This window comes from Oncorhynchus tshawytscha, linkage group LG12, assembly GCF_018296145.1.
Source record: "Oncorhynchus tshawytscha isolate Ot180627B linkage group LG12, Otsh_v2.0, whole genome shotgun sequence".
NCBI lineage: Eukaryota > Metazoa > Chordata > Actinopteri > Salmoniformes > Salmonidae > Oncorhynchus > Oncorhynchus tshawytscha.
Window position 1 is genome coordinate 67,901,709 of NC_056440.1, and position 72,089 is coordinate 67,973,797.

The 72,089-nt window shown below is 43.7% G+C and overlaps 2 protein-coding genes and 1 non-coding gene across 4 annotated transcripts; 2 read left to right on the forward strand and 1 right to left on the reverse strand.

Moving 5' to 3' along the window:
- Window positions 1-2,574: 2,574 nt before the first annotated feature.
- On the reverse strand, window positions 2,575-40,978 carry LOC112236636 (potassium voltage-gated channel subfamily C member 1). 2 transcript variants are annotated; one of them, XM_042330961.1, is made up of 4 exons: window positions 40,271-40,978; window positions 23,728-24,667; window positions 10,759-11,085; window positions 2,575-4,965 (listed from the first exon to the last, which is right to left on the reverse strand). In XM_042330961.1, the coding sequence occupies exons 1-4, from the start codon at window positions 40,805-40,807 to the stop codon at window positions 4,850-4,852; spliced, it is 1,920 nt and encodes a 639-aa protein (XP_042186895.1). In that variant the 5' UTR covers window positions 40,808-40,978; the 3' UTR covers window positions 2,575-4,849. The 2 variants fall into 2 exon arrangements, with proteins under 2 accessions (XP_042186895.1, XP_042186894.1); XM_042330960.1 differs by lacking the exon at window positions 2,575-4,965 and adding an exon at window positions 5,524-6,787 and having other exon boundaries at window positions 40,271-40,891.
- Window positions 32,110-32,179, forward strand: trnag-ccc. Its single transcript has one exon. It is a non-coding gene; the product is annotated as a tRNA-Gly (tRNA).
- Window positions 40,979-50,144: 9,166 nt separating the features above from the next.
- Window positions 50,145-68,748, forward strand: LOC112236637 (CD81 antigen). The gene is made up of 8 exons (XM_024405223.2): window positions 50,145-50,372; window positions 55,225-55,339; window positions 65,028-65,125; window positions 65,243-65,317; window positions 65,576-65,701; window positions 65,840-65,938; window positions 66,045-66,128; window positions 66,254-68,748. The coding sequence occupies exons 1-8, from the start codon at window positions 50,307-50,309 to the stop codon at window positions 66,314-66,316; spliced, it is 726 nt and encodes a 241-aa protein (XP_024260991.1). The 5' UTR covers window positions 50,145-50,306; the 3' UTR covers window positions 66,317-68,748.
- Window positions 68,749-72,089: the final 3,341 nt, after the last annotated feature.

Sequence of the window (72,089 nt, forward strand, 5' to 3'; positions counted from 1 at the left end):
GTGTGACAGGGGAAGAAGATGAAGTGACTGCTGACAGCATTAGGTTCTGGAACCACAAAGCTCAATGCATCAAAGCATCATGGTTTAATGCTAACTCTGCTAACTCTGCTTTTCATCGCTTTATAACAGGGATGGACAACTCTGGTCCTGGAGGTCTGCAGTGTGTGCCGGATTTCATTCCAGCCCAACAGTCACAAGTCTGGTTCAAACACTTAACTTACCATGGGCTTCAATCATGGTCTTCTTCGTGGTCTACAACACTTTCTTCCCATCTCATTTTCTACGTTCTGCTATGTCCCTCCCTGGCTATTGCACTCTCTGTACTCCTCTTCTCTAGCACCCTCTAACGGCAACCTGTGTCCTTACAGTACAGCATAGAGCTAGATAGAGGACTCATCTTTATATCTGTGCCATTATAACGTCTGTGACAGCATGGGCAGCGCCGTTGAGGCTACAGCCCATAGGAATTCCCACCCAGTCGACTACTTTGACTACTTCAAAATGGCAGAAGAATGGTGGAAGCCCTCAATGGCAATGTTCATGCCAAAACTGGTTATATCCATGATGAGTCTTCTATCACTATGGCTCACATCCCTATGTTCCTCTCAGAGGAACAGTCAGTGTAGTGATACAGCAGCCGATGGGGAACACAGATCTGAGAGTCTGCTATTTATTGTGCAGAAATTGGCAAAGGGGATGAGAGAGTCTCTTCTAGCTCCCTCTCCCTGCTTTCCTCCCAGCCCAGAGAATGCAATTACTCAGTAACTGTAATAGAGTATCTACAAAACATGGGACAAACTTGTTTAAGTTGCCATGCAAGTGGTAAAAGTGCTTTTAGAGTTATGGGAGCAGTTTAGAATAAGAAAACGTGTTTTTATTGTATGTACAGTATGTATGTTGTACAATATGTTTTTATATCAAATATGCAGCCATGTGGACAGAGTTACCAACTGTACAGCAGGTGTCCTGTTATAATGGGACATGCATAATAGTCTGTGTTATGTGTAAATCTACGTGTGACACTGTCAATCCTTTCTTGGTCTTACAAAAAATGAGAAAAACCTTTGTGTGTACAGCAGCACAATAATGACATTACACAGACAAGATATTGAGAACGCTAAGCCACAGATGAGCAAAGTAAAGAAAATGATATCAATAGCCAGTGTGAAAACACAGAAAGACAAAAGGCAGACATTGTGATCTCTAAGCAACATCTACAGAGAGAGAGAGAGAGAGAGAGAGAGAGAGAGAGAGAGAGAGAGAGAGAACGGAAATCATGTAGAATAAAGGGGTGGGAAAATGTGCTGCCCTTGATAGATGATCATGCTTGTGTTGCCTTGGTAACAAGCCCTGTTAGGTAACTAGGTTGCCATGGTGCCCATTTCTGCCAGTGATGGAGACCTGGCCTTCCTGTCCATGATCAAAGCTCACCAGCACAGAAAGGAACTCATAACACTGGACTGCACAGTGCTGCCCTCCAAGGCAAATGTATTCAGCCATTCACTGGACTCAATTGAAATTAGAGCCAAACACCTGGAACATGTACAATAACTGCACCTGCATGTCCATTGGTGATTTAATCTAGGGATACATTTGGCAACAATACAGAGTAGATACTGACACGAAGAAATAAACAACCAAACAACCAAATAAACAACCCAGCAAACACACAGCGAGACAACCTTGGATCCTCGGGTGGATTTCCTCAGTGTAATCAAAAAAAGAGAAACTGAACTTTTATACAATTCCAAATGAATTGTGTGAACACAGTACAGCACACTCAAAATAACATATATTATGGAACCAGCCACGCAAATGAGATTAACTAGCTAATTTACAAACAGTGTAATTGCCACACAGATAGATTCTAGTCCAATGTTTCACAGGCCTTGTTCTGCTGCAGTAGCTGTATAGCAGAGCCCTAGTATTCCTCTGGCCTTGGCCCATTGTCAGTGTGCCATATACACTGAACCACTAAATCATCTGGATAGGCTGATGGTAGTGACAGCTAAACAATAGAAACTATCTTGCCAAGTTCAATGGGTTAATACAGGGCATATGCTTTGCTTGTCTCACAGCCTCCACATGTATTTTTCAGGAACATTTACTACTACTGTGGGTTTCTTGTAACTTTAACAGTGACTCAACCGTTGTAGGTGTGCTTGTGTGACTATGTGTGGGAGAGTTTCTCTGTTTGTTTTCAGGTGCAGCACCTCTGAGGTCATATCGTACTTGTCTGGATAATGCTTAAGCTAAATGTGTATATGTTTACCAGATTACTCTGACTGACTCTCCTCTCTCAAGGTGATCTGACACAATCATCTGATTACATGTGCGCCCGTGTGAATGTAATTTTTCCAATGTTCTGATGTGTCCTCCTGTGCAGATGGTTTCCATGGTAACAGGGCCAGAGCAGCAAGCCGAATGCAGAGAGTATATGCATGCAATAAACATTAAAAACATGCGCTGTTCAGATAAACGTGTGTATGTGAGAAATAAAAAACAATCAATTATTCACTCAAACAAAACATACAAGTACAAAACACAAAGAGAGAACAAATTTAATGACTTTTTATTTGTTTATGTATGTGGTTCTTTTTGTAAGGATCATCCAGAAGAGCTCAGCTAGAATACATATCTTGAAAGGCAACATAAGAATATGTACCTGTGTTGGTCGACAGATGGGACTGGACAAATCAAAACAAACTGGCATTCTTCCAACATAGACTGAGTTGTGTGATCAATGCACATCGTATGTTCACACAGGCAGTTCTTTTATCATCTTAAAACCCCTTCGTATACAAGCACTAACTTCTAACAATAACCAACCTCAGCACTAAGGTTGGTTAGTTGCATTCACTACTGAACATCTTTATACCTAATTTGACATATATTTTGCCAGATGTTGGAGTATATGATATACTGTACTGTGGTTTGCTGCTAAGAAAAATAACAACTGTGGAAAAAACATGCAATTCCCATAGCAAACGTTTAGTAAACACACTGATCCCTTAAATATGGCACCATTGAAGAGGGAGGAGTCTCCCTGTTGCATAATTGTGGCCTGGACTGTTCCATGCTTCACTCCACCTCTTGGATAGGTTTGTGTTTGTAGATCAGAAGTGTGCATTGGTATGGCAGTGTCGTTGTGTGTAAATACAGCCTCATGTCCACGTTGACTACTTCACTATAGGAGGAAAGCCTTTACTTGGCTGGTTCCTTTTAACCATATTAACTTAGCTAAGTAGTCTGGTCTAAAAATGGACTTTAGAAATACAAACGCTTTACATTATGCAGATGTGCACCCCAACCCCTTACTGATTAAATAGCAACATTTAAATAGCAAATATTCTCAATTCAAGTTCTACATAGTGAAATACACTGGTCTGTTGTTCAGTGCAAGAGATCTTATCTACTAAACCCAATAGTTTAACCTGATATCTAGTTTGGAGCGCTGGTTGAATGGTTTATTATACAGGCAGTGTACATATTGTCTGTGGCAGCAATCTTATGCTAAGAGCATTTGTGAGCCAAATGAAGAGGTTATTAGTATTGCTAGACTAGTCATATATTCCATTATTAGGCCATCACCATTCAGTAACTATGTGGTTAATGTATCTTTTGTGTGTTTTGAAATCCCATGTAGGAAATAATGTGTTGAATAATCCCCCTGGGAGTTGTTAAAAGGAAAATGTGACGACTTTGCAGAAAACTGCATTTTTCTTTATAATATAGGCATTCAGACTGAGTTCATGGAAACAGTAGAAACCTGTTCCTCAGCCTCCCTCACTTACACATCTCAATGCCAATGATGGTATCTAGTACGACAGCTTGCTCATGCAACATATAGGTAATAACCTGGCTCTTTGACACATTAAGCCAGGTGGCAAAGGAGATATTAGTCCACATTCTATAGCTAACTAGAAAAGCAAGGCCCAAAGCTTGTGAAAACATACGCTTGTGAAAACAGTGTGGAAATAGTGTAACACATACAGTACTGTTGAAAGAGAGTTCAGAAACCAACCAACTACTAGGTAGTTACAACATGGGTAATCATTTTGTTCTTATCCCATCAAAACCAGTTTTGCAATGACTTATATGAGTGCTTGATCTCTGTTAGTTTCATGGTCACATACTGTACATTAAGTACATGCATATCAAAACCTTTGTACCATACAGCCAATACATATTTCATCAAGAAATGTGTCAATTCTTTGTATAACTGGGGATAACAAACTAATTTAAAGCACAACTACAGCTGAATTTAGGGCAAGTGACATTTTATGACATAAACAGACGTCACTGTTGTAGTCATGATCACTTTGCTGAATTTATTTTTTCTTACACTCAAACCTCAATGTGTAGAAAGTGATGGCATTCAACATTTCTCAATTAGTAAATATCTAAAAAAGGCAACTCAGATGTGGTGTGACAAAAACAGCCTGAAAACAAGTATTTGGCAAGTTTTAACTCAGGGATAAAATGACTGTGTTACTGGGGTCAACATGACACTTGATTATTTCTCCAACATAGTTACATGAAGTCAGACACAAGGAAGAGAAGCAGATATGCAACACTTATAGAAAACAAACAAACTTCAATAAACACGCACACAAGTACGCGCACACGCACACACAAAGACACACACACAACGTTCATTCTTACTCAAGTGTGTACAGCATGAAATCAACCAGTCATAGGTACAGCAGCCAATGAGAAAGGTGTGAGAACCACAACTCTTCTGGGTGACATTTAAGGCTGGGCAGGGGCTGGCAGCATGCCCAGCTGTCCACGTCAGCACCCCCTTGGCACTGGTCATCTATGTACAACAAACAGACTAAGAGCATTATCAGTCGGGGGATGGGACGTTGTGGCCAACACACAGTGTGGTTGGGACACCATGGTTCATAACACAGACTGACTGGTCTGTGTTCTGTGATCGCCTGGCCCGGCCTGGGCGGGATGCTAGAGAGAAGAGAGACAGAAGTGTTATTACCCAGGGCCTGCTCCTGCTGGGCGAGGGCCTGCTGGGCGAGGGCCTGCTGAGTGAGGGCTTGGGTGAGAGTTAATGGTGGATGATGCTCAAAGTGCAGAGGGAGGGGTAGAGATGAGATAACTTTAGAGGAGTAGAATGTGTGCCACCGGGCTGGCATCCCATGGTAAACCAGCTAGTTTGACCATGCTTCACCCATGCTTAGACAATGCATCACACCTCTTAGTGTAGACTGTCTGTATAAATAGGTTGTTTTAAAGGGAAGTCTTATGAGTATGTTCAAACCATGCTTTCATTTATAATCCCCTTTAGATGTTGTTGAGGGTTTAGTCGTCAACATGCTGTGCATTCTGCCATGCATCTTTCAGGCCACTCTGGGTTCAGACTTGATTTCACTCCTGTTTAAGACCTCCCATTCACTTCATTTTGGTTTCCAAAAAGCTTGGTACACCAGAGGAGAGAAAGGGAGAAATACATTCATATACATTCATATACATTCAATCCATTCAATGAAATACAGACCCTTCTGACAGGTTTCATACAAAATTTATTTCATGCTAGAGTTGTATTCTTGAACTCTTTTTTTCCTATTGATTTCATGTTGCATAACATTGTGCATGCAGTTGATTTCCCCCCCATGTTCCTAATTGCAAATAATGATTTTATGTTTTAAAATATACACATATTTTTGCTGCTTTCATAGTAGCTAAAGGTTGTTGTGGAAAGATGGTCAGACATATCCTGACTCAACCAGATTCTTTATGATTTCTTTTCTAGTTCTCTTTAAAAAAATAACACTGTTCAAATTATATATTTAGTATGTGAGAGTAACAATGGTTCACTATGATAAGTTCTCCATAAATAATTGATTGTATACATCAATACGTATAGCAGTAGACAGAAACATAGATTACTAATTTAGCCTAAATGATTCTTCTCATTAAGATCCAGGATCACAAGCATGCCAACATAAACAAGGTCAAATGTTATTTTAGCTTTTCACAACATAGAGAGCTTGCTGAAATATGTATATTCTCCATCTTTCTTCAAGTCTCTAGTTAGGAAATAGTGGTCAATATGACCAGAGCTGCCAGGTAACATGTACTCTGTACCACAAAGAAGAATAGGAAGAAATGTGAAAAGAAAACACTGTCATTGAACAACTTAATAGTCTGGCTACATAAATTGTATGCAAAAGTGAGGAATCGTTAAAAGAAAAATATATTCTTCATACGGATAGTCGTAATAGCTATAGTTTCTTTTTCTTTTTTACTAGTCCACCATGCAACTCATGCTAAATAAAAAGAGTCATGTTTAACTGATGGTATTGGGTGACATAAATGCCATTAGCAGTTATTCTTATTGTCCTCTACTTATTGATTTCATTCCACCCTTTCTGGCCATTCAGGCCAAGATGTCAGACCAATGTTCCTTTGTTATTTGTCTTTCTGTCCTCCTACAGTTCTTCATTGAGGAAAAGTCCATACAAAAACAACAACGAAGAAAAGCAAAAAGGACGTATTCGATCTTGATGATTGAGAGAAAACATGTCCTCCAAAGTGAGATGGGTGAGCTCACTGTAAGAAATCTCTGTATCTACTGTTTCTCTTCCTCACTGTGAATGTGGCCATGTCAAGCCCTCCATCCGTGGAATCAAGAAACGTTGGAGAGGGGGATTTCTCCCAAAGCGTTGGTTTCTCCCACTCAGTCAGACTGTGGTGCGCCCCCCTCAGGTCACTCTGAGAACTTCTGCCTGCATATACTTAACTAAGACAGTCTCCTCTTTACAGGGATCTGTGGTAGAGAATACACGGGAGGGTTGGGTTGCTCAGCATCAGCCAGTCATTGGTCATTCTCAAAAGGATGGATGCATTTGAGAAAAGTAAGACAGTTGGGGGTGGTGGGGGGTTACAGAGAAAGAGGACCTCTAACAGATGTTTTATAAATAAATAAAAAACTTGCTCCGTGGTGATCCAGGAGAGGGAGAGAAAACAAAGGACAGAGATACAGAGAAGTGAAAGAAAGAGACAAGCTGAGAGGACAGCAGAGGAACAGAGTGTGTGACTGGGCCAACTATCTGTTGGGTCGGAGCTGTGTTCATGCACACCACGTCCCTGAGGGGGAGCTACACCAACAGAGAAAGACAGGATTGTAGCAGGATAGGAAGATCGACAGAATAAAAGACAGAAGAGCAGAACGGGAGAAGAAGTCAACCAAAACTGGGAAAATTGGACTTCTCTTTGAAGTAGTTACTTTGTGGTTGTGCTTGTGGTGGGAAGATACATTCTTTACCTTGTAAAAAAGTATTGTGAAATAGAATATAGATAAGCAAAAATATATATATTTACTACTGAATCTATTGATGGTTTGCCTTCAATAAAAACAAGACTAGGTTCCAATAATTTAAGTGTTAGAGTACTTCACCGACAGTGAATATTTACAGCTGGGTCCTTTTCACCATTTGGATGGGCCACACAATAGTATTTAGAGATTATTATCTCCCATTCATAGGTGTAGGGTTTCAGATCATTTGGAATCTACCTGAGCTAACCTACTCTTTCCTATGGATGTCAAAATTCCATATTTCTGGTATTAAAGACTCTCTTCCCATTATCAGTTTTGAGAAGTTTACAGTTTACAGAGACAGAGAACAAGCAACACAGATAGATAACCACAGAAAAAAGAAGAGACGGAAGCGAAAAGCTGAAGACGGACAGCAAGGTCCAGAGGACAAAAATGGGACAGACCGATACAACACGGTGGAACAGGAGCTAGCTGCAGATGGGGTTCCTGTGAGTGGGTAACAAGGAGAAGGGCAGAGGTTTAGAGGGGACCCCGGGAGACCTGTGTCACTGATCCATGTCTACAGAATACTACGGGACACTACGTGGGCTGCAGGGCCCTGGAGACACTGACACCACTCTAGTACCAGCACCCCATGCCGGCAATGGTGCTAAGGTTATAAAGCATTTGGTAACTTTTGTTTGGGGAGAGACAGAGTTACCGAGGTGTAGTGTAACAGTATGGGACCTCTATCTTTCAAACAATTTCCTTTCACTCTTTTTTCAAAATGTATAATGTTATTGATCACGGCCAATTGTACACACGTATTACTATTCATGCGTTATCTGTTTGATTAAGGTCCTGGAAGCATGTAGAGAGCAGTTGGAGGAGGGGGGGGGGGTGAGGCACGGCTCGGAAAGAGAATGCACATCAATGTATTTTCTAGCAGGGTTGAGAGCCCAACAGCCAATCTGGCTCCAGGCACTAACACTTATCTGACGCTTATTCAGCTAGTTCAACATCAAGTTCATTTTGTGGTTAACAATATCAAATGGAGAAGAGAGACTGACAGTTTCCAGTCTGCTTTGTAATACTGTCTAGAAGAGTGCTGGCACAGAGCCATATTCAGCTAGACTTCAACATGTATCTACTGCAGTCCAATTATATAGTGATCTTGTTACATAATCTTATGACATGCTGTTATTTAACAACAATAGCCTGTCATCTATTTGTGAAGCAATGATATAAAAATAGTTATTTGCTGAAGTTATTCAGTGTTAGACAAGACGTAGGACGCTATTGAAAATGTACGACTTCCTTCTCACAATGCTGGTCATATACTGTAATACCATGTGGCCTCTCTTATTCCTCACCATACTTCACCCCTTACCACCAGCTACATTTCCTCTCCAATGCCAACCATCAGCTGGACAGGACATGCAGTGTTGAGTTAAAAGACAAGCACAACACATGCCAACATGGAGCAACAGAGAAACAGGTTCACTTTACATTGGCAACATGTACATAGACAATCACACACAGACACAGTCGCAGACATACCGTACACACACTCAGAAGCACATTCATAAACACATGACATAGAATATACAACAGTGAGGGCATGTGTACTCTTAGCTACTGTTAGTGATCATCCTACTTGATTCATGTAATGGATCCGTCTCATGACGTGGACACAGTGGATTACAGTTGTGTTTGTGTTATGGCGCTTGAGAGTCACTGAAGGGGTCCATCCTAAACAGATCATGCTCACAAAGAGCGGTTCACTATGGGAGACAGTGGGAATGTGTGACCTTTCGACCAAAAAAAGCTCCACTGTGCACTAGAAGAGGCAGGATAAAAAAGTATGTGAAACTGTATACTGTATGGAGGCTGTAGCAGGTTCTGTCTTAGCTAGTGTCTGGGAACTTGGCTGGGGATGATGGCAGGTGAGATTTAGCAATGCTATTAGCCCATGATAACAATATACAGTATTATGTGCTTGTGATTCATCTCCCTACGCTCAAAGCAGCTAATTTAAGAAGCTGCGGGTGACACAGGCATTATAGTTTGATACTGAAACAATTGTGGAAGCAGCTTTTTCTTCTTCTTTTTCAGAGTTGATTCATCATAGAAGCCTTTGGCTTGCACTTGTCCTGCCTTTGCCTGGTGTAACTGTAGACTAGAGGATATGATGAAGGCCTGCTGTTATTGTAGAGCATAAGGATAGTAAGGATCTCTCGGTGTGGTGAACAAGGCAATTCTTTGATTGTGCTATTCTTTAGTGTTTGAGGCTGGGGCGTCAGGTTGTGAATGTGGCATGGCCGTCCTCTTGGCCACATACCCACCCAGCTAGCTGCAGCAGAGGGTAGCCCTGGGGGCCCTGGGGGCCGAGCGGTGAGCATGGGGGCGCCGGCTCTGCCAGTGACCTCCCCTGGGAAGAGCCAGCTAACGGCCAATTAGACACAAGTCAAGGATGGGGGGGATGATGAAAGGTGGAGTGATGGAGGGAGGAACAAACAGATCAGACAATGAGTGGAGGGAAAACAAGGAAAACAAACATACAACAGAGAAAAACAGAAAAGGGGAAAGTTAAGGTTGGCCCAGGGGGCAGTGTGATAGTCTCGGTGATAGTGAACAAACCAAATGGAAAGAATAGAACACGCAGAGATGGAGAGGAGGGTTGGCAGGGTAACGTAAAGAAACATTTTCAAGAAAATCCCAAAACAGAAAAACAAGACCACTAATTAGTGATTTGTTTATATATTTGTTCAGTAACTTATTTAATGCAGAAGTAAATTAATGAAAGTAAGAGTAATAAAGATGATTCAGTTTTAATGAAAGAGAGAGAGAAGAGTTGGACAGAGAAAAAGGCTAGCATCCAAATGCCAAATAAGAATGTTGGGGATGATGTTTTTTGTTGTTGTTTTTTTTCCACCTTTATTTAATTAACCAGGTAGGCCAGTTGAGAACACCTTTATTTAACCAGGTAGGCCAGTTGAGAACACCTTTATTTAACCAGGTAGGCCAGTTGAGAACACCTTTATTTAACCAGGTAGGCCAGTTGAGAACACCTTTATTTAACCAGGTAGGCCAGTTGAGAACAAGTTCTCATTTACAACTGCGACCTGGCAGATGTTGTGTCGCTCAGCAGTAGTACCTGAGTGGGGGACCGAAAGTTGTTTGTGTTGGAAGCTGTATAGACAAAGATAGTAAAGACAAGACCTACTGTGAGAAAGCAACAACAAAAATGATGTGTGTGCTCTCTAAAGTGTCTTTTTGAGTCACGTTTCAGACTTACAGTACAGCTGTGCAGTTTCTCCTCCCTGAGTACACATGAACATGTGTTTGTGCTTGACTCTAAGTGTGTTCCCTGGGGTGTGTTCCCTGAAATGTGTTCCCTGAGGAAGTTGTGCCCTGAGATTTAAGCTCTGGGATGTGTGCCCCGATGTAGGGCCTGTGTCTAGGTGAGTCATATTACGTACCCTTCCTGACTCTGGCCGCCGTGTGGCCTGGCCGCCCGCCCATGGCCAGCAGGAAGCAGGGCTGCTGCTCGGACCGGTCAATAGGGCTTAAGATCTGGCCGTCGTCAGGTGACATGATCTGGTCTATGTGGGGACAGTCTTCATTGGCCAGCGCTGCTTTTTCTGCCTCCTTGGCTGCCTCCTTGGCTGCCTCCTTGGCTGCCTCCTTGGCTGCCTCCTTGGCTGACTCCTTGGTTAACTCCTTGGTTAACTCCTTGGCTGCTCTCTTGGCTGACTCCTTGGACGTTTCCCCGTTCACTTTGGGATCTTGAAAAACAGCTTGTGGAGCTGAAACAGAGGGAGAAGAACTTAGTGGTGATTCCTCAATGGTGTGGAAGAGGATGTGTCAGCACCCCCATTTGTGTGCAAGTTTGGCTGTTTTTTTTATCAACCAGGTAACACGGCTTTGAAGCACAACCATCAAACTTTTTCAAATGTCAAATAAACATTGACCTTTCCCAACTGCCCCAAATCCCATCCACTGGAGCTTCAACAAACAAAAACTCTTCAGACTTGCTGCTCAATTTCGCACAGAATATCTGCTTTCTTTGGTTTCCCAAATCCCTCACTCTCAAAACTAGCAAGCTCCTGTCCTGGAAATGTACCACCTGCCTTTCCAGACATAGCAGTGACTATTTACAGGTCAATAAAATAACCATAGTGCCACACGATTCTTCATCTTCAGTATGGTAAATAAAGGTAGTGGAGTTCTAAGCCATTACCTTCTGTACATGACCAACTCAAAACAATGGAACAGGAAACACTACCATTTGATCATCCAGGCCTCACATGTCATACCTCGTGGGCCTTATAAGCATTACATCTCCAGCCTGAACCACACATCCCAGACCACCACTGTCACCGCTGTAGTAAAACATTATTTGTGGGTAACACTTGCAGATATTAGCAATGGTGTCTCTGCTGCATTGATGCTTCACCCCATTACACATTACAGTAATCCATCTGCTCTTGTCAGCGCAGCAGGCAGCACACAGACCCTAGCCAGCCACACAAAGCCATTGTACGTGTGATGCAGACCCTCTGGGATAGAGGGAGAGGAAGACGGGGAGAGAGAGTGGGAGATGAGTCACTTTCAACAGAATAGTTCAATGAATAGACACCATTCTTTAACTCCCTCACTTTTTCCCTCTCTGTTCCTCCCCTTCTCCCTATCCCTGTTGACTTTTGTCTTTTTTTCATCCCCCTCTCATCCCCTCATTCATCTTTTGGATATCTGTATCCAATTCATGGGCTCTATTGATTGGCTGTTGGCCTGGTAATCGTGCATGTCTGATGTGATGAAGTGGCAGAGGATTTGTCCAGATGGTGCCTCTTTACGGGAAAGAGAGGGAGAGTAAAGATTACACAGCAGTAATGACCATATCTCTGAGATCTGTCCATCACTGGCATCGTAGAGGACAACACTTCCAAAAGAAGCATGATGCATTCTGGTCATTTTGGTCAGCCATCACTACAGCCTGAAGCCATCTTACTCTCTACTTTCTACTGCACTAACAACATTTCTCGCAGAACCAAACTCATCACTTCTCATTCAAATGTGTTGCCACACTGCACAACCACAGAAGAGATATAAAGCGAGATACTGTATGTCAGTTAGCGGACCTGGTCCAGAAGTGTCTGTGTTGCACATGTGGTTAAAAACAGCTCACTGAATAAATGATGACAGCCATTTTAGAGTTGTTTTTTTTTACTGCACTGGCTTGCTGACTGGAACTGCACTCTCATAGTCATCCCAATGGCATTTCACTGGGTCAACTCCCCACTGGTCCCTTAATGTTTGTCTGTGTGTTTTGACATTGATTAGTAAAAATGGATGTGTTCATCTGTTTAAACTTCGAAACAATAGGCACACACCATATTCAAGTATGCAACAAAGTAATGGATGTCATAAATAAGCAAGTAGCTACGTTGTGTGTGTGTGTGTGTGTGTGTGTGTGTGTGTGTGTGTGTGTGTGTGTGTGTGTGTGTGTGTGTGTGTGTGTGTGTGTGTGTGTGTGTGTGTGTGTGTGTGTGTGTGTGTGTGTGTGTGTGTGTGTGTGTGTGTGTGTGTGTGTGTCGATCACGTCAGCTGCTCAAGGGACCAGCTTTATGAGTACAGTACAGCATTTTAAAAGTTATGTAACCTTTCCCAGCTCTCTTATTCGGAGAAAGTGAGCTCCATAGATAGTGTAGACTGCTGTAAAAAGTAAATTGATGCATTGCATATTTGGCAATCCTAGTCTATTCCTCATCCTAATCAAACAGCCCATGCCTCATGTTCAAAGACTGGAGGACTCAGACAGAGTTCTCACTCCATGGGAGGCCATATATAGAGAATGCCAACTCATGTGCCAGAATCACGACATGCATTATTCATTTCCCCCTGAGCTGAACCCAACCCATCTTGAGGGCCCATGCTCAGCATGTTCCTGAATGTGTGTGTATTCATGTGTTATTACATACATGTATCCCTTATAGTAACTTTGGAATAATGTCCATGGAATGTAAAGTGTTGCTCTAATGTCTGTCTGTTAAATTACCACTGATGAGCCATTGATGCCATTGAGTCATTGATGAGCTGGTCAAACTGTTTTCTGATTGGGTGCTAAATGAGTTTCAGATTGGCTGCATATTCCATCATTTTGCTTTGCAGCCCAGTGTGAATAATAGGAGAAGCAAGTGAATAGCTGCAGTTCGTGGCAGAACCTGAGTCCTATTGTGCAATGTGCGTTGCTTGGACACTGTTGTCATGGCAACATGCAATGGCACAGAAAAAAGATTGGGGGAAATTAAATAAATGAGACATTAACAATGAGATAGGATGTTGGGAAGGTGAAAACAATCATTGTTTTTACCACCTCCAGAGAACGTACATTATGGCAGTGCCTGGTGAAACTCTAACTCCAATTCGTCAAGATCATAGAAGTAATGAGACTTATGCACATCCTGTATCATATGACTAGGCAAAGTCAGGAAGTGTGACCCTTGTTCATGTTTTTCCTCTCTCCTCCAGCAGACAGGTCATTATGTCACCTCTGGTTGTTCTCTCTGCAGGGAGTCAGGTCAGATGACAGGCCCTGATAGCTCAGAGTGTAGACGCCATCTGACAGGCTGCAAAGTAAAGGTGCAGATAGAGGTCAAGGTCATCTAAATGTGTTTGTTAAAAACAAATAACTATCACTGAATAGTATTGTTGGAATCTAATCAGAAGAGACACCTTGTTAGTGGGACATCTTGGATACATAACTCTCCAGGGAAAACATTCATTATAAAGTTAAAAGATTCTATTACAAACAGGAGTACAGCCAGTGAGCGAGGGGTGCAGTGTTTTTGTGTGTGTGTGTGTGTGAGTGCTGAGAGGGGTGTTAGTCATAGATGTAGCGTGGAATGATGCTGGGCCTTAACATGTGGCAGTAAATAAGGAGCCATCACCAGATGCACTCATGGCCACTTCAGGCCCTTGTGGCAGGGCATAAATACACACTACTCACACTATTTCATAGAAGAGGGAATTTCATGGAATCAGTTGGGCCCTATCCCTATTATGAGTCGGCGATGTACAGTACATCAGCCTGTGAGTAACCGAGAATCCCCCCAAAGCTCCTTGTGCTCACCACAGCTGGCCTGGTCATCCAAGCAGAAAAACATGAAAGAGCAACACAGACATCATCCATCCAAGGGACTTTCTGAAAATTGATAGGTTCTCTGAGGGAAACCCCTACTCTCTGCTGTCTTTGTCCAACTTCCCCTATGAGTCACACAGGTTAAACACACAGGTCTCCAGGCAAACAGGCTGTCCCTTTTATTGCAGTAATTTCTAGAGTGCAATATCACTGGTGCAATGTTAGTTAAACAAGTTAACTGTGAAATAATGGCATTCGCTGTTAAAAAAAAAATATATATATATATATATAAACACTACCGGTCAAAAGTTTTAGAACACCTACTCATTCATGGGTTTTTCATTATTTGTACTATTTTCTACACTGTAGAATAATAGTGAAGACATCAAAACTATGAAATAACACATATGGAATCATCTAGTAACCAAAAAAGTGTTAAACAAATCTAAATATATTTTATATTTGAGATTCTTTAAATAGCCACTCTTTGCCATGATGACAGCTTTACACACTCTTGGCATTCTCTCAACCAGCTTCACCTGGAATGCTTTTCCAACAGTCTTGAAGGAGTTCCCACATATGCTGAGCACTTGTTGGCTGCTTTTCTTTCATTCTGCGGTCCAACTCATCCCAAAATTGTCAATTTGGTTGAGTTTGGGGGATTGTGGAGGCCAGGTCAACTGATGCAGCACTCCATCACTCTCCTTCTTGGTAAAATAGCCCTTACACAGCCTGGGGGTGTGTTGGGTCATTGTCCTGTTGAAAAACAAATGACAGTCCCACTAAGCCCAAACCAGATGGGATGGCGTATCATTGCAGAATGCTGTGGTAGACATGTTGGTTAAGTGTGCCTTGAATTCTAAATAATTCACAGACAGAGTAACCAGCAAAGCACCCACACACCATAACACCTCCTCCTCTGTCCTTTACAGTCGGAAATACACATGCGGAGATCATCCGTTCACCCACACCGCGTCTCACAAAGACAGTGATTCCAGACCAAAGGACAAATTTCCACTGGTCGAATGTCCATTGCTTGTGTTTCTTGGCCCATGCAAGTCTATTCTTCTTATTGGTGTCCTTTAGTAGTGGTTTCTTCACAGCAATGCAACTATGAAGGCCTCATTCAAACAGTCTCCTCTGAACCCTGAAATTTCCATCCCTAACTATAACATTTTCCGACAAGATATAACTGTCAAAGGGGGTGGTGTTGCAATCTACTGCAGAGATAGCCTGCAGAGTTCTGTCTTACTATCCAGGTCTGTACCCAAACAATTTGAGCTTCTACTTTTAAAAATCCACCTTTCCAGAAACAAGTCTCTCACCGTTGCCGCTTGGAATAGACCACCCTCTGCCCCCAGCTGTGTCCTGGACACCATATTTGAATTGATTGTCCCTCATCTATTTTCAGAGCTCATGCTGCTAGGTGACCTAAACTGGGACATGCTTAACACCCCAGCGATCCCACAATCTAAGCTAGATGCCCTCAATCTCACACAAAATATCAATGAATCAATCCTCACCATCTTAAATAAGCATGCCCCATTCAAAAAAATCAGAACCAGGAACAGATATAGCGCTTGGTTCACTCCCGACCTGACAGCCCTTGACCAGCACAAAAACATTGTGTGGCATACTGCATTAGCATCGAATAGTCCCCGTGATATGCAACCTTTCAAGGAAGTTAGGAACCAATATATACAGGCAGCTAGGAAAGCTAAGGCTAGCTTTTTCAAGCAGAAATTTGCATCCTGTAGCACAGACTCAAAAAAGTTCTGGGACACTGTAAAGTCCATGGAGAAAAAGAGCACATCCTCCCAGCTGCCCTCTGCACTGAGGTTAGGAAACACTGTCACCACCGATAAATCCACAATAATTGAGGATTTCAAGAAGCATTTTTCTGCGGCTGGCCCTGCTTTCCCTTGGCTACCCCTACCCCGATCAACAGCCCTCCACCTCCCACAGCAACTCGCCCAAGCCTCCCCCATTTCTCCTTCGCCCAAATCCAGATAGCTGATGTTCTGAAAGAGCTGCACAATCTGGACCCCTACAAATCAGCCAGGCTAGACAATCTGGACCCTCTCTTTCTAAAATTATCTGATGAAATTGTTGCAACCCCTATTACTAGCCTGTTCAACCTCTCTTTCGTATCGTCTGAGATTCCCAAAGATTGGAAAGCTGTCGCGGTCATCCCCCTCTACAAAGGGCGAGACACTCTAGACCCAAACTGCTACAGACCTATATCTATCCTACCCTGCCTTTCTAAGGTCTTCGAAAGCCAAGTTAATAAACAGATTACCGACCATTTCGAATCCCACCATACCTTCTCTGCTATGCAATCTGGTTTCAGAGCTGATCATGGGTGCAACTCAGCCACGCTCAAGGTCCTAAACAATATCATAACCGCTATCGTTAAGAGACGTTACTGTACAGCTGTATTCATCAACCTGGCCAAGGCTTTCGGCTCTGTCAATCACCACATTCTTATCGGCAGACTCAACAGCCTTGGTTTCTCAAATTATTGCCTCGCCTGGTTCACCAAATACTTCTCTGATAGAGTTCAGTGTGTCAAATCGGAAGGCCTGTTGTCCGGACCTCTGGAAGTCTCTATGGGGGTGGAGACACTGGTCAACCCCAAAGCCAATTCTTCCTTTGGCCGCCTTTCCTTCCAGTTCTCTTCTGCCAATAACTGGAACAAACTGCAAAAATTACTGAAGCTGGAGACTCATATCTCCCTCACTAGCTTCAAGGCACACAGGCGGAGGGGCAGGTTTCGGGTCGAGAGCCAGACCCTGTCCCCCGGTGCAAACACGGGGGCCTCACTGCGGTGCTGGTCAGCGCTCCTCTTCTGCCGTTCTCCCGCTAACCTTAGCGAATCCTGAACGGCTTTCCAGGTGTCCTTGGAGTGTTGTACCCATTCCTCCACTGCAGGAGCCTCGGTCTGACTCTAATGACATGGGGCCAGGACCGGCTGGTAACCTAACACACACTCAAAAGGGGACAAGTTAGTTGAGGAGTGGCGTAGGGAGTTCTGAGCGAGTTCAGCCCAAGGAACATACCGTGCCCACTCACCAGGCCGGTCCCGGCAATAGGACCGCAGAAACCTGCCCACATCCTGGTTTACGCGCTCCACCTGCCCATTACTCTCAGGGTGAAAACCTGAGGTTAAGCTGACCGAGACCCCCAGTATCTCCATAAACGCCCTCCACACTCTGGACGTGAATTGGGAACCCCGATCAGAAACGATGTCCTCAGGCACCCCATAGTGCCCGGAAGACATGGGTAAACAAGGCCTCCGCAGTCTGCAGGGCCGTAGGAAGACCAGCCAACAGGATGAGACGACAGGACTTAGAAAACCGATCCACAACAACCAGGATCGTAGGACTTCCCTGGGACGGGGGAAGGTCGGTAAGAAAGTCCACCGAGAAGTGTGTCCACGGCCGTTGTGGAACGGGGAGGGGTTGTAACTTCCCTCTAGGCAGGTGCCGAGGAGCCTTGCTCTGAGCACACACTGAGCAGGAGGAGACATAAAATCTCACGTCTTTAGCCAGCGTGGGCCACCAGTATCTCCCTCTAAGACTCCGCACTGTCCTCTGGATGCCAGGATGACCCGAGGAGGGGAGAGTATGAGCCCACCGGATCAGCTTATTCCGGGCCCCCCTCGGCACGTACTGAGCCCCCACAGGACAGTTAGGGGGGGCCGGCTCTAACCGTGAGGCCCTCTCTATCTCCGCGTCCACCTCCCATACCACCGGTACCACGAGACATGACGGTGGAATGAGGGGAGTTGGCTCAACGGACCGCTCCTCGGTATCATAGAGGCAGGACAGCGTGTCGGCTTTGGTGTTTTGGGAGCCTGGCCGGTATGAGATGGTAAACCGAAACCTGGTGAAAAACATGGCCCATCTAGCCTGACGTGGATTTAGTCTACTCGCTGCCCAGATATACTCGAGATTACGATGGTCAGTCCAGATTAGAAAAGGGTGTTTCGCCCCCTCAAGCCAATGTCTCCACACCTTCAGAGCCTTGACTACAGCTAACAACTCCCGGTCCCCCATGTCATAGTTTCGCTCCGCTGGACCGAGCTTGCTCGAAAAGAAAGCACACGGGCGGAGCTTGGGTGGCACACCCGAGCGCTGGGACAGCACGGCCCCGACCCCCGCCTCGGACGCATCCACCTCCACTATGAACGCTAAAGTGGGGTCCAGATGCGCCAACACGGGCGCATTGGTGAACAGCTCTTTCAAACGACTGAAAGCTCTGCCCACCTCTGCTGACCAACGCAAGCGCACCGGTCCTCCCTTCAGCAGTGAGGTGATGGGAGCAGCCACCTGACCAAAACCCCGGATAAACCTCCGGTAGTAATTGGCAAACCCTAAAAACCGCTGCACTTCTTTCCCTGTGGTCGGAGTCGGCCAATTACACACAGCTGTAACGCGGTCATCCTCCATCACCACCCCGTAGGTGGAAATACGATACCCCAGGAAGGAAACGGACTGTTTGAAAAACTCACATTTCTCCGCCTTGCAATACAGGTCATGCTCCAGCAGTCGCCCAAGTACCTTATGCACCAGAGACACATGCGCCGCGCGTGTGGCAGAATAGATCAAGATGTCATCGATGTACACTACCACTCCCTGCCCGAGCAGGTCTCGGAGAATCTCATCTACGAAGGATTGGAAGACGGCTGGAGCATTCTTCAACCCATATGGCATGACACGGTACTCATAATGACCAGATGTAGTACTAAATGCGGTTTTCCACTCATCTCCTCCCCGGATACGTACCAGATTATACGCGCTCCTCAGGTCCAGTTTTGTGAAGAAGCGCGCCCCGTGAAATGATTCCACCGCCATAGCGATGAGAGGTAGTGGGTAACTAAACCCCACTGTGATGGAATTTAGACCTCTATAATCAATGCACGGACACAGACCTCCATCCTTCTTCTTCACAAAAAATAAGCTTGAGGAGACGGGTGATGTGGAGGGCCGAATGTACCCCTGTCCCAGTGATTCAGCAACATATGTTTCCATCGTTACTGTCTCCTCCTGAGACAATGGATACACGTGACTCCTAGGAAGTGTAGCGTTCTCCAGAAGGTTTATCGCGCAGTCCTCTCGACGATGGGGTGGTAATTGGGTCGCCCTCTTTTTACTGAAGACGATAGCCAAATCGGCATATTCAGAGGGAATGCGCACGGTGGAAACCTGGTCTGGACTCTCCACCATAGTCGCACCAATGGCAACTCCTATACACCTGCCTGAACACTCCTCTGACCACCCCTTAAGAGCTCACTGTCGCCAGGAAATCACCAGGTTGTGTTGAGCTAGCCAGGGAATTCCCAACACCACTGGAAACACAGGTGAATCTATAAAGAACAGACTAATCTGCTCCTTATGATCCCCCTGCGTTACCATGTCCAGCGGTACCGTAGCCTCCCTAACCATTCCTGACCCTAATGGTCGGCTATCTAAGGAGTGCACGGGGAACGGTAGGTCTAACGACACCAGAGGAATCCCTAGCCTTAACGCGAGTAGCGCCTTATGCTGTAGAGAGGGAAAAAACCCAGGGAAAGAAGTCAACACATACATATGACTGACAGGAAGCTCTGGGTGAGTCTGGTGCTTACTCACCTGGGGTGATTGAGTAGTGCTCTGCCTGCCCTCCCGACACCCAGACGAGTTCCTCCAGCACCGGTCGGCCGTGTGCCCTCGCCGACCACAACTGGTGCAGGAGGACACTCCTCCTCCGGTCCCCCTCGAAGCCACCCCTCCTAACTCCATAAGGATAGGGGCAGGAGGGCTGGGAAGTGGAAACGACAGGACCTGATCCGAACGCCCGCGAGCAGCCAGCAGGTTGTCGAGACGGATAGCCAAGTCAATGAATTCATCCAGTGTGAGGGTGGTGTCCCGACATGCTAGCTCCCTGCGGACGTCCTCCCTGAGACTGCATCGGAAATGATCTATCAAGGCTGCTCCTGCGGCCAAGGTTCTGAACTCCAGGGCAAAGTCCTGTACGCTCCTCGTCTCCTGACGCAGGTGGAACAGCCGTTCTCCCGCCGCCCGACCCTCTGGTGGATGGTCAAACACAGCTCGGAATCGGCAGGTGAACTCTGGGTAATTATCCCTCGCCGAGTCCGGACCATTCCACACTGCGTTGGCCCACTCGAGGGCTCGCCCAGTCAAACAGGAGACGAGGGCGCTCACGCTCTCCTCTCCGGAGGGAGCAGGACGCACGGTAGCCAGGTACAGTTCCAGTTGGAGAAGGAAACCCTGGCACCCAGCTGCCGTTCCATCATACTCCCGTGGGAGCGTCAGTCGAAGAGCCCCGGAGCCAGATGTGGTTGCAGGAACAGGAGGTGCTGAAGGAGGGCGTGCTGGAGATGAGGTGGGAAGGCCACTCCTCTCCCATCGATCCATCCTCTCCATCATTTGGTCCATGGCCGAACCAATCCTGTGAAGCACGCTGGTGTGATGGAGGACCCTCTCCTCCATCGATTGGAGAGGAGACGCGGCTGCTCCTGCTGATTCCATTGTCAGTTGCGGGATTCTGTCACGGGATACTAGGAGCGGTGGGTGGAATCAGGCGCAGAGAGCAGGGTTCAGTAGATCGTCAATTTATTCTCCGGCGCACAAAACGGTCACGCCAACATACATGGCGCATACAACTGACCAGCCCAAACACAGAACCAAATAGTCCGGAGAATACACATACGAAAACCACCATTCGACAGAGTAACAAAAAACAATCCCGCACAAAACAAGGGCGGGACAACCTACTATATATATAAGGACGCTAATTAAACTAAAATACACGCAGGTGAAACTAATAAGACAAAACCAACAGACAAACGAAAAAGGGATCGGTAGTGGCTAGTAGGACGGTGACGACGACCACCGAGCACCGCCCGAACAGGCAGGGGAGCCAACTTCGGCGGAAGTCGTGACACATAGCCCATCTGTAAATAGCGTCATCCCCATACTGTATTTATTTATTCATCTTGCTCCTTTGCACCCCAGTATCTCTACTTGCACATTCATCTTCTGCACATCTACCATTCCAGTGTTTAATTGCTATATTGTAATTACTTCGCCACCATGACCTATTTATTGCCTTTACCTCCCTTATCCTACCTCATTTGCACATACCGTATATAGACTTTTTCTACTGTATAATTGTATGTTTGTTTATTCCATGTGTTACTCTGTGTTGTTGTATGTGTCGAACTGCTTTGCTTTATCTTGGTCAGGTCGCAGTTTCAAATGAGAACTTGTTCTCAACTAGCCTACCTGGTTAAATAAAGGTGAAATAAAAATTCATATAATAAAAAACAGCTGATGCTGAGAAGTGTCTGTTACTTGAACTCTGTGAAGCATTTATTTGGGCTGCAATCTGAGGCTGGTAACTCTAATGAACATCCTCTGCAGCAGAGGTAACTCTGGGTCTTCCATTCCGGTGGCAGTCCTCATGAGAGCCAGTTTCATCATAGCGCTTGATGGTTTTTGCGACTGCACTTGAAGAAACTTTCAAAGTTCTTGAAATGTTCCATATTGACTGACCTTCGTGTCTTAAAGTAATGATGGACTGTTGTTTCTCTTTGCTTATTTGAGCTGTTCTTGCCATAATATGGACTTGGTCTTTTTCCAAAAAGGGCTATCTTCTGTATACCACCCCACCGTGTCACAACACAACTGATTGGCTCAAACGTATTAAGAAGGAAATAAATTCCACAAATTAACTTTAAGAAGGCACACCTGTTAATTGAAATGCATTCCAGGTGACTACCCCATGAAGCTGGTTGAGAGAATGCCAAGAGTGTGCAAATCTGTCATCAAGGCAAAGTGTTGCTATTTGAAGAATCTCAAATATAAAATATATTTTGATTTGTTTAAACTTTTTGGGTTACTACATGATTCCATATGTGTTATTTAATAGTAAAGATAAAGACAAACCCTTGAATGAGTAGGTGTTCTAAAACTTGGCCTACCTGGCCTATACATCATACAAATACATTTGGCAATCAGCCAAATGAACAATATGTCTGCAGGCTTTAAACTTGTTTCATAGCCCTGCAGTATTTTTCCTGAGACAGCACACACGCAGATAAGTTAACTAGGAAATATAATAAATGTATGGTTTTAATAGTCTTATGTGTGATTCATAAATTGTAATGTATTTTCCATCTGAGTGGATGAAATATGCTATTTAACATCTGCTGTCAGGATGGATGGCTAATGTATGTGCCCCTGTGTTACCTTTGGTGTTTTCATCACTGCATTAAACTGGTCAGGGTAGAGATGAAAAGGTAGTTGAGAGGGAGATTGGTCTGGTGTGGTATGAGGTTTGTTCTGGTGTGGTATGGTATGGTAAGGTATAAGGTTTGGTCCGGTGTGGTATGAGGTTTGGTCTGGTGTGGTATGAGGTTTGGTCTGGTGCGGTATGAGGTTTGGTCTGGTGTGGTATAAGGTTTGGTCTGGTGTGGTATAAGGTTTGGTCTGGTGTGGTATGAGGTTATGTCTGGTGTTCTATGAGGTTTGGTCTGGTATGGTATGAGGTTTGGTCTGGTTTGGTATGAGGTTTGGTCTGGTTTGGTATGAGGTTTGGTCTGGTATGGTATGAGGTTTGGTCTGGTGTGGTATGAGGTTTGGTGTGGTGTGGTATGAGGTTTGGTCTGGTGTGGTATGAGGTTTGGTGTGGTGTGGTATGAGATTTGGTCTGATGTGGGATGAGGTTTGGTCTGGTGTGGTATGAGGTTTGGTGTGGTGTGGTATGAGGTTTGGTCTGGTGTGGTATGAGGTTTGGTGTGGTGTGGTATGAGATTTGGTCTGATGTGGGATGAGGTTTGGTCTGGTGTGGTATGGTATGGTATTGAGGTTTGGTCTGGTGTGGTATGAGGTTTGGTTTGGTGTGGTGTGGTATGAGTTGATAATGTCTGGCGAGTGGGCAGTGGAGTTGATGACATATGTGTATGAGTGCAGTGGTCACTGGTCAACATACTGCCATGTAGGGGCTTTCCATATTCAATGGCTCCTGGTGTGGAGAATGGCTGTTTTTCTGACTGGTGAGTTAGCAGAAGGAGGAGGAGGTGGAGAGAGGAGGAGGAGGTGGAGAGAGGAGAATGAGTAGGAGGAGGAGGTGGAGAGAGGAGGATGAGTAGGAGAAGGAGGAGGTGGAGAGAGGAGGAGGAGGTGGAGAGAGGAGGATAAGGAGGAGGAGGTGTGAAGGCAGGGGAGTTCAGTCAGGTAATTGCGAATTTCTTTTCTTTTCATTGAGATTCAGATGGACATTTGGCAGAAAGTTTTCCTACCTGCTCTGTTTATTTCTAAGATCTCTTCTGGTGGTTCTTGTGGGGCCAGGGGCCATGTGTCGTCCTGCGTGCTGTGGTGAGGTGAGGTTACCTCCGACTTACAGTAATTGGGGGAGCCCAGAAGTGGGGCGCGGGGGATATGCTTGTTCTTTTTCTTTGGTAACTTCTGCTTGGCCATCGCCAGGGAGTAATACATCCCAAAGTTATTGACAATAACAGGCACTGGCATGGCGATAGTCAGCACACCAGCCAGAGCACACAGCGCTCCCACCAGCATGCCAGACCATGTCTGAGGGTACATGTCTCCATAGCCAAGGGTTGTCATGGTCACCACCGCCCACCAGAATCCAATAGGAATGTTCTTAAAGTGAGTGTGCTCGCTGGCTCGGGGATCATTGGGCTTGGCACCAATCCTTTCAGCATAGTAGATCATAGTGGCGAAGATGAGCACACCCAGGGCGAGGAAGATGATGAGGAGCAGGAACTCATTGGTGCTGGCTCGGAGTGTATGACCCAGGACACGCAGTCCCACAAAGTGCCTAGTCAGCTTAAAGATCCGGAGGATCCGGACAAAGCGTACCACACGTAGGAAACCCAGTACATCCTTAGCTGCCTTGGAAGAGAGCCCACTCAGCCCCACCTCCAGGTAGAAGGGCATGATGGCAATAAAGTCGATGATGTTGAGGGTGTTACGGAAAAACTCCAGCTTGCTCGGACAGAACGTCACTCGCATTATGAACTCAAATGTAAACCACAGCACACAGACCCCCTCAATATAGGTGAGAAAAACCACGGTCTCAGTCTCCTGGTAGACCCGCGTGCTGTTGTCTAGCGGGTCAATTTCCGTCCGGTTGATGATGGGGTTGAAGGCCTCGTGTGTCTCCAGGCAGAAGGTGGTGATGGAAACCAGGATGAAGAACAGGGAGGCGAAGGCTATCCACTGCAGGGGAGAGATGAGAGGGAGGGAGAGAAGGAGGGTGAGGGAAAGAGAGAGGGAGAGATTATAAGCGAGGGAGCTTAGAATACAAACGTGAAGGAACAGAGCACTAAAACACCCCCACAGCTCTCTTCAGTTCTACAACACAAATCTAGGTCAGTACTCTTGACTGTGTGTCACTTGAAAGGGCATGCACCTAAACTGTGGTGCTCCGGTAAGAGAGTTGCTAATACTGTTGGAACCTACACGGAGGAGGGGAGGGACAGAGGGGGACGTTATGTACTGTACAGGGGAAAGCTTGTTTCTGGGTCAGCTTTTGCACCAGCACTTAAGGTATTTTTTCCGGGAGGGCACTGTGTTCACCATGGCATCTGGCCCAAACGATAACATGTGAACGATGCCACCTCATCAATTTTGAATGGTGCTTTAATGCATAGTCCCTAATGTATAGGCAGATATACACTGCTGCCCATAGATTAGGGCTGACAGCAGTACTGCTGCTGCCAGAAGAGGCTGATGGGGTTGCATAACTCCACTTAACACCACTGGAATATTAAAGCGATGCTCCAGAACTTTTGTATAATTTCAGCCAGTAGTTTTGAAAGTGGTGCGCATGAGCCAAAACAGGTCCCAGTTTTTTGTGTACTACATCATCCAAATGTGTACTACATCATCCAATTCGTGTGATATGTTATGAATCCAATTCATACACTATGTTAAGAAATTGTTTTGCTTAAAATATCTTTAAACAGGTCCAGGTCTGAGAGGAGGCAGGCACTGCCAGGCACATACACTACAACCACACTACAGTAGTGATAGAGCCAGGGTCCTACCTGGACATGAAGGGCTTAGTGATTACATTATAGAAGAACAAATGACAATTAGGTTATTTTTCTAAGATGGGTGCATAACAGTTATTTTTGTGCATGGTCCACAACTTCCAACATCCTTGACCTTCAACAAACTGAGCCAAAGCAATGTCAATATAAAATGTAAATCAAATTGATCTTTTCAACTCCAAACAAGAATTTACGGTATAGTACAACCCCGATACTTACAATAACAACAACAACCTCTCAGGAGAAAGGATTCATTGACAAAAGAAGCAAACTAGGGTGTTGAGAAATGAAGTGGTCTAGTTAACCTCCATTGACCGTTGAGAGGCTTGTATAATGGAAAAAGGCACAAAAAACCTATCCCAGTTAACACTTTACACGGAACCCTATGCAGTGCCTTTTTCCAGTAGGTTTCACTCAGGGTAGTGAATGTACCTTGTGTCCTACTGATACAATCAGATACAGAATCAGAGACAGAAAAGACAATACAGAAGTCTGACTGACTCATTAAATTGAGAGAAATTCATTACATTTAAAGAAACTGTGCTAGAGCGATTCACTCTGATACGGTCTATTGTTGTTGAAGGTCTTGCAAGCTGCAGGCTCTACTGCAATGTGTACTAATGAAACAGATAAAGGGGTATATTAGATATGCCACCTCCACCCGCCTGAGGCAGCAGAGGCCTGGAGATGACAGAGAGAGTGACGTCTGAAAGACAAAAACCCCACTGCGATTTCTTTCTTAAAAACACACATTCATTCACACTCTCACTCTCATTCTCTGACACACATGCAACACACATTAGACATTGACAACAACAACCACAGCAGTAACAACAACAACAAGATAGAATTGCCAAAGGTGGAGGAGTTGCAATCTACTGCAGAGATAGCCTGCAAAGTTCTGTCATACTTTCCTGGTCTATGCCCAAACAGTTCGAGCTTCTAATTTTAATAATAAGTCTCTCACTGTTGCCACCTGTTATAGACCCCCCTCAGCCCCCAGCTGTGCCTTGAACACCATATGTGAATATGTGAATTGATTGCCCCCCATCTATCTTCCAGACTCATATTAAGCATCTCAAATCCAAAATTAAATCTAGAATCGGCTTCGTATTTTGCAACAAAGTGTCATGACTTCCGCCAAAGTTGGTCCCTCTCCTTGTTCGGGCGGTGTTCGGCGGTCGACGTCACCGACCTTCTAGCCATCACTGATCCATTTTTCATTTTGCATTGGTTTTGTCTTGTCTTCCATCACACCTGGTTTCAATCCCATCAATTACATGTTGTGTATTTAACCCTCTGTTTCCCCTCATGTCTTTGTCGGAGATTGTTTGTTGTATGTTTTGTGCAAGTCATGTTCTGGTGTGTGTCGGGTTTTGTACCCGTTTATATTATTTTTGTATGTATTAGTTTTCAGAGGTTTTTTTAGCATTTATTAAACTGCTCCGTTTATACCAAGTTCACTCTCCTGTGCCTGACTACCCTGCCACCAGCACGCACCCATTACAGAATCACCAACCCATTTATGGAGTCAGCAGGACAAGGTACCCCGGCCATAGAGGTGGAGGAGCGCATCCAGGAGCATGCAGCAATACTTCACCATCTTGGTATCGCCATGGACTGCGTTGTCCAGAAAATGGACCGCTGGGAGAGACAGGGAGTTCCTCCAGCGCCTCCACCAGCACAACCGGGGTCTCCCCTGAGTGCCCCTTTTCCACCTGGGTCCAGTGGGATTCATCTATCCCTGCCCCAGGAGTACGGCGGAGAGGTTGCGGGCTGTCGGGGGTTCCTACTTCAACTGGAGCTATACCTGGCCACCGTCCACCCGGCTCCATCTGGCCGTGAGAGGGTGCCTCACCGGGAAAGCCCTGGAGTGGGCCAACGGCGTGTGGAGAGAGGGAGATGCGGCGTTGGACCAGTTTGAGGAGTTCACCCGCCGTTTCCGGGCAGTCTTCCGGGCAGTGAAAGCCTCTACCATCTGAGGCAGGAGACGAGGAGCGCCCAGGAGTTTGCACTGGAGTTTAGGACCCTGGCTGCCGGTGCGGGATGGAACAACAGGGCCCTGTCTGCCCGAGGACATCCATCGGGGGCTGGCCTGCTGAGACACCACCCTCACGTTTGACCAGCTGGTGGACCTGTCCACCCGGCTGAACAACCTGCTGCCTACTCGCGGATGTTCAGATCAGGGTCTGGTGGTTCCATCCTCTCGCACCCCCTCTCCGATACCCATGGAGCCGGGAGGGGAGGCGCGCAGGGAGACCGGAGGGGGTTCCCGCTTGTGCACCATCTGTGGCCGCAGAGGTCACAATTCCAGTCAGTGCTGGGTTGGTTCCTCTAAAAATCGATGCAGCAGGCAGGGCACTCTGGCGTCACCCCAGGTGAGCCGGCACCATTCTCACCCAGAGCCCTCTGTTACACAACTGGGGATTTGTACCTGTATATATTATTTTTGTATTATTTGGTTTTCTGATTTTTTTTTGCATTTATTAAACTGCTCCGTTCATACCAAGTTCACTCTCTTGCGCTTGACTTCCCTGCCACCAGCACGCACCCATTACACAAAGCATCCTTCAGTCACGCTGCCAAACATACCCTCGTAAAACTGACTATCCTACCAATCCTCGACTTCAGTGATGTCATTTACAAAATAGCCTCCAACACTCTACTCAGCAAACTGGATGCAGTTTATCACAGTGCCATCCGTTTTGTCATCAAAGCCCCATATACCATCCACCACTGCGACCTGTATGCTCTCATCGGCTGGCCCTCGCTACATATTCGTCACCAGACCCACTGGCTCCAGGTCATCTATAAGTCTTTGCTAGGTAAAGCTCCGCCTTATCTCAGCTCACTGGTCACCATAACACCACCCACCCGTTGCACGCACTCCAGCAGGTATATCTCACTGGTCATCCCCAAAGCCAACACCCACTTTGGCCCCCTTTCCTTCCAGTTCTCTGCTGCCAATGACTGGAACGAATTGCAAAAATCGCTGAAGTTGTAGACTTATATCTCCCTCAATAACTTTAAGCATCAGCTATCTGAGCAGCTTACCGATTGCTGCAGCTGTACATAGTCCATGTGTAAATAGCCCACCCATCATCCCCATATTGTTTTTATTTACTTTTTGCTCTTTTGCACACCAGTATTTCTACTTGCACATCTTTATCTGCACATCTATCACTTCAGTGTTTATTTGCTTAATTGTAATTACTTCGCTACTATGGCCTATTTATTGCCTTACCTCCTTACTCCATTTGCACACACTGTGTATAGATTTTTCTATTGTGTTATTGACTGTACTTGTGTTATTGACTCTATTGTGTTATTGACTGTTTATCCTATGTGTAACTCTGTGTTGTTTTTTGTCACACTGCTTTGCTTTATCTTGGCCAGGTCGCAGTTGAACATGAGAACTTGTTCTCAACTGGCCTCAATGGTTAAATAAAGGTGAAATATTTTTTTTTAAATAAAAAAATAATAATAACCATAACAATCACTGCAGCAACAACAACCACAATAACACTTCAACCCACAAGTGTAAATTCAATTCAATTACTTTGTTTTCACACTGACTGTTTCCATCTGTCCTGTCCTCCACATAAAAATAACCTTCTGGTTGGGTTTGTGAAATGAAGACAGGTTGTGGTAAGGCCAGAAGGAAGAGAAGAGAGTGTTACTGTCCTTGTCACCACAACATTTTCTCTCACAAGCCCAGCAAAGGTGACAGACTTGCTTCCATTCTTTCACTGGTGTGAAAACAAATTAGCAGCATCCCTGCATGGGCTCAATTACGGAGACCTGTCATTGGACTGAGAATCAATTCTAACTGCTGTCAACTTCCTGTGCCGAATATCCAACATCTAAGTCTATGTGACATTGCTCTCAGAACATCCAACATTTTCTTCAACACGGTCAACTATCCGTATCAATACAGCAACATCATTATTAATAATGTATGATATGCAGCTGTTAGAGTAAAACCTGGAACATTGGAAAAGTATCATATTGTTCACTAATGAAGCAACTTGAGCCGTTAACACACATTCCATGAGACTAATTGAACTCTCCAGCGAAAGGAAATGAAACAGCTATCTTTGAAAAATGTCCACTAACCTTTTCTTTATCTTTATTCCATGAATGCCTACAGACTGTTGGCACTGAAGAGAGAAACAGTACTGTAATATACAGTAGATACGGGAAAGGATCACCACATCATTGAGGAAATTCTAGACAAAGTGGTATCATGGCATGTGTGTCATTTGTATCTTAAATGCATTCTCTAAAGGTTTTTATCTTGAGACAAACTGCTAATCTCATATTATAATACATTATGCCAACATGAGAGCCACCCTTCCTCATTCTTACCTCTGACCTGCAGCACAAGCAATGTGTGTGCATGCATGAATGTGTCTGAGCATATGTGTGAAAGCATGTGCTTGTTAGCATGCATGGCTGTGTGTGTAAACATCATCCAAGGCAGATTGTGATGTATTTGATCTGGTGTTCTCAACAGAACATGTATCAACAACATTTATAGAAAACAAATGAGTGAGTGTCTAACTAAAAAATGAGAGGCAAAGTGCATTATAACACACTCAAGTGAATTACTGTATGTTGTCATGGTTTGGGTGTGGGGGTGTTTCCGTAATAGATGTGTGATTAGCTTGTTGAGTTGTGATAAATCAGTGCTACAGAAAGCCAGGAAGTCATTTGAATGAACCATTAGGAAGTCAAATTTCCACCACTGTAATAGGCAAGTGAAAATAACCCTAAAGACATAACGTACAGATGTCTGATCTTAATTTGAGCTAATTTGCTACAGCAGGAAGATAATCCTTCAGCAACAGGAAATTTGAACTATTATGTGGATTATAATTAATGGCTATTTTTGTAGGGGTTAATACACTATTTACGTAATGGAAAATCAAGTCTGAAATTTCAAAGTGGAAATGACAACCTTCAGAAACCTTCTTTAAACCTCAATTACACTACAAGTTTTAAATGTCCTGCATTGAGGGAAAGCTCTCCTGCAACAGGGGGATCAAATGAAGATCCTTTAACTGTATTATTCCGGTTTGGAGCAAATATGTTTTAGAAGAGCTGATCATGAGCCATTGTCCTGTTTGCATTACAGGTGAAGGAACCGCCTGCACACAGGACTACCTACTTACAATCCCACTCATACAGTACAATCCCATGCACAGAACTGACGCCGACCCAAACATAATGTCTACACTGCAGACTGACCAGAACAAGCAAGCACTTGCACTGCACCTATCAGCTCTATTTGAGAGGGTGGTTCTTTTCCCTTTGTGTCTAGGCTGGCAAGGCCTCATCCTTCAGTGGGAGGGAGTCAAAGACAATGCTGAGTTTATAACTGAGAATATAACCTTCCCCCAAGGAAACCAATCAGCAGGCCTTTCTGTCAGAACACATCACACTATAGGAGCCATACCGTTGGGAAATAAACACCCAGCAGCTTCACTACCAAGACTCTGCTACATGGGACTGAATTAACAACAACACCACTAAATAAGAACCTTAATGGACAGGGATTAATAAAGATAGAAATGTGACCATAATAAATACTGTATGTAAGTCTGAGTGTGCTGTACCTGCTAGTTTAAGGACACAACCACTGAGCAGAATACTGCATGGATATTAACATTCAATATGGAATTAAGTCAATGATATTGAGCACAAAATATTTGGAGATATTTGGATTTTGCTGTGGGTTCTACTCTGCAAATTGCATTGGTATTTAGCAGATGTTCTTGCAGGTGTAGCAGAATGCTTGTGTTCCTAGCTCCAACAGTGCAGTAATATCTAACAGTACACAACAACATCGCAAGCATGTTGTTTGTTTGAGAGGATGCATTGCGATAGTGAATACACAATGTAATTAAGTTAAAAGGCTGCAAAGTAGAGTGTGCCACAGAATGCGTGCACATGTGAAGTATATCAAATGCTTAATCAGGAAATGTTTGAAGTAAGTTACAGATGTAGGATCTTAATTTGATCACTTTTTTTGTTGCTGAAATCCAAACTCTAAAGTTTGGCATTTCAGACTTGATTTGCCCTCATGAAAAATGTATCAACCCCTACAAAAAATGTCCATTAGTTATAATCCACATATTAATTCAGATTTCCTATAGCTGTAAGATTATTTCCCTGCTGTAGCAAACTGCCTCAAATTAAGATCCTATGTCTGTAGATGTTTCAGTCACAGTGCCATTGTAAGTGTAGGAGACAGCATTGAGTCAATGCTAAACAAAATAAAACTGCAACCAGACCCTTCTCTCCTACAACCCCTCCCACACTCTCTCTTTTAGACTCATACCTCCTAGAGATGAAAGCATGTCACGTTCTCTTATGTAACTTTCCCTCCATCCATCTGCCTTTCTCTGGGCTTACTGTATGCGTTTGTGACAATGTATTTGCATTGCCTGTTTATGAGTGTGTATTACATGCAGTATGTGTAATTTTAGATAAATACTTTTGTATATATAGTGTATTTGTTTCATGTAAAGTGTGTTTGTTTGAGTTTGTTCCTAAATGTTATTAGGCATGAATCTGCATGAGAGAGAAAATGTGTGAGGTGCTGTGTGGCTCAGTTGGTAGAGCATGGCACTCCCAATGCCAGGGTTGTGGGTTTGATTCCCATGGGGGAACAGTATGAACAAATATGAAACTGAATGCACTCACTACTGTAAGTCATTCTGGATAAGAGTGTCTGCAAAATATTTTAAATTAGAACCCTGGGGACCTTTTCACATGATGAGGGTGGATAGTGTTGTTTTCTGTGAATCAAGGACTGTCTCCGTGGGGTTAAAACAACTCCTGTAAGTCCTCCTATACTGTATGTAACATGCTGTTTCCTTCAGTAACTTACAGGTAACTGGCTCCCAGTAAATTACCTTAAAAACAACATGCATTATTTTTACCGTGTAGGGATCAAGTTACAGGCCTTGCCTAATAATTGTCCATCTACGTTTTAGTACATGAGATGCTTAGCCTTTGTGTGAACTCCCTTGCAGTTCTAGAAGGGCCTTGACTGACAGTTTAAAAAGCTGTGTCAATAAATAGAGCCATTCCAATGTAACTACCGACAACATAAACAGCTAAGGCCTCATTCACAGCTGGCTCAGCCCCTCCCGTATCATCCTGTATGTGTTTTGTGTTTGCTATATCGATGTGAATATTGATGTGAATATCGATGTGAATATTGATGTGAATATTGATGTGTTTGATGTGTATTGATTGTGTATTCAGGGCTCATCTGTGAAAAAGACTTTGGTCTCAGCATGACTCCCTGTTAACTACAATAAAGGTAATAAAGACATTTTAATCAGCGGCTAATATCATAAGTGGCTTTCATTGATAAAAAATGATATTATATCGCCAATGAATGAAACTAATGCTATACAGACAGTCAAGTCCAGAAACAAAATTCATATGACATACACATATAATTACAAGGTTATGCAAATGTAAAAACAACTATATTGGTTTTCACTCCAACAAATCAACAAATAGCCTACACCAGATCCTTTATACTGTAAAATGGAAGTCATGTTGAACTGATTGATTGAGCATTTGTTTGGAAGACATTTGTTAGCACAGTAACAGCCATTGGTAACCATGGTATGCATCCAAGGTTGAAATGCTTGCTGGCTGTGTTTAGTTTTAGGTTGTAATTAGATTACCCTGTCCGAGTATGATCTGAGAGTGCCAGTAGAGACAGTAGAGACAGTCGAGATTGAACATGTGCTGCCGAAGCTGTATGATGCCTCAGAATGCTGAGTTAGCTCAGAGCTCCACCACCACCTCCCTCCCTGTTCCACTCACCTGCTGCAGTCTCTGATGGGAGATAAAACATGAAAAGGTTATTGCTATGAAACAGGCGTTCCCACTTAACTGATTTCCTCTATTACTGTGCACATCGAAAAGAGAGAATGCATATGTAGCATTTACAGCACTATAATGAACTATACATTCCATTCATACACAAACCACAACAGATTGGGTCATCTGAAACTATAGGAAGAAGAAGAATGAGAAATTGCACATCTTGACTATATCTTCTTCAAGCCAGCCATATTCAAATATCAAAGGCAAAGCCTTTACTAAAACCGTCTATCAACTAGTTTTGGCTCTACGTTTTCTAAAACACTTCAAATAACGTGACTTGATAGTGCTAACACATAATGTGGCTCTGTTCCAACTGTTCCAATGCCTTACCTTGGGTAAATTACTTACATCGACTATGAAAGCCTCTATTTTGATGAGAGGACAGAAATGATAGAGAATGATTCTTGAATTATGTATACTAACTTAGCTCAAGAGCCCTTATGATTACTGAGACTCAAGCACAGAGACATAACATACTATAACATGAATGACAATATATGTAGGCAGATAAACACCCTAGTAAATTATGAGATACTGAAGGACTCAGACACTTGGCTGAAGTGTTTGGGATAGCAATAAGTGAGCATTTTAAGGAAGCCGTGGTCAGTGCATCATCATGCTATCCCATGGCCTGGGTTTAACGCCTGCTCTCTCTGATAATGGACTCCCCCAGCAACAGACACACAAAACATTTGCCTAGGCCATGTGTGTCAGTGGTCCCCGTGCTCAGTGCCAGTGTGCCATTCCTCATCATCACTGCTGCCCACACCACTCACACAAAACACTTACATTTGAGTCATTTTGCAGAAGCTCTTACCCAGAGTGACTTACAGTTAGTGCATTCATCTTAAGATAGTCATAGTAAGTAGATTCTTCCTGAATCAAGTTGCTAACAGCAAAGTCAGCGCTATTAAGAGGGGAAAATCAAGTGCAAGAGTTAGATCACAAAATCCTTTTTTATTTTTTAAATGTGGCGAGGTGAGGGGGGGTAATGTGGGATTATTTAAGATACTCTTTGAAGAAGTAGGTTTTTAGATGTTTTTGGAAGATGGGTAGGGACTATGCTGTCCTAGCTTCAGGGGGAAGCTGGGTACACCATTGGGGTGCCAGGACAGAGAAGCACTTGGACTGAGATGAGTGGGACCTGCCCTCCTGTAGGGGTAGGAGGGCCAAGGGACCTGAGGGGGCAGAACGGAGGGCTCGGGTTGTGGTGTAGGTTTTGAGCATAGCCTAAAGTTAGGGAAGGGCAGTTCCTCTTGCTGCTCTGTAGGCAAGTACCATGGTCTTCTAATGTATACGAGCTTTGACTGGAAGCCAGTGGAGTGTGCGGAGGAGCTGGGTGACATGGGATAACTTGGGAAGGTTGAAAACCAGGCGGGCTGCAGTGTTCTGGATAAGTTGTAGGGGTTTGATGGCACATCAGGGAGCCGAACCAACATTGAGTTGCAGTAGTCCAGACGGGAGATGATAAGTGCCTGGATTAGGACCTGTGCCCGCTTCCTGTCTGAGGTAGGCTCGTACTCTACGGATGTTGTAAAGCATGAACCTACAGGAGCGAGTCACTGCTTTGATGTTTGCAGAGAACAACAGGGTGTTGTCCAGGGTCACGTTATGGCTCTTTGCACTCTGGGAGGGAGACACCGTGGACTTGTGAACCGTGATGGAGAGGTCTTGGAGCAGACAGGCCTATATCCATCAGTTATCATCGTGGCCACACATACCAATAGCAAGTGACTACATACAGTAGGTGTATGTTATTGTCCACAAACATGCTCTGTAATATTGTTGTGGTAGTTGCATCCTGCTGTACAGTGTCCTGGTGGCTAACTTGGTTATTTCATATATGTCATACTAAATCATATTTTTGTAAGTCATACACAAACTTAATATAAATACACGTATGAACATGTGAATAAACATCAGATGAATCTGAGGGAATTCTGACACATTAAGCCTAATGTCAGATAAAAACATGACGATCCGTTGAAAAGCCTCTAGTCACATTCACATCCATAATAATCACCCTGCCTGCTGTCCCTAATGTCTCTGTCCATGTCTGGTCCACCAATTAGCACAGAGCAAGAAACACATTCAGTTAACACTTAACATTCAAATGAAAAACAATCTCAATCAAAACTTAGCTAAATCACTGTAGTTTTAATCTATTTTCTTTTCATTGAGACTAAGCTATTGAAAGACATGTATTTCATCCAATAATCATAGTGATATTTGAGAGCCACACATTAGTGTTTTCTGTGAAAACTGGTAGGGCAAGTAATGTCAACAGGGAGGGCTCAACGTTTAAAAAACTGTCTTATATGGGTTATATCTTCAGTGGGATAAATCTGAGTGACACCCTCATGTCAGATGTTATGGTCTGGCTGAGGTAATGGCTATGCCAGCATGTATAGCTAATGGACAAAAGTGATGAATAAACTGAATAAACACTCCCTCACCATGCCAGACCATTCAGGCCGAAACTGGAAAGACAGAACATCTTGTGGTTTTGCAGGTCATGAAGATCAAATCGTTTTGGTGTTTAGGATTTGTCAGATGACTGTTGGGTCTATGTTCAGAGTAAAGGTTGTTGAAGCCAGTGTTATCTTGTAGATGAAGGCAGAACAAGTGAGTGTAACTTTCCTCTCTGATTGGCAGTGTAATGGTGGCGTGAGAGGCCTGTATTCTATATTTGCCCCTGTTTGAGTGCTTTTAGCTGGGTGCCTCATTCCTCTCTGCATGGGATATTAATTATACAGGAGCGCAGGGACAAACCCCACTGCTTTTTAAGGGGTGTCCTGCTCCACTTCTTTTGGGAGCAAGAGCTGCGTTAGATATCTCAGTGACCAGCTTTTGATTGGTTTGTGCATTTCCCTATTGGAGTTGGACTGTGTCGATGTGTATCATGCACATGTTCACCTACATGTGCATGATGTGTGTTCATACAGTTACACATGTGAACCTCAATGTACTACAGCACGCCACATGATAGACTAAGAGCTGGTGTTGTTGGATAAAACAATATGTCCATCTATCTAAGCCCCAGCCCTCCAGACGAGTCGGTCTCTGTGTGGATCTCCTTAAAACCTAGATGACTTCCTGTTAAAGTGTGGCAAGGTTAGCCATGCAGCATGTCTTTAGTGTAATAGGATGCCTCCCTCTCTCTCCATTAATTACCAGGGTCTGTGCCCAACTCTGCTAATCCCTCCAGCCCCCAAAGGAGCAACCAGCCTTGCTATGTTCAGTTCAGCATGGATCTGTTACTCACTCTGTGTTGGTTAGAAGCTGCCGTCCCAGCCACACTGTCTCTCTAGTGTGGTTACGTAGACGTATAGCTACTTTCCATGTAGGTGCACTTTTCTCACTCATTTTAAGTAGAGTGGATCTCCTTCTAAACTCAAGAGCAGTTTCCTCCCAGATAGCTGATGGTCGTGGTAGCTGGCAGGGTGTCTGTATGGTCAGTAGGCTCCTCACGTTAAAGCTGACACGTCCACTTTAAAAGCATGATATTGATTTCAAAGCTCTCCCTCCACATAAACTCACTGCTGTGTTTCTTATGTGACGTGGAGTGAAACATTACAACCCACAGCCATGGCTGAGTGAAAAGAAACCTCCTACCCATTCCCATCCAGCAGCTCCCACTTCCACTTCTAACCTGAACAAACCCACATCTACCCTACCTGTCCCAAAACCCCACCAAACTGCATTCAGTCGTGGACTTCCTTCTCTCCCAGCTGCACAAAGTAATTTCTCATCATCCTCACCATTTAAACACATTTTACTTCAGTACTTATTTACATCCTTACATGAGCAGCAATTAGATTGATCAATAAACTAATCTAACGACTTGCCCTCTTGCAAATCCAGGCAGTAAGGGCCAAGTCATCAACAGTCCAAGGGCACAAGATGCCTCAATGACCCCTTTCATAAGTAGGAAGACTAGTAGTTGTAGCCACGTGTCTGAATTATGGTCAGTCTAAGTTCCCTTAGATTGCATTCCAATCTAAAGGCAGGTCAATTTAATGGGGCGGCAGGTAGCCAAGTGGTTAGAGCGTTGGGCCAGTAACCAAAAGGTTGCTAGATTGAATCCCCAAGCTGACAAGGTAAACATCTGTCGTTCTGAACAAGGCAGTTAACCCACTGTTCCTAGGTTGTCACTGTAAATAAGAATTTGTTCTTAACTGACTTGACTAGTTAAATAAAAAATTAATATAGTGCTCACTGGGAGTACAGTACGTTGCTGCGAATGCACCGCAGGAAATGCAGTTGAGCTTTGTGATTTACATAAATTCACTGAAAACCCACACTAACACACGGTTACATTAACAGTATTGCACTTTTCATGTAGCCTAAATTTGGTCAGCTATTAGCCTAATGACCGATCAAGCAACATTATGGAGGAAACGTTTAAATCCTGTTGCAGCAAGATTATTTTGCTGTGACAATCCTGCTGTACTGATCAATTATGTGAGATGAACTAGTCAGGGAGTCGATTAGTTGTTATTAAATCCTTATTAGGCCCAGTTTTGGTCAGCAGGGGCAAACGTAACACTGATCTCAGAGGAAAAACATGTTGACCGTCTGTCCTTATCTTTTGCTCCAGTAACGTGGTTTCCTCCTATGTAAATAATAGTTATAGAAGGAAGAAAGGAAATAATCACATTTTTATATCCCCTTTGTTGGTGCTGGGTGACAAGGAGGACTTCATTATCACCTTTCTTAATAAACACCCAACCTCACTTAGGTGACAAGGAGGACCTCATTATCACCTTTCTTAATAAAGTCCCAATCTCACCTGGGTGACAAGGAGGGCCTCATTATCACCTTTCTTAATAAACACCCAACCTCACCTCTGCCACCTCATACACCCTCCTGCATTGCTGGCGGACATGCTGCGCTTCCACTCTATATCCCACTCGAAATGCAGAATTAATACCTAGGTATTACATGGTGATTAATGCAGTGGTGATGTAAGTAAATGCAGTTACATACAGTACCTGTGTATGTGAAGCAGGTGTAGCTTGTATAACTGATGTCTGTGTAGTGGTACTCATGTTGCTTTCAGACATAGCTCACATACTGTAAGTGATCAAATTAAGATCCTACAACTGTAGCTTCACGTTTTGCTCTCACAATGCTCTGTGAAGGCCCTATGGTGTGTCTGTGTACACTGCATGGTCTCTATGGTTCAAGTGATCGCCAGTTGCTAAGGCACCAGTACATGGTCATTCATAGTAACTCAACGATTTACTGTCACAATGAAAGACTGAGAATGAGAAACAGGTGAAGAGAGTGAGAAAATGGGAAGGAGGCTATATGAGAGAACCAGAGTGTAGACAATAGACTTATAGCTCGTGGAAGAGAGAGGGTAGACTATACTGTTACTCAACCCTGCACTATTGTAATCACTGCCCCTCAGGAGAAATGAGAGGTGCAAAAGATGGAGGCAAGCCAGTATGCTCCAGTCTAAACGAGTAAGCAGATGCACTTATACACATTGATCTAAGGATTTATGGAAATTGACAGAGCCAAAGCAGAGGCTATTGCTTGCACTTACGTAATTTGCAAACTGCTCAGTCTCTGAGGAACAGCAAGGGGAACAATAACTAACCAAAACATAACATATATGCTGCATAATGCATATTGATTGATTTACCAGTTGATTGATTATAGATACATTCTGAAGATGTTATACTCTAACATGTATCCTGTGCTGAGCTAGGGGAGGATGGATTTCTGATCCCTGCATCTCCTCACAGTTGTCTCAGGTCAGTGGGTCAGGATCCTATTGGGTCAGTAAGAGACTACATTTGAATTGTTTTCAAGTGAGACTAAAATGAATTGGGAATGGGAATGGGAATACCAGGTGTGATAGGTGTTGTTGTTCAAAGCTAAGTTAATTTACAAGGAGAAGAGACAGAAAGGTCAGGCAAAGCTAATAATTAGGTTTTAAATACAGCTACAAGCCTACAGAACATGGACAGCTCCAAACAGGCAATGTAACGATTGACCATCACAAATATTAATCTTCTTGATCGCCGTTCTGTTCCAGCCTAGGAAAGAGCGAAGTGCATGTCTTGTTAACTCCCCCACACATCCTGGTCCTCATTAAAAACGGTGAGGGCATATAAACAATTAAACTCTCATTCTAAGTTTTATTTGATCTAGTCCTTGTGAGGTAATTCATAAGACCTCACATGAAAGCAGGGTGGTTGCATGTTGCACAGCTGAACTGCAGGAAAGGAGGCAGTCGATCAATGCGACAAGACGCCCAGAATGCACATCTCAGAGAGTGAGCGCAGTGCATCATCACTTTTGTGTGCGACGATGGACCCATTAAAGGGGAAATCTGTTGTTCAAACAATAACAAAACCTTTACCCCACCACTGTTCTGGTAAACAGCTGAGAGATGGGGCTGGAGAAATGTAACCACTTTCAAATTCACAGACAGGGCTATGGATGCAAGTTTTGACCATTCGTGATATATACATTTTAGAGGCAATACATTGTTTGTTTACAATTGACTTGTTTAACAATGAAGTAAAACAAGCTTATATTTTGGGTTCTGATGGGCTACGACAGTTGAACTAAGCTAATCAGGAATTTGTAAGTTATATTATTCAATAATCAATGTGTATATGTCATTAATTGAAAAGTCTAAAATGTATGTGCCAACTTCAGATTTCAACTTTAAGCTTAAAATCCCAATTAATTTTCACGAGCCCACACACACACACACATGCACGAGCGCACAGGCACGGAGAGCGAGATTGTAAAGCATAGTTTTTTTCAGGCCATTAGTAGGCCTATCTAAACTTTTATTGACTCAAGATGACTGATTCCAACTCTTACTTACCCTTGCATATTTAGATGAATAGGGATCCTCGAAGAGTGCCCAAAGCAACCGCTGCCAACGTCGCCAATGCCCCCCGGATTTGGCATCTGGTCCATCAAGAGCCAACCTATTGATCATTCCCAGCGTTTCCTCATCCCCATCCTCCTCTGAATTCTCGGGGGGCCCACCCCCAAAACTATCCAATGCCTCCTCGGCCTCTCGATGTTGCCGATAAGTCATCCAACAACATGGTTCCACGTCAGTCTCATCGATACCCCAAAATGCCAACTCCTCCTCGTACAACGGGCCGCAAACATCTGCAGGACAGTGCAACTTCCCGGTCCTATAGTAATTGAGAATGTGGGCAAACACCCCCGGGTGCCGGTCAAAGAAAAATTCCTCAATCTTGGGATCGTAGTCAAAGTGACTGTGGGCATCGGGCTCGGCGAGCCAAGCTAACCGGGTGCCCGGTAATGTACGAAGGGTGCTACGGTAGGTCTGGTGTCTGATACCTCCCACGTTAATCACAATACGATCGTTCTCGTCGCCTTGTCCCATTGCGTCGCTTAGGCATGTCTCGAGCAGGTTCCAGACATTATATTGCAAAATATGTGCGAGGCAACGCAGTGAGATCTGGCCGACACATGAACTCGAGATGAAAGAGGAAAAGAGAAGGCAGATTTCTTCCCGGCTTCTTTTATTCAGCCTGCAAAAAAGCACAGGCTCCACTCAAGCATTCAGATAAATCCCAACTTTTTATAATACAAAAGAACGCAATGCCTCAACGGATGTTTGATATAGTTGCAAGGTAGGCTAAAGCAAGAAACAGCCTGTGCCTGCCCCAGAAACAGGATGGGAAAAAATCAAAATGTTCATGATTAAGCTACATCACAAAACCAAAGATGAACACCCCTCCGAAAAGCGTTGATGAAAAATGTGTGTAGGCTATGACTCCATTTAATGAAAACCTAGTTCCAAATCCACGCCGTCTTTTAATTAGAGAAACGTACACCCCTTGTTGCATTCAACGAAAGATGAGGGTTGTGGTGCTGAACGGACAGCACCAGTCTCTCTGAGTGCACACTCCTCACACTCCCTCCCTCCCTCCCTCCTCCTCTCTCTCTCTCTCTCTCTCATCATCCCCCTCCCACTGTCTTTGAGACAAGACTCTTGCACTCCCTAGTCCCTTTTCTTTCTTTATATTCTCCTCCTTGATCCCAGATGCAGGACTGCTACAGGGAGATCAACATTGATTCTTGACAATTACTGTACATGTTCTGTATTCAATAAAGCTCTTGAATTCCTATATGCCTAAAACACAAGTCATTGAATGAGTGCCACTGCAACTTAATGTGTTCTTTTTAAAATTGTGTTCAGAGGAGGATGAGAGGAGAGCCTGCAGTATATGCAAGGTTGTACAGACTCCTTGTCATGGTTTTGTAATAAACATGAAATAACATTCATTAGTTCGAAAGGATGCACAGGTGAATGCAGCTAAATTGATGAGGGGTGTGTTGCGGACAGCTGTTTGGGCTCTGTCAGCACCATGGTCAGGTCACATACTGGCTTCCACACAGGTGAATCACCTACATGACAACACACTTATTTTGAGCATGAAGTTGATTCAAGTTACTATTTGTAACAGTTAGTGCTCCATATATATATATATACAGTGGGCAAAACAGTATTTAGTCAGCCACCAATTGTGCAAGTTCTCCTACTTAAAAAGATGAGAGAGGCCTGTAATTTTCATCATAGGTACACTTCAACTATGACAGACAAAATTAGAAGAAAAAAAATCCAGAAAATCACATTGTAGGATTTTTAATGAATTTATTTGCAAATTATGGTGGAAAATAAGTATTTGGTCAATAACACAAGTTTCTCAATACTTTGTTATATACCCTTTGTTGGCAATGACAGAGGTCAAACGTTTTCTGTAAGTCTTCACAAGGTTTTCACACACTGTTGCTGGTACTTTGGCCCATTCCCCCATGCAGATCTCCTCTAGATCAGTGATGTTTTGGGGCTGGACATGTACTGGCTTAAGCAGGGGGACACGTCTGGCACTGCAGGATTTGAGTCCCTGGCGGCGTAGTGTGTTACTGATGGTAGGCTTTGTTACTTTGGTCCCAACTCTCTGCAGGTCATTCACTAGGTCCCCCCGTGTGGTTCTGGGATTTTTGCTCACCTTTCTTGTGATCATTTTGACCCCACGGGGTGAGATCTTGCGTGGAGCCCCAGATCGAGGGAGATTATCAGTGGTCTTGTATGTCTTCCATTTCCTAATAATTGCTCCCACAGTTGATTTCTTCAAACCAAGCTGCTTACCTATTGCAGATTCAGTCTTCCCAGCCTGGTGCAGGTCTACAATTTTGTTTCTGGTGTCCTTTGACAGCTCTTTGGTCTTGGCCATAATGGAGTTTGGAGTGTGACTGTTTGAGGTTGTGGACAGGTTTCTTTTATACTGATAACAAGTTCAAACAGTTGCCATTAATACAGGTAACGAGTGGAGGACAGAGGAGCCTCTTAAAGAAGAAGTTACAGGTCTGTGAGAGCCAGAAATCTTGCTTGTTTGTAGGTGACCAAATACTTATTTTCCACCATAATTTGCAAATAAATTCATTAAAAATCCTACAATGTGATTTTCTGGATTTTTTTTCTAATTTTGTCTGTCATAGTTGAAGTGTACCTACGATGGAAATTACAGGACTCTCATCTTTTTAAGTGGGAGAACTTGCACAATTGGTGGCTGACTAAATACTTTTTTGTCCCACTGTATATACACTACCATTCAAAAGTTTGGGGTCACTTAGAAATGTCCTTGTTTTTTAAAGAAAATGGTCCTCTATGACTATGTAGATATTCCATAAAAAATCTGCCATTTCCAGCTACAATAGTAATTTACAACATTAACAATGTCTACACTGTATTTCTGATCAATTTTATGTTATTTTAATGGACAAAAAATGTTGCTTTTCTTTCAAAAACAAGGAAATTTCTATGTGACCCCAAACTTTTGAAAGGTAGTGTAGATATACAGTACCAGTCAAAAGTTTGGACACACCTACTCATTCAAGGGTTTTTCTTCATTTTGACTATTTTCTACATTGTAGAATAATAGTGAAGACATCAAAACTATGAAATAACACATATGGAATCATTGTCACGTTCTCTGAAATAATTATCGGACCAAGCTGAAGCGTAATATGGTTTCCACATATTATTTCATTGAAACGCACAAAACAAAGAATGAACGAAACAAACAACGAACCGTGACTAGAGAGGTGCTACGTGCACTAACTCAAAACAATATCCCATAAAGCACAGGTTGAACAAATGCTACTTAAATATGATCCCCAATTAGAGACAATGATAGCCAGCTGCCTCTAATTGGGAATCATACCAAACACCAACATAGAAAAACTAAACTAGAACCCCACATAGAAAATAATAACTAGAAAACCCCCCAGTCACACCCTGACCTACTATACCATAGAAAAACAAAGGCTCTCTATCGTCAGGGCGTGACAGTACACCCAAAACCTGAAACAAATGGGGAGGGTAGGGGGGTGATTAGTGGCGGTGGCGGCTCTGGTGCAGGACGAAGAACCCACTCATCCCGCGGATCCGCCAGCGTCGGGGGCGGCTCTGGGGCGGGACGAAGAACCCGCTCAGCTCGCGGATCCACCATATTTGGTGGCGGCTCTGGTGCGGGCCGAAGAACCCGCTCATCCCATGGATCCAGCCATGGACCCAGGCTGAACACTGTGTCTGGACTGGACCTCGGTATCAAGGAAGGCTCCTGCCATGGAGCGGGACTAGACACCGGATCTGGACTGGACATCAGTGCAGAGAAAGGCTCCTGCCATGGAGCAGGACTGGACGCAGTATCTGGACTGAGCACCGGCGCAGGAGAAGGCTCCGGCCATGGAGCTGGACCGGACGCGTTGCCTGGACTGGGCATCGGTCCAGGAGAAGTCTCCCGCCATGGAGTGAGACTGGACGCTATGCCTGGACTCTTCTGCACCAACGCAGAAGAGGACTCTGGCCTTGGAGCTGGACTGGACGCCGTGCTTAGATTGGGCATCGGCGCAGGGGAAGGCTCCAGCCATGTATCTGGCGGTTCCGGACCATTGACCGTCGCAGGATGTTCCGGACCCGTGAAATGTCGCCTGAAGCTCTGGACCGGGGACCGTCGCCTAAAGCTCTGGACCGGGGACCGTCGCCTGAAGCTCTGGACCGGGGACCGTCGCCTGAAGCTCTGGACCGGGGACCGTCGCCTGAAGCTCTGGACCGGGGACCGTCGCCTGAAGCTCTGGACCGGGGACCGTCGCCTGAAGCTCTGGACTGGGGAAGCGCACTGGAGGCCTGATGCGTGGGGCCGGCACAGGTTGCACTGGACTGGTGACACGCACCTTAGGGCGAGTGCGAGAAGCAGGCACAGGACGCACCGGACTGGAAAGGCGCACTGGAGGCCTAGTGCATGGAGCTGGCACAGGTGGGGCCAGACTGGTGACACGCACTTCAGGGCGAGTGCGGGGAGCAGGCACAGGACGTACCTGACTGGGAAGGCGCACTTGAGGGAGAGTGTGAGGAGCAGGCACAGGATGTACCGGCCTGGGAAGGCACACTTGAGGGAGAGTGCGAGGAGCAGGCACAGGACGTACCGGCCTGGGAAGGCACACTTGAGGGAGAGTGCGAGGAGCAGGCACAGGACGTACCGGACTGGGGACACACTTCAGGGAGAATGCGAGGAGGGGACACATGACGTACCGGACTGGAGAGGAGCACTTGAAGCCATAAGCGTGGAACCGGCACAGGTTGCACCAGACTGCTAACCGGATCCTCTGGTCGGATGTTGAGCAAAACACACTTGCACAACATCTCTCTCATCTCACTCTCTCCCAAATTCACCATTGCCTCCCTGACAGTCTCTGGCTATTCCCTCTGCTCAGCCGCCAGCTCCATGTGCCTCCCCCCAAAAAACTCTGGGTTGTCCTTGGGCTTTCTGTAGCCGCGAACCCTGTTGTCGTTGCTGTCCTCCATTATCTCCTTCCGTCTGTCACCAAGGAAGGGTTTCGCATCTTCCAATAACTTCTTCCCATGTCCAGAAATGCTTTCCTATTTGGGCACGCTGCTTGGTCCTGGTTTGATGGGATATTCTGTCACATTCGCTGGAATTATTATCGGACCAAGCTGCAGCGTGATATGGTTTCCACATATTATTTAATTGAAATGCACAAAACAACAAAGAATGAACGAAATAAACAACGAACCATGACTACAGAGGTGCTACGTGCACTAACTCAAAACAATATCCCATAAAACACAGGTGGAAAAAATGCTACTTAAATATGATGCCCAATTAGAGACAACGATAGCCAGCTGCCTCTAATTGGGAATCATACCAAACACCAACATGGAAAAACTAAACGAGAACCCCACATAGAAAATAATAACTAGAAAACCCCCCAGTCAAGCCCTGACCTACTATACCATAGAAAAACAAAGGCTCTCTATGGTCAGGGTGTGACAATCATGTAGTAACCAAAAAAGTGCTAAACAAAATAGATTTTATATTTGAGATTCTTTAAAGTAGCCACACTTTGCCTTGATGACAGCTTTGCACACTCTTGGCATTCTCTCAACCATCTTCATGAGGTAGTCACCTGGAATGCATTTCAATGAACAGGTGTGCCTTGTTAAAAGTTAATTTGGGAAATTTCTTTACTTCTTAATGATTTTGAGCCAGTCAGTTGTGTTGTGACAAGGTATGGGTGGTATACAGAAGATAGCCCTATTTGGCAAAAGACCAAGTCCATATTATGACAAGAACAGCTCAAATAAGCAAAGAGAAATTACAGTCCATCATTACATTAAGACATGGAGGTCAATCAATCGGGAAAATTTCAAGAACTTTGAAAGTTACTTCAAGTGCAGTCGCAAAACCCATCAAGTGCTATGATGAAACTGGCTCTCGTGAGGGCCACAGGAAAGGAAGACCCAGAGTTACCTCTGCTGCAGATGATAAGTTCATTAGAGTTACCAGCCTCAGAAATTGCAGCCCAAAAAGATGCTTCACAGAGTTCATCAGCTATTCAATGGAGACTGTGTGAATCAGGCCTTCATGGTCGAATTGCTGCAAAGAAACCACTACTAAAGGACACCAATAAGAAAACGAGACTTGCTTGGGCCAAGAAACACGAGCAATGGACATTAGACCGGGGGAAATCGTATTATTTATACATTTTTTCAACTGCTGTGTCTTTGGGAGACGCAGAGTAAGTGAATGGATGATCTCTGCATGTGTGGTTCCCACCATGAAGCATGGAGGAGGAGGTGTGATGATGTGGGGGTGCTTTTCTGGTGACACTGTCTGTGATTTATTTAGAATTCAAGGCACACTTAACTAGCATAGCTACCACAGCATTCTGCAGCGATATGCCATCCCATCTGGTTTGAGCTTAGTGGGACTATCATTTGTTTTTCAACAGGACAATTTCCCAACACAACTCCAGGATGTGTAAGGGCTATTTGACCAAGAAGGAGTGTTATGGAGTGCTTCATCGTATGACCTGGCCTCCACAATCACCGGACCTCAACCTAATTGAGATAGTTTGGTATGAGTTGGACTGCAGAGTGAAAGAAAAGCAGCCAACAAGTGCTCAGCACATGTGGGAACTCCTTCAAGATTGTTGGAAAAACATTCCACATTCCTCATGCTTTGATGTCTGCACTATTATTCTACAATGTAGAATATAGTCAAAATAAATAAAAAACTTGAATGAGTAGGTGTGTCCAAACTTTTGACTAGTACTGTATATATAAGCTACTTATACATATTATACATACTTATAAATAGTACACTCATATACATTTAGTTGCCAGTATTTTAGGTACACCCCTCTAGTACCGGGTCGGACCCTCGTTTCCCTCCAGAACAGCCTGAATACTTTGGGGCATGGAAACGTTGCTAAATTGGTATCAAGGGACCTAATGTGTGCAGGAAAATATTCCCAATACCATTACACCGCAACCACCAGCCTGTACTGTTGGTACGTATACATAGCATACTTATGTGGAAAAAGTACATGTGGAGAGAAGTATGTATATTATGCAGTACAGACACTGCCCTGTTGTGGAAAAAACTATTACGGGTAATTTCAGTTGTGCCCATTCAATCGTGTGTGTTAAAACAGCTTTCAAGATCATATGAGTTTATTAGCTTACAGACAGAATCCATTACCTTAGCAACATCAGGATTCTCCAGATCAGTGATGTGATCTTAGACTGGACTCATCTATTGTCTTGGCCCACGAGTGGTTTTATTTGGCCCCTAAATTTCTGAGCCTACAACAGTTAACATTTTTGTAAATGTTACATTTTTTTATTGTTGGACAGAAAAGACTGTAAAAACACCAGGAAATCATCTCCAAGTGATTTAAATGTGTGGAAATCTGTTCCCAAGTAAACCGACGCATAACAGAGAGACACGTGATTGTATACAAACAAATCTAAGCAAGGTTTGAAATGATTATGTTTTAGTCAAATATTATATCTGTTTGAGCTTCTTGTGGTCAATTTGCAGTCTGCAAATTATGTTCCGTCCCTCCGAACAACCACTCAAAAAAAAATCATCCCGCAGTTTAATCTAGTTGATGATCCCTGATCCCTGAATAGATTAGGCTAAAGAGATATTGTTACCGGCCATTAAAATGACTACTGATTGATGGAGCAGTCATTACCATATCCCCAGGATCATTAAGGACGCAACTATGACCCACAAACAGACAACTTGAAGAGTGTTGCATATAGTATGCCAAGCTATCCTCTTCATACATGATTCATGAAAGGTACAGTAAAAAATGGTAGAAAACATGAAACCATTCAAATGAAGATATAGTACAGCGCTGACACCCAGTGGACACAAAACAGCACCATCTGGAAGATTCCCTGCTGTTCAATTGTCATTTCAATATACCGAAATAGTCCTTTATAAATGACTATGAGCTAGTGTGACTGCCTTACTCTATCCCCAAATCTAAGCTTGTATTACTACATTACTTATGATCTTTGTTGTCATTGTGTCTTTGTAACATACTGTATATTCAAATAGCTTGTGCCTATTGTATGCTGAAAGACTTCCATACTAGATCTGCGCTCTATGTCCTATATATATTCGGTGGTGATTTCTAGAGATGTGGTGTGACTGTGAGGTATAGCTTCCCAAAGAATCACAATTGATGAATTACCCTATTCTGGAAGACTTCCAACTTCAAATGGCTATTCAAATGTAAAGACTCTATTTTTTATTTATTTTTATTTTACCTTTATTTAACCAGGTAGGCAAGTTGAGAACAAGTTCTCATTTACAATTGCGACCTGGCCAAGATAAAGCAAAGCAGTTTGACAGATACAACGACACAGAGTTACACATGGAGTAAAACAAACATACAGTCAATAATACAGTATAAACAAGTCTATATACAATGTGAGCAAATGAGGTGAGAAGGGAGGTAAAGGCAAAAAAGGCCATGGTGGCAAAGTAAATACAATATAGCAAGTAAAACACTGGAATGGTAGTTTTGCAATGGAAGAATGTGCAAAGTAGAAATAAAAATAATGGGGTGCAAAGGAGCAAAATAAATAAATAAATAAAAATGAAATACAGTTGGGAAAGAGGTAGTTGTTTGGGCTAAATTATAGGTGGGCTATGTACAGGTGCAGTAATCTGTGAGCTGCTCTGACAGTTGGTGCTTAAAGCTAGTGAGGGAGATAAGTGTTTCCAGTTTCAGAGATTTTTGTAGTTCGTTCCAGTCATTGGCAGCAGAGAACTGGAAGGAGAGGCGGCCAAAGAAAGAATTGGTTTTGGGGGTGACTAGAGAGATATACCTGCTGGAGCGTGTGCTACAGGTGGGAGATGCTATGGTGACCAGCGAGCTGAGATAAGGGGGACTTTACCTAGCAGGGTCTTGTAGATGACATGGAGCCAGTGGGTTTGGCGACGAGTATGAAGCGAGGGCCAGCCAACGAGAGCGTACAGGTCGCAATGGTGGGTAGTATATGGGGCTTTGGTGATAAAACGGATTGCACTGTGATAGACTGCATCCAATTTGTTGAGTAGAGTATTGGAGGCTATTTTGTAAATGACATCGCCAAAGTCGAGGACTGGTAGGATGGTCAGTTTTACAAGGGTATGTTTGGCAGCATGAGTGAAGGATGCTTTGTTGCGAAATAGGAAGCCAATTCTAGATTTAACTTTGGATTGGAGATGTTTGATATGGGTCTGGAAGGAGAGTTTACAGTCTAACCAGACACCTAAGTATTTGTAGTTGTCCACGTATTCTAAGTCAGAGCCGTCCAGAGTAGTGATGTTGGACAGGCTGGTAGGTTTGGGTCTTTGAATGAGCCATGAAAAATGCATGCACTACAAAGGTCTCAGTAATTGAGCTTCCACCTCCATCTCAGAGCTAACCTGTCCTGTCAGGATGTCAATAACAATATCACTCCATGTGATACAGCGGCCTGTAGCCTCTCTATAGACCAAAGTGAATAGCTACACCTTACTAGCTAGCCTACTAACATGCAAAGCTGAGCACAACACAGACCCCAACAGTTTGATGTCATGCTACCTGGAGCCCCAATCACAGATAACACTCAGGGTCTTGTAATAGGCCAAACAATGATTGTATAATATCGGCCCCACTCACCCACTGGCCCAATAGGTATAGCCTCCTAAACTGCCATGCCCTACTTTCTCTGTAGGTGGCACCGTTGTACAACCATATTGTTCGATTTGTGCAAGGAGAGGGGCTCATTAAAGAAACTGAGGCGGGATCACGCGAAGGGATTGCGTACCCTACATATCTTGTTGGCAAGCAGTTTGAGTCTCTTCCTCCTCCACCTAGTTTTTAAGGGGCGGGGTGTTACTTGGGTGTTGCCCATTTGCGTCGACCTCGACAGTATCCATCGGATTATTTTCATTTTACAACTGCCTGGCCTTGTGTCTCTTGCCCGTTGCCTCACCACCGAAAGGGATCTGAGTACTTCAACCATGGGAGTCGAAGGCTGCACTAAATGTATCAAATACATGCTTTTCTTCTTCAACTTCATCTTCTGGGTGAGACTTTTTTCTTGTAATATAGACTTTTAACTGGTCAAGCAATTGGTTGCTTGTCTATTGGGGCAGTAACCTCCCCCTCTTCCTGCTAAAAATAGTTTTATTAAAAATAGATTTATTTGGTCTTTGTTGTTGTTGCCAAATAGGTATGCGATCTGGGGAAAACCTCACCCAAATAGGCCTGCAGATGCCGATGTAGTAGTCTTATTTATAGTCGTTTTGTTTATTGTTTTATTTGTCTTATTTTTATATTTTTATTAAAATACAAATAGAGGTTTGTTTTTAAATAGGCCTAGACTCCTATGCTGCCATATGGCGATATGAGGTGCGTTCTTATTTATTACGAATAGCTGTACAAGAGCAGCCATATTTTAGTGACTGCATCGGGAACAGACCGTCATGATATGTGAAGATTTGAAATTATGTTGCTGACTAAAGTAAAGAATTATATAAATAATAACCGAGTGCAGGATATGATTGACCGGAATATGACTGTGCAGGAACTAAGAACATAGTGTGTATTCCAGTACATAGATTGTGGTCCGTTTTCGACTACAAATCACATTTCAGTCATTGTTTAGATTGGAATACCTCGAAGTTGTCCCTCGGTAATCTCATACATACACCCATCATTTTCAGTGGTGTTTTTGCCTCCAATGAACTTGATTAAATTCTGGAATTTATGTTAATAAAATAGGCCCGTTAATCATTGTGAAGTTGTGTAAATCCCCTGAAATGCCTTTGCCTCTGTGATTCATTGGGTACATGTTTTAATTATGGATGACTCATTGGGATGGAGGGAAACTTTGACTAAAAGACCACAAACATGTATGCAATCTTTTCAAAACCTAACAGATTGTCACACCATCCTTTCATTAGTGGAAGTGAAATGTTCCATGGTCTTTTTATGTCCCTGGCAAGCCAGCTAAGAACAAATCCTTATTTACAATGAAGACCTACCAAAAGGCAAAACGCCTCCTGCGGGGACGGGAGCTGGGATTAAAAATAAATAAGATATAGGACAAAACACACATCATGACAAGAGAGACAACACTACATAAAGAGAGAACTAAGACAACAACCTAGTATGGCAGCAACACATGACAACACAGCGTGGTAGCAACACAACATGACAACAACTTGGCAGCAGCACAAAACAGGGTACAAACATTATTGGGCACAGACAACAGCACAAATGGCAAGAAGGTAGAGACAACAATACATCACTCAAAGCAGCCACAACTGTCAGTAAGAGTGTCCATGATTGAGTCTTTGAATGAAGATTAAAAACTGTCCAGTTTGAGTGTTTGTTGCAGCTTATTCCATATTCTTCTGTTTTGAGATGTATATTTTTATTTTAGGGATATGTTATTGATTGATGATTAGGCAGAATTATTCTTAAGAGTGTGTATAGAACCACAACAACCAGAAGGACATGTATTGGTAGACCTCTGGACTATTGTTGTAAGCACATCCCCAAGGCTACTTTAGGTGACCCCAGATTAGGTGAGGGCATTGAACTTGAGAAATCATTGACTGTGCCAAGACCCGCACTTGTTCATGTTGGTTGTAATGTGGGAGTGAAATTCATTGTGAGCCTTGGCTCAGTCATGAAGAAGGAAATGATGAATTATAGTAGGGACTGGGGTGTGGCATAGCAGTCATCTGTGGAGACTGAGAGACACTCATTTTAAGATTCATGATTGCTTAAGTGGCTGCATGGATTGATGTGTCAGGGTCTTTTGCTTGCTCAATGACCATATCCATTAGACGGGAAATGTATATCATCCATTCTCTTTTCTCTCAAGGATAATTCATCCAAACGCTGTCATTGTGAATTAAACTAAAAGCCTTCCCCCAAAAACGTTTGATTAAGGGTTGCTACCCATGCCATTTTGCATAACAGGTGGCAAATCACTTCAAGAACAAGCTGGCAAAAAAAAGAAAGATCTGTCTAATTACCTTTAGTTTGAACACATCCTTTCACATGAAAACCTTTCAATCACTTTGTTCATTCCTGTGGATTGCCTTTTGAGCCGGGACACCAAGTCATTGAGATGTATCAAATACAATTCTGATTTAAACAATGTCAGTCAGTGTCCTCTTGTACACCCGCATTCGAAGGACAAGACTCGTGGGCCTCTCAGAACATAAATCAGAGTTGAGTGGGAAGGGGCCGGTGGCTGACCCGTGGTTTACAGGATCTGCATTTGAGCCATTCCCATCAGCAGCACCAGTGCGCCAAGCATTTTACAACCCCCTGCATACAAGGCATGTGGCAGAAATAGCCCTCTCACTAGACTGCAGTAAAAAGAGCTGAGGTGCTAGGGAGGTAAGGTGGTATGTTATCTGGTCCCAGACAGATAGCAGCAAGGCATGTAGTTCTGTAGTATCAGGATACAGTTCTAATACAGCAAAGGGGAAACACAGTGGGGTTCTGGCACTGAGGTATACTATGTTGTGTTTGCCAGTCATAGTACAGGAAGAACATGTACTGGACTTTCTCACACAGATAAGTGACACATTTTATCTCTCGAACTCGGTGAACATGCTGAAAATGTTCTTTCTCAGGCAAGAGTTGAGGGAAATGAGATAAGCAGTTCATGATGTGTACTTGAAGATAGTAGCTGTTTTGGTGTATTGTTATTTTCTTCTGTGACTTTAACCTTTTAGCTAGCATGGAAATGACATGATTAAGTTCATCTGATATATAATATAATGAAATGGTTGTTTGGTCTCCCTGAGATTTTCACAAGACTCACTTGCATGTCACTTGGTTGGCCTCGTACCACATTGATAATATAAATAATCATGGCTTGGATTTGAATGCTCACACCTGTGTCATATCATTGTAATTACTATAGTAACAATATTGTATAAACTTTTTGTTACCTAATAATTATGTTAGTGGAATAGTGACTGTTGTCTGTGGCAACATTTTTTTTGTAGCCTATAAAGCCAACTCTAAGTAGATTGGGGCTTGATCAGTACATGGATGGAATGAGGCAATTGAAAGAAGCATTGTACTTGGGATAGAACCATGAAATACTTTCCAAACTGTTTACCATCCTACAGTTGAATCTTGCCCCAAAAACCACACAGAGAATCAAACACAGTGGACTATAGGGCTTTTGTGTCCAGATAGGAAAAGGAGTCTGAAGTTCCCTTCTTCAATGAGACCCCCTGGTGTGGAAGCAAACAAATGACTGTGCACTGACACATGCTACCTCTGTTATTTTCCCCATGCAGCCACCTGTCTCTGCAGGTTGCTCTCAGGCCAGCATGTTGTAAAGGCAGGGGAAACCTGACTTATTGAGGAGGTGGAGGGAGGGAGGGCAGTCATACTGTGTCTACAGTAGACATCAGAGCAGCCCTTTGCCCATACTGGGAACAGCAACAGCTGACAGGGGTGAGGGAAGACACCCAAAAGAGGAGGGTGACAATAAGGCTGCAGAGAACTGGCATGCCTACCCAGTCACTGGACTTCATTTCTGTCCACTGTTCTTATTCATATTTCTTTCCATAGCAACACTTAAGGAATTTGAATTTAGCTTTATATTTTATGGAACCATTAGGCCTCAGTATAGAATTTGGAAATAAGTATGGACTCTTTCCATTTGTGAGAAGAAAAAAAGTTAATAACAAGTTTATATTAAACATTGTATGATACAGTACAGGATCATATTAATGTAATTTATCTGTGTCTCGGGGTCTGTGTCTCTCAAGTACTAGATACAGTATATTCATGTCCAAATTACAGAAATCCCAAGAGAGACGACTGTTCAGATGTCTCTCTTGGCTGCTCCAGAATGCAACTGTTCAGGAGCCTCACCCTTTGGCAGGCTGCAGTGTTGATATTGTTGCCAGGCAGCAGCGAGCCTCAGCAGTGGAATGGACCTTGCTGAGGGAGATGTGGAGGAGAGAAGAGCAGAGAGGCTGGGTAGGGGAGGCTATTTTCAGGCAGAATTTCTGATAGTCTCCATGAATGAACTCAACCAGAGGGATCATGATTATTATACAGCTAACTTAGGTTAAGTCTTAAGATATTCCTGCGGGGAAGATATGGGTTAGATATATTACATATATGAGCAGAGCCTCCTTTTTCCTCCACTTGTCTGGACAATCGTTAGTCAGAGTTGTGCTGCCTGTGTTTGTTGGGACTGCGGCAGAAGTGGTGCCGTGTAGATTAATTACCTAACACCAACGCTCCCCATCCTAATAGCAACCGTAAAGATCTGTCAACACCAATCCACTCTTGGCGAACCCCAGCTGCTATACTGCTGAATAGAATCAAAAATATATGCAGAAATGTATGCAGATCCCCAGCTGCTATACTGCTGAATAGAATCAAACATGTATGCAGAAATGAATATTTGAATAAGGCCTCACTTTCCCCACTTCTTCTGTCCTCCAATGTTCAGCTCTGTGCAGTTTCTGGAGAGGCACTAGACAGGGGGCCAAGAAGTCCCCCATTCTTGGAGCCAAAATGGAGGCTATGGTAGAAAAGACTTCACTGTTCATCCAAATTCAGGGAGAAACCAGACACTGCTGAAATAGAAACCTGGGCGGTATAAAAGTTGTCAGTTTTGGTAAAGCATGGAGTCACAGGGATTCCACTATTGACTCCTACTTTGGCATCAAGATTAGCCAGAGACACTGTTGCTTTAGTCACTTCCACCACCCTCTTCTCTATGTTCAGTCTGCTAAGAACATAAACAACAGTGAAGTTCTATTCGCTACACCTAACAAAATAAGACTTTCACGTGAATTTTGCAAGGTAAATTAATGTTGGTTCTATGTGAGTCCATGTGTCTAACTCTTTCAATTTTCTGATTCCCTCTCTTCTGTCCAGCTCGCAGGAGGTGTGGTCCTGGGCGTGGCTCTATGGCTTCGACATGACGGCCACACCAGCAGCCTGCTAGAGTTGAAGTTTGACGGCCAACAAGCACCAACCACCTTCTTAAACAGTAAGTACTTTAACAGTCTCCCTCCCTGTCTTCAGACTATACTGTAACATGCATTTAACATGGTGAATATGTGTTAGAAACATTTTATCGATGTTCCATAAACGTGATGTTGTGAGCTGGGTTCTCTCTATTTGAAACCTGGTCCATTGTGTAGTTGTACTCCCCTGGAGTGCTCAGGGACAAGGCATTGGGTTTATACCTCACAATTCACTGAAAAGTATCTTTCTTGTGGCAGTCCACTATGTATGTATTCTGGACTGAGGTTGCCAGGGATTTTCCCATTGCACTAAAAAGGGAGATACCGTCTGGTAATCATGTTATTCTTAGTTAGCAGCTGGGTGTTATGGGCTATGACCAAGCGTTCTATAGCTGAGGTCTTTATTTCTCTGACAGAGGTACTTGGTAACAACTGGACCAACAGCACCCTAAACAAGGGTCACAGCACTCTAACCCCAACTGTTCAAGTGTCACAACAGACCAGCTATATAAAACATTCTCCATCATCATCACATCCTGCAAGTTATACCCATGTAACAGTAGGGAGGAATTCAAGTAGAAGCAGCCATAGCAGTGTTTATGCAGTATTTCTGTTTAGAAACTGTTTCTGGGCGCACACACACATTTCTTATTCTAAAAACTGTAAACATAATTTTTATGTTGTCACTTTCCTAGTCTACATAAAGGCTTTGACATGTTTTCTTGTTTTGGAGGCTTGGACAATTCTCCAGAGAGGATCAACTATCTGTTTTTCTGACCATGACAATGATTCCACACACCAAGTGGATCAGGTTTTCAGTTGCATTATTATGTCCACTTTGATATTCTCCTGTCTCACCCCCCACTACTCCTCGTCTCTCACTAGGCATCTTTCTCTCTCTGGGTCCTCTTCCCTCCCTGTTCTTAAAGGGATCTTGGCATAATGCTGACCATGATTATATTTCCGACCTAATGGAAATCCCGTGGCAGCAGGAAAGGGAGTAAATAGCATCAGGAAATGGCGTAATCATCACATCCTCTCTTTCCTAAGGTTACGACATTAAAATCAGTCAAAACACTTTTCTAAGTAATTTTTGTGAATAAGACAATGATTAACACAGCCTTGTGTAGAGTTTGTGCATTTTTACACAAGGTTAATTGTTGTTTTATAAGAGACAAAGGCTCTCCATTTTATCACTGTGGTCATTCGCCTGTCATGATTAACCAGACGTTATTAACATAGATATTAGCCTACTAACATCCATCTTACTCAAGTGATATCTAACTGTATAATGCATGACATTATAATCATCTACAAGATTGTAAATTCCCAGTCATTACAAGGCATAGCTTCAAATGTAAGACAAAAGTCTTTGAATGCGACTGTCTCAACAGTTAAGCGATTACGGCAAAGTGAAGACTCATTAAGATATCCTGAAATAGTCTGTTAGAGGGAGGCATTACCCCACTCCCTTTGTGCATACATTTAATAGTGTTTATGATATTCTTCTTGTGGGAAGTGATGGTGTGTGAAATGTTTTCAAGTAGTACAATATTGCTAGTGGAAGTGACACTAGTAGGTCGCTCATACGCATTATCAGCTTCCATTTTGTGTGTTCCGTTGGGGGTGTTTCACACAGTCCCAGAGACGGGATGTGTCCCAAATGGCACCATACTCTCTATAATATGTAGACTACTTTTGGTCAGGGCCCAACAGTAATGCAATTTGAAAGGAATAGGATGCCATTTGGGCCATGGCCTGTGAAGTTGTAATAGAAGGGAAGTTCCAGTGTAATGGCCTGGGCAGGCCTTGACCCATGACCTCATGGGGCTCCATGGACACAGCACCCGTTGCCCTTGCCCGGTGGGTTGCCATCGATGGCTGGGGACAGCTGAAGGAGCTGCTCAGCCATGATAACAATACCTGCAGGGGTGGGCAAACTTTTGGTCTCGAGGGCCACATCGGGATTTTGAAATTCAACAGAGTAAACATGTTTTTTACCGATTTGTTTGTCCAAATTAATTTGTGGGCCAGAAAGATGGCAGTTATTCAAAAATATATAGGCCCATTATAATTTCTATTAGAGGTCGGCCGATTCTGATTTTTCAACGCCGATACCGATTTATTAGAGGACAAGAAAAGGCCGATACCGATTTATCAGACCATTTTTTTGTATTATTTTAATTTGATTATTATTATATTTTTTTTATATTATTATTTTTAAATATATATATTTGTAATAATGACAATTACAACAATACTTGAATGAACACTTTTATTTGTAACTTAATATAAATAAAATACATTTTGTCTCAAATAAAAAATTAAACATGTTCAATTTGGTTTAAATAATGCAAAAAACAGTGTTGGAGAAGAAAGTAAAAGTGTAATATGTGCCATGTAAGAAAGCTAACGTTTGAGTTCCTTGCTCAGAACATGAGAACATATGAAAACTGGTGGTTCCTTTTAACATGAGTCTTCAATATTCCCAGTTAAGATGTTTTAGGTTGTAGTTATTATAGGAATTATATGACTATTTCTCTCTCTACCATTTGTATTTAATTTACCTTTGACTATTGGATGTTCTTATAGGCACTATAGTATTGCCAGCCTAATCTCGGGAGTTGATAGACTTAAAGTCACAAACAGTGCTATGCTTCAAGCATTGCAAAGAGCTGCTGGCAAATACGGGAAAGTGCTGTTTGAATGAATGCTTACGAGCCTGCTGCTGCCTACCACCGCTCAGACAGACTGCTCTATCAAATATCAATAATAAACACTGATATACGAGCCTTAAGTCATTATGGTCAAATCTGGAAACTATCATTTCGAAAACAAAACGTTTATTATTTCAGTGAAATACGGAGCCTTTACGTATTTTATCGAACGGTGACATCCCCAAGTCTAAATATTGCTGTTACATTGCACTACCTTCAATGTAATGTCATAATTATGTCAAATTCTGGCAAATTAATTAGTCTTTGGAAGAATGTTGTTCACATAGTTCGCAACAAGCCAGGCGGCCCAAACTGCTGCATATACCCTGACTCTGCTTGCACAGAACGCAAGAGGAGTGACACATGACACAATTTCCCTAGTTAATATTGCCTGCTAACATTCATTTCTTTTAACCAAATATGCATGTTTCAAAAAATATATACTTGTGTATTGATGTTAAGAAAGGTATAGATGTTTATGGTTAGGTACATTGGTGCAACGACAGTGCTTTTTTCGTGAATGCGTTGTTAAACCATCACCCGTTTGGTGAAGTTGAAGTAGGCTGTGATTCGATGATAAATTAACAGGCATCGCATTGATCATATGCAATGCAGGACAAGCTAGATAAACTAGTAATATCATCAACCATGTGTAGTTAACTAGTGATTATGTTAAGATGTATTGTTTTTTATAAGATAAGTTTAATGCTAGCTAGCAACTTAACTTGGCTCTTTGCTGCACTCGCGTAACAGGTGGTCAGCCTGCCACACAGTCTCCTCGTGGAGTGCAATGTAATCGGCCATAATCGGCATCCAAAAATGCAGTTTCCCGATTGTTATGAAAACTTGAAATCGGCCCTAATTAATCGGTCAACCTCTAATTTCTATCTAGTTTTAAACATCCAACAGTGGCCTGATTGAATGGGCTGTAGTTTGTCCACCTCTGTGCAAGGGGATATCATAAGGCTATTGATCTGCTTTGTGGGAGTTGCAGTAGGAAGTACTGCAGCCTTGCTACTGTACAACTGCATCTTGATATTGGATGTATATTGTAGAAATGTTATACATGGGGCAAATAAGGACTCAATTTCATCGTGCTTGTCATAGCTTGAAAGATGGTGATATTGTATTGATGTTGATTCATTGGAACTTTTTGAAATAGTAGCTCTGTGTTCTGAAAGCAACTTGCCCAGCTTGTGATTGGGAAAGTTAAGGGAGTTGTACTTGCCTTTTGCTCCAGTGAAGTCTGTCAGTGAGAACATATCCTGTGTATTATGTTTGCTAGTTTGAACAATTCTGGTCCAAAGTGTAAATGTTTTATGAGACAAAGTCTGGTTATGTTCAGTTGGAACTGGGCGCCTCACCACAACACACATTGTATTGCAGAGAGCAAGAACCTATGTGGCGAGCACATGAGGTTAGAGACACCCAGCCAAACAGGAAAATATAAACATAGACATTTCCTTTGACCTATAACCACATTACCAACATAACCCATATGACCTTACATTACGCATCAACCCATATTGAGGGACATAGAAGGAGAGCGGATCTCAAATTAAAATAAGTGTGAATACATTTTACATGAACTACAACCAATAAAACCACCAATTTTGTCAGGACTTGGGTGGTACTCAGGTTCCTCTCGTGCCTTGTGAGATTGGACAGAGGAGAGCGGTAAGAGGGTAATTCCACTGGTCCATTAAACACACGGTACTATGTCCACTTTTCTGTTGATAGATTCCAGTAAAGAGTCAGAAGATGCTTATTAGCACCACCCCTGCCCCAGGAGTCTAAATTTGCACTCTCACTCATACCTCTCCCTACCACTTCCTCTGGATAATGTCTTTTAGGTAGAGATATTATAGAACATTAAATGAGCCTCAATGGTTAATGTAATACTGAGCTGCTTCCAGAGTCTGGACTCGGCGTGTCTTAAAACGCTGGTATTCCACTATATGACCCCCAGATGCACTCCTCTGTCATGTTCAGTTCTAGTGTAGCATCACTCACACTTCACTGTCAGATACTGTGTAGTTGGCCGTAGTTATGTGACTAGGTTGAGGACCCTGAGGAAGGTACAGTGATGCCGAAACGTTGGTAAATACCCATTCAATTACTGGGAGTTTATACATGGAGTGTGCGACTTTCTTTATTTTGATAGTTTCTAGTTTATTCGCCTTTAGTCAGCACCTCCAGGCAAACTAATTTTTCTGGGTGTGTGCCAGCTCATGTTTTTTAATCTTAGGTTGAGGTTACTAACATCAGCGAAGGATTTGTCCTGCTTCTCGGGGGGCCAAACTTGTTTGCCCTTTTGTTTACAACACAAATTCCTTCCTTGTGCGGTCAACTTCCTTCATAAACGTCCTCTCTCTCCCCTAAACGTTCACTAGCTGCAACATTCAAAATCTGCATTCCGTGTTGGCCTCATGAATCCCCTTCCTTGTTATCAGTCATTAATTTTATCATTCATGAATGCAGGTCAGAAGGGTAAACAGATATAACGTTAAGAAAGGAGGTCAAATGGAGGGGGCAGTGAACTTGCAGTAGAGGAAACTACAGCCATTTAGCCTTGATTCGGATGAAGACGCAAATGTAATAAACAGTAGCCAACTGGAGCACAGTCCATCCTCAGGGGATTTCCAATGATGTTGTGGACGTTTTCAGGGCATTCATTTTCAAATGTATTCTTTAAAGTTGGTTAAGAGAAACCAAGAGACTGTGGTTGTTTTTCAGCAACTGTCCTTCAACAATTTACTCGCTTGTTTAAAAATAATCACAGCCTGCCCATTACATAAAGTGTTTTTCTCTCCAGAGCATGGTCCTTGTTGCTTTTTTTTCTAAACGAAAGGAAAAAATTCCTCACCAGTCTCCCCCTCTCCTCCCTCATACTTCCCCACCCTCTTTCCCCTTTAGCCTGTTACTTTCCACTGAAGTTCAACTTTGTCCCCATCTGTTTGTGTTTAACGTCTGTGTTACACTCTCCCTCCTCTTCAGCTCTGTCTACCTCTCTCTGTCCTTTCTTTTCTCTTCCTCCTTCCTTTGATTTTGTCACTCCTCCATCCACCTCCCTACCACACTCTCTATCCTTATCTCAATCCTCTTGTTTTTCTCTTGCTCTGTCCATCTCTCTCTCTCTTGCTCTGGTATCCTCCTCCTCTCTCCTTTCTCTCTTCTCTTTTCCATTTCTTTCCCTCGTGCCTATACCTTCTCCTCATGTGATAGGCTCCACACAGCACATCTCTCTCTCCTGGCCCATAGACTGGGTACTCTAGCACCGTGGTGTGGAGAGCTTGATGTCATAGACTGGGTACTCTAGCACCGTGGTGTGGAGAGCTTGATGTCATAGACTGGGCACTCTAGCACCGTGGTGTGGAGAGCTTGATGTCATAGACTGGGCACTCTAGCACCGTGGTGTGGAGAGCTTGATGTCATAGACTGCACTGGTACCAGAGCTGGTGTTGGGCCTTATGTCTCCTCTCACTCAAGGGTCTTTTCCCCCCCTGGCTCTGAACCAGCTGCCTGCCCCGGGAGTTAATGAGACTAACAGCTGCATTAGGCATTACAATTCGCTGACGTGCACATACGCACGGACATGGACATACACAAGCACATACACACTTTTTCTGGATAATAATGTACTATCCAGTACCACAGTGCTGTATCAGTTTTCATGCGCACAGCCTCTACAGGTTTTTCCATAGCCAAAGACACATTCAAATAGTGACATAAGCAGTGGCATTTCGGTTTGTACAAGGTAGCGGAACAGTACAGTAATTCATGTCACACCCGTACCTATTAAGTTTAGAATGTAGTCTATGTTATATTGAATTCAATTTAGTGTACATTGGAATCTAACTCCAAGTTTAGTGTTTATTACACGCAAAGAAAGTGTATCCTCCAGAGAGGCCGATAATAGTTTAAATAAAACAAGAACTGAAACACAATGCGGTAAGGAGTCCTCCTTTTTTTAGATCATCTGGGGGTGGTCAGCACTTCTCCCTGTTTGTCATATAATTTCCGTACAAGTAATGACTGGTGATGACTCAGTGGAAATCCATTGTACTATATATCCTTGGTCACGCACCCAAGAACAATGCATGTGCTTCAAATAAACATAAGATCCATTTGAAGCAACTTGTATTCTCTATCTTTACCTGAAGGATTTAACACATACAGTACTTGACAAAGTGCCGATTTCAGAATATTCTTCCATGCCTCTAGTAATCAAACTTCCCTAAAGAAGTCAAATGATATGTACAAAAGGCGAAGACTGAATTGTATCCTTAGAATGGGGTCCCGGGTTTCTTCAGGGCACTACACTCTTAGAAAAAAGGTTCCAAAATGATTCTTCGGCTATCCCCATAGAAGAACCGTTTTTGGGTCCAGGTAGAACACATTTTGGGTCCAGGTAGAACCCATTTTGGTCCAGGTAAAACCCTTTTGGGTTCCATGTAGAACCCTCTGTGGAAAAGGATCTACATGGAACCCAAAAGGGTTCTACCTGGAATCAAATAGGGTTCTTCAAAGGGTACCCCTATGGGGACAGCCAAAGACCCCTTTTAGGTTCTAGATAGCACTTTTTGTCTAAGAGTGTAGGTCACCATTCATCCACTGTGAGTGAGGTCAGAGTAGAAGGTCACATCAGGGGCTCTTATGTTTGGAACCTCCGGATTAATCAACCAGCAGAAATACTGTTTACCTCAGACCAAAGCCTACATTATTTCACCATATTTGTGTTATTACCCACATTATTTGTGTTCTAACATTACTTTTTTGGTAATAATAAAAACATCTAGTTTGGTTGAAATGTCCTTTTCTACCCAATGGAAAGACTGTGTAGGCTCTGTTCACTCTTCCCTCAAATCTAGTGGTATCCAACGATGTCTTATGGTAGCAACCATGTTCTCACTAGTACACGAGTGAGGTAGGATGGATGATTCAAACGTTGGTCATAAGAAATCTAGACAGCTACCGTGTGTCATCAATGCCACCGCTTCCCACAGGAAAAATGTTGTTTTTGCTGCTCACCACAGGAAGCACCTGGGTCACAAAGACAAAAATGTTGATATTCCTCGGATGCTTTTCGGATTAACTGACTGAGACCTCCAGACTAGTCTGCTGTTTTAGCCAACCAGTTGACTCTCGAGGCAACATTTTTTTGAATTTGTATACAGATAAAAAATAATTTGAAAGGAAATAAATTGTTGATCACACATAGATTGGTCAAATGGATGGATATAGCTCAAACATGTGGTAAGGAAGAAAGAAAAAGCGCGAGAGACGCGTGTGTTACTGCATCGACCGACTGCTAAACATGCCGGTCACGTCCCTGTTTTGTTCTGATGATGTCATGGTAAGGGATGGCTGAACAGCGCTCGTACAAAGCTCCCCATCCGTGATTCAATTCCCCCTGCCGCACAGCCACAATCAAGGAAATAGAAGGAGCACTTGGTCAGCCTCCAAGCCATCGATTTTTAAATAAGCCAGGCGAGCAGGCAGGAGAGAGGCGCTGTCCTGGCCGTCTGTGTCCCTTCACTGGAATATGAGGGGCTGGGAGAGGACAAGAATCCAATAAGCTTTGCGATTACAATATGTAGGACAAAAAATACATTAACCCAAATCGTGACCAGGCCCCTCCTTGTATCTATCAAGGACAGGGTAGAGGGATGGGATAGCAGTGTAGTCTGTGGGGTGTGGTTGGAGGTCTTAAGGATGATGGATGGGGAGAGGGAGAGATCATAGGAGACATACAGTGGCATACAGTACCCCTACTTAAAGCCCTGTATAGTGTTTCAAGCAAGACAAAGGGTGTGTTTTTCCCCAAGTTGGTTTATAAAAATTGGTACCATAATACTTTGCATAAAGGTCCCATGAACTGAATTTATCTGAGAGATATAGAGAAAGGTTGCAGAAAGAGAAAGGGGACAAGAAAAAGAAGAGGCCTGTAGACTAAAGCATAAAGAAAGATCTTTCTTGAGCTAAAAAGTGACATATTGTCTGTGGTTAGTGAGTCATTTCTACCCCAGGCTGCATTCACTGTTCAACCGATAAAAGGGTGCCACACAGATTCGCCACACAGATTCACCACACAGCTCACCTCACACCAACCCTATCTTCTCGGAACTACTGTCCCCGCAAAACCTTCGGGCTATCGTCACGGAAACAGCAGTGAACAATAATGTTACGTTCCTTGGGAAGCGGTGGCTCAGCAACTGTTGCTCTGGACCACATGCTAAAGTCTGAGGTCACAGGAAGAGAGGGGAAGAAAGAAGGATGGTGGGTCAGAACAAAAGATAATTAACCAATCAGCATTCAGGATTGGACCCACCTGTTGAAAATATCACCTAAACCCCCTGATTGACATTCAGTGTGAGGCCATGGGCATTATATGGTCTTATGCATAGTTGGACTATTTCTAAGCGCATTGTTTATGATTGAATTTATGGGTGAAATCAATCTAGCACACCAAGGTCAGCAGAGCTACCATGGGTTTCCATGGTTACCATGCTAGCCCTGTGTGAGCATCTGATGGATGAAAACAAGGCATGATGGGAGAGGCTAATGAAATCTGACCACACCAAGGAGCTGTAAAAACAAAACATTGCACAGCCTGGCGAGAGACGACTTTGATATATTATAAACCTTTCAACTGAAAACAAAATATCCTTCCCTACTCCTGCATTCTCTTAAATTCTTATGCCAACTGTTCTTGATAAGAACAACATTTATCTACAATGTTTGGATGCATCTTGACATGAGACATGAATGCTTATTGCATTGGATTGAGAGCCACATTGTGTAAATATAACCGCAAAGTTCCCATATTTAGGCAGAATTAAAACATGCTAAACCAAATAAATAACACCAACTCATGCCACCTGGTGGTAGTTAAGATGACTGCACTCATCATAAGGTAGTAGACACACTAGCAATGTTCTGCAGAATATTGACTAAGTTGTCTTTGTTTATTCTCTCTCTATCTCTATTTTAGGTGTTCACATCCTGATTGCTGTTGGCGCAGTGATGATGGTTGTCGGGTTCCTCGGCTGCTATGGTGCCATTCAGGAGTCTCAGTGTCTTCTTGGAACAGTGAGTCATACAGACAGAACACAATGCAGCAAAGAGTCACTTGTATGTGGTGTAGCCAGCCCATTCCCCGCTATCCCCTAAATTGTCCACTGACTGAATTACTTTGTTTTCCTCCAGTTCTTTGCCTGCTTGGTGATCCTGTTCGCTTGTGAGGTGGCAGCTGGAATCTTTGGATTCATGCACAAAGATTCGGTGAGGAAACATACTAACTCTGATCTTACACACACAGAAACACATTGCACACATACACAAAAAAACAAAATGTATGTTGAAACACACAGTGTATTATACAGTACTACATGATAGAGTTAAACTCCATTTGATAATGTCATGGTGTGGCATTAATGTGAACATGAGTAACTGAGGGCGGAATAACTATATTCAGTTATTCCTTCAGCGTTCCATATCTGTCATAACCTGACCAGACACATCCTGTCCTTTTGGTTGTAGATTTCCAAAGAGCTGATTACCTTCTATGACAATGTGTACGAGAACTCTGTAGCAACCACTTTAACAGACCAGGACAAGGACAAGAAACAGGCTGCAGCTGCTGTGCTGAAGGTCTTCCATAAGACGGTAAGTCAAGCTCATACTTAAACTAAAAGCATAACTGTCCAAAACTCACTTGTAGGCTGATTTCAAACACAGCAAAGTGAATGTCATATCAACATCTCACTAATACAACTCCACTAACACGTGCCTTTTTTCTTTTAGTTGGAATGCTGTGGTAGGGGCTTTAGCAACCCGTTCACTACATTAATCACCCAAGGTTTTACAGACATCTGCCCCAAGTCAGTCTCCGCTTCCACTACAGTAAGTACTCTTATGTCCTACTATGAGGACAATACAGAATGTTGGTTATATAGTACATAAACCACAAAGTACAATTTCGACTCAAATGTGTTTTTTTGTTTGACAGGACTGTCACGGAAAAATCACTGAGCTCTTTACCGAGAAGGTTTACCTGATTGGCATCACTGCCCTGATAATTGCTATTATTATGGTGAGTAACATGAAAGAGAGTATGTAGCTTGTGTGGAAGTGTAGCTCATACAAGATAAAGGATCCTTGGTCTCTCTATGAAGAGACCCATAATGCCCCTCTCGTTTCTTTGTTCTCTCCTGTCAGATCTTTGAGATGACCTTTAGTATGGTCCTGTGCTGTGGGATCCGCAACAGCCCGGTGTACTAAAGTCCAGGGGGGAGAAGCAAGGGCTGGTGACCTCTGGAGATACTAGCCAATGACTGAAGGAAAATATTTATCTTCCTTTATTTTGTTTTTATAGCCTGTCACTTCCTCAAATAGTTGCTTGCTAATTTTGCCAGTTGTACAAGATCAAAAATGCATCTTCTCACACAGTTTTTGATAATACAGTACCAACTATTCTTGTCAGGCACAGATAGCTGTTCAATATTTTGACTAATGTTAGTCTGTACAAAATGTTGAGGTTTACATTGGCATGGCTTTTAAACACACACACACACACACAACTACAGATCCTGGAATTCTCGTGTTAATTGTGAAGTATTGCCATATGTTATGCTGGAGTCCAAAACATTGTATTCTGTTGGTTTATCAATCTCTTTTCAAATGTATATGTATAAACTGTATATATTTGCAGTGCTTTATGACTGTCAAGCATGGGTAATGTATTGAATCCCTTCTCCCCACATGTTTCTGCACTCACTGCTTGTCTGCCTGAGTTTTCTCCATAGAGAACAACCACTAACAGTGAATGGATACTATTGATTTGTCTGTCCCATCTAAAACCAAGATGATAGAAGTGATAGTTTGTCCTGTGCTTTTATAACACCTACCAAGCCATAAAGAGACCCCATGCCTCCAAGCCTTATGAGTGGAATAACCCATCCTCCCCAACAACACCTTGTTCCTGTTAAACTACATTGAATGTCCTATCCTTAACCTATTGCTGTGTACTGTGCATACCTACAGAAACCTCACCTCTTGGGGTCCTAAGCTGGCACAGCGGTAAAATGCACTGCACCGCAGTGCTGAGGCGCCACTACAGCATGGGGTTTGATCTCAGACTGTCACAACCGGCCGTGACCGGGATCCCCATAGGACGGCGCACAATTGGCCCAGTGCCGTCCGGGGTAGGGGAAGGTTTGGCTGGTGGGGCTTTCCTTGGCTCATCTTGCTGTAGTGACTCGCTGTGACTGGTCTGGACGCCTGCAAGCTGACTCCAGTCAAATGGCGTTTCCTCCGACACATTGGTGCGGCTGACTTCCGGGTTAAGAGAGCAGTATGATAAGAAGTAGGCAGTCAGATGGGTCATGTTTTGGAGGACACATGACTCAACCTTCGCCTCTCCTAAGACTGTTGCAGAGATGAGCCAAAGGACCTAATACGGGGTAAAAAATACGCTCGTGGCCAAATCACCCTGTACACGCCTGTTCAGGGTCGGGCCTGGTTAGTACTGGGACGGGAGACCGCCTGGGAATCCCAGGTGCCATAAACGCAAAAAAAACGTCACCTCTTCAGATGTTCAGACGAATCTATTTTATTTTAAAATATTTTTTTTTACCCTACTTGTTATACTGACAGTCAAACATCTTATTATGCTGGGACTTGCCAGACAGTGTTGTATCTGTGCTGTATGATGATACTGTATAATACCACTGACCATGCAGTTGTGAGAGTTTGTGTTTGTGTGTCAGGAAGTCCAATACTGGCCATGTCAACAAGTCAAGTCCACAGCCAACCAACCACTAGGGAGCAGACCTGTTGTGATGCTTCATGGTATTCCATGGCTATGGTTCCAAAGCCAGGGGGAGCGCTTGTCATACGTTCTTTCTCCACTCTGACTAGGGTTGCATGCTCAACTGCAAAGCACTTCTCGGCTGGTTCCATTTCAATCTTCAGCTTCCCTTCAGAGTTTACAGATTTGAATCTGATCCATTAGAGGGCGAGGTGGAGCTATCACCCTATTATCTACACCCATCCAGTCCTTTCAGATCTGTTAACACAAAAGGGGTATGGGCTAGGGACTGAAGTGGAACCAGGCCCTTAACATTCACCTATATACACACATAAGCACTTAAACACTCACACATACTCACTCCATCATCATTTGTGTAGTCCTACATAATAGACTGTATGGCTTTCTAAGCCAACCAAAACCTAGTCTTGTTAACACAATGCCTATGCTGATATGGTTAAGTGTCTTGTAACATGTACAGCTATATATTATTGTACTAATGACCATGTAAACACAATGTAGCTATGCCTTTCATTGTGATATTTTGTCTGGTACGTTGTCAAAAGAAAAATGGGTGTCGGCTTCAGTGGCAGTGTGCAGGACTGAGAAATCAGTTGAGTTACTAAAGGTTGGCAAGATTAGCAACATGGCTGTATATGCTGTACAACACAAAGGTGAAGAACAATGCCAGCAAAAGCGTGTCTCTCTTTAGTATCTATGTCACTGCCCTACTGTAAAAACACTATACACAATGTAGTGACTGAGACGCAATAGCCCACTGCTGCCCAAATCTGTGCCCTTTCTCTCCTGTTTTACATTTTGATTTGGTTTTGTTGCCCAAGTATTAAGGGATTAAATGTATTTTACAAATAATAAAGGAATAACCTGTCTTTTTCACATCTTATATAGTACACGAGTTGATGTTAAAATCCTTTACATAACCTTGCCAGGTCGGCCCTATGTGGCAGTGTTTTCTATTCTAGGCTAGAGAGGAAGTTTTAAACCAGGGTATTCTTTCTTCACCCTAATTTCATAAAAATATTTTTTGCCATATTACAAAGTTGCCTAATTATATGGATATAGAGAAAAATATCTATGGATTCAAAAGTCAGCACCAGTGGTCGTAATTTGTATTTGGTCAGCAGGTTTAGACAGGAAATCAATATATGATCAAACTCTAAGGAGAAAATAATAAATGCAACATGAACAAAAATATAATACATATAAATATGTAAAATGTCCCAGAAATGTTCTATATATTTTTTTTGCACACATTTGTTTACATCCCTATAGTGAGCATTTCTCATTTGCCAAGATAATACATCCACCTGTCAGGTGTGGCATGTCAAGAAGCTGATTGAACAGCATGACCATTACACGGGTGCACCTTGTGCTGGGGACAATAAAGGCCACTCTAAAATGGGGATGTTTTGTCACACATGCCAACGTGCAATTGACATGCTGACTGCAGCAATGTCCACCAAAGCTATTGCCAGAGAATTGAATGTTAATTTCTCTACCATAAGCCGCCTCCAATGACGTTTTAGAGAATTTGGCAGTGCGTCCAACTGGTCTTACAACCACAGACCACGTGTCACACTCGTCTGATGAAGAAGGAGTGGTGCCAAAGCACAGCGTGGTAAGTGTTCATGATTTATTTTCAAAACACTTGAACAAAATAACAAATAGCAAAACGACAACGAACAGTTCTGTCAGGTGCAGAAACACAAAATAACTACCCACAAATCACAGGTGGGAAAAGGCTGCCTAAGTATGGTTCCCAATCAGAGACAATGATAGACAGCTGTCCCTGATTGAGAACCATACCCCCCCCCCCCCAAAGGTGCGGACTCCGGCCATAAAACCTGAATCTATAGGGGAGGGTCTGGGTGGGCATCTATCCTCAGTGGCTGCTCTGGTGCGGGACGTAGACCCCGCTCCTCCTCTGGCTCACTCCGCTTAGGTGGCGCATCTGGTGTGGGGACCCTCACAGCGGGCCCCGGACTTGGCATCCTCGTTGCTGGAGGCTCCGGACTGGGCTCCCTCGTTTCTGGAGGCTCCGGACTGGAGAACATCGCTAGAGGCTCCGGACTGGAGAACGTCGCTGGAGGCTTCTTGCCATGGATCATCACTGGAGGCTTTGTGCCATGGATCATCACTGGAGGCTTCTTGCCATGGATCGTCACTGAAGGCTTTGTGCCATGGATCATCACTGGAGGCTTCTTGCCATGAATCATCACTGGAGGCTTTGTGCCATGGATCATCACTGGAGGCTTCTTGCCATGGATCGTCACTGAAGGCTTTGTGCCATGGATCATCACTGGAGGCTTCTTGCCATGAATCATCACTGGAGGCTTTGTGCCATGGATCATCACTGGAGGCTTCTTGCCATGGATCATCACTGGAGGCTTCGTGCCATGGATCATCACTGGAGGCTTCTTGACATGGATCATCACTGAAGGCTTTGTGCCATGGATCATCACTGGAGGCTTCTTGCCATGGATCGTCACTGGAGTCTTCGTGCCATGGATCATCACTGGAGGCTTCTTGCCATGGATCATCACTGGAGGGAGGAGACGTATGGGCAGCCTGGTACGTTGAGCTGCCACAGGGCTCACCAGGCTGGGGAGACATATGGGAGAGTTAGTTCTAGGCGCAGGCACAGGACTCACCAGGCTGGAGAGACATACAGGAGGCCCTGTCATAGGCAGAGGCACCGGATACACTGGGCCGTGGAGGCACACTGGGGGTCTCGAGCTAGGAGCCTGCACAACCCGTCCTGGCTGGATGGTTTGTGCAGCTGTCCCTGTCCCTGATTGAGAACCATACCCGGCCAAAACAAAGAAATACAAAACATAGAAAATAGAAAAATTAACATAGAATGCCCACCCAAATCCCACCCTGACCAAACCAAAATAGAGACATAAAAAGCTCCCTAAGGTCAGGTCGTGACACCACGTGTAACCATGCCATGCCAGGACCTCCACATCCGGCTTATTCACCTGCGGGATCCTCTGAAAACAGCTCCTGAAACTGAGGAGTATTTCTGTCTGTAATAAAGCCATTTTGTGGGGTAACCATGGATGCGCCCCTGCCCAGTCATGTGAAATCCATAGATTAGGGCCTAATGATTTATTTAAATTGACTGATTTCCTTTTATGAACTGTAACTCAGTAAAATTGTTGAAATTGTTGCATGTTGCTCCACAAGGTGTTGAAAGCGTTCCACAGGGATGCTGGCCCATGCTGACTCCAATGCTGACTCCAATGCTTCCCACAGTTGTGTCAAGTTGGCTGGATGTTAATTGGGGGGTGGACCATTCTTGATAGACACGGGAAACTGTTGAACCCAGCAGCATTGCAGTTCTTGACACAAACCGGTGCGACTCGCACAACAACCCCATTATGCTGATCCTCAACACAGGGGTACCACAAGGGTGTGTGTTCAGCCCCCTATGGTACTCCCTGTTCACCCATGGCTGTGTGGCCACACACGCCTATACTCAATCATCAAGTTTGTAGATGACACAACAGTAGTAGGCCTAATTACAAGACATCCTAGAGGGAGAGGGTGAGGGCCCTGGCAAAGTGGTTCCAGGAAAATAACCTCTCCCTCAATGTCAACAAAATGAAGGAGCTGATCATGGACATCAGGAGACAACAGAGAGAGCATGCCTCTATTCACATCGACGGGACCGCAGTTGAGAAGGTGAAAAGCTTAAAGTTCCTCTGCATAGACATCACTGATAATCTGAAATTATCCACCCACACAGACAGTGTGGTGAAGAAGGTGCCTATTCAACCTCCGGAGGCTAAAGATATTTGGCTTGGCCCCTAAGACCCTCACAAACTTTTACAGATGTACAATTGAGAGCATCCTGTTGGGCTTTATCACCTCCTTGTATGGCAACTGCACCGCCCGCAACCCCAGGGCTCTCCAGAGAGTGGTGTGGCCTGCCCGACGCATCACCAGGGCACACTGCCTGCCCTCCAGGACACCTACAGCACCCAATGTCACAGCAAGGGCAAAAAGATCATCAAGGACATCAGCCACCCGAGCCACGGACTGATCACCCCGCTATCATCCAGAAGGCGAGGTCAGTACAGGTGCATCAAAGCTCGGGCAGATAGACTAAAAAACAGCTTCTATCTCAAGGCCATCAGACTGTTAAACAGCCACCACTAACATACTCATGTAGAAGTACTATTATTTTAATTACATTTGACTCAAGTCGAAGTAAAATTA

Coding starts and splice junctions, on each gene's coding strand:
- LOC112236636 (XM_042330961.1), bottom strand. CDS start 40,807: ATGGGACAAGGCGACGAGAACGATCGTATTGTGATTAACGTGGGAGGT. Junction 11,086..23,727: donor CTTAGAAATAAACAGAGCAG/GTAGGAAAACTT, acceptor CCTCTGTTTCAG/CTCCACAAGCTGTTTTTCAA. Junction 4,966..10,758: donor GGCGGCCAGAGTCAGGAAGG/GTACGTAATATG, acceptor TCTTCTCTCTAG/CATCCCGCCCAGGCCGGGCC.
- LOC112236637 (XM_024405223.2), top strand. CDS start 50,307: ATGGGAGTCGAAGGCTGCACTAAATGTATCAAATACATGCTTTTCTTC. Junction 50,373..55,224: donor TCTTCAACTTCATCTTCTGG/GTGAGACTTTTT, acceptor TCTTCTGTCCAG/CTCGCAGGAGGTGTGGTCCT. Junction 55,340..65,027: donor ACCAACCACCTTCTTAAACA/GTAAGTACTTTA, acceptor TCTCTATTTTAG/GTGTTCACATCCTGATTGCT.